General features: G+C 47.9%; 1 long non-coding RNA gene across 2 annotated transcripts; it reads left to right on the top strand.

The window, feature by feature from the left end:
• The first annotated feature begins 12,793 nt into the window (after nt 1-12,793).
• LOC141052734 (uncharacterized) lies at nt 12,794-46,509 on the top strand. Of its 2 annotated transcripts, XR_012220879.1 has the most exons (3): nt 12,804-13,127; nt 41,018-41,107; nt 45,417-46,509. It is a non-coding gene; the product is annotated as an uncharacterized lncRNA (long non-coding RNA). The 2 variants fall into 2 exon arrangements; XR_012220880.1 differs by lacking the exon at nt 41,018-41,107 and having other exon boundaries at nt 12,794-13,127.
• Nucleotides 46,510-72,089: the final 25,580 nt, after the last annotated feature.

Here is a 72,089-nt window from a genome sequence, read left to right as displayed (position 1 = left end):
TTCCCCTTTAAAAGAGTCTGACCGGCCCGGTACCGAGTAACCCCCGGCCCTGCGGGGCGCTCCATATACTTAAAACAAAATTCTATCATTTACTATGGTAAACACGCAAGATGTAAATTGGTATCAATGCCAATTAGAAAAATTAATCTTTTTAAGAAATAATGTAGTGAATGTATTTCACGTGAGTTTAGGCATACAGCATATCCCGAACAAAAGTGAAGTGAATGAGTTATAAAAGGAACTTGCGTACAGTAACTACACACTATAGATACAGTACATCTGTGTGAAAGTCCAGATGTTGGACAAGAAACAAACTAAGCTTAATTTACCATGCAATGTCTTTCCTTAAAACACTGGGAAAAGTGAGGCCTGCGTTAGCTCAGCCTGTCTTGTTTCTGGCTTTCCGTACTCATTATAGATTTGTGGTGGGATGGTAAAAATATAATAACTCTACCCTTGTAAAATTGCTTTCTGGGTTTTTGGCCTCCATCTTCCTCTAAATCTTTTGGCTTCAGTTTCAGTGGAGTAACTTCATGCCAAAATGCAGCACGAGGTGATATACTTCTTATGGGCTTTTGGACTGTTTTAATCACTGCTTCGTTGCTTTATTATAGCAGGCTTTCTGTTATTATTTATTTATTCATTCATTCTTGTATTGCTATTAGTGACAGTGAAGACAGGGAATGTAGGGCTAGCAGCAGTAGTATTTGAGCTTGTCATTGGAAATAAAGGTGAATGAAAGTATTATAATAATGTAGTGGAGGAAAAACTGGATTAAATAGTGAAAATAAAGTTAGATGAAATACAATACCCCTTTTGCCTTTCCTTGTATGCTTCACTGGTTACATTCCTCATTGGTTTAACTCCCTAGTCTTATATGGGTAGAAGCTAATGTCTCTGGAAATAACAGGGCAACTAAGGTTCGTATTTCCTCTACTTATAGAGAATATTTAGAGAAAGAACTGACCTAAAACAGCCTTTTCTGTGTATAGGTGCATTCATAAAAAACACAGTGCAGTAATTTGCAGTTCTCTGTACTACATTGTTAAGGTTTATTTTTCTTTATAAATAAAATTCAGGGAGTGTAATAAAATGAGCTAATACTAGTGGTAAATCCCCTGCTGCTCCAGCATTGCCCTATGGTGATCCCAACTTTGCAAATTGTCCTTTAGTGATGATGTGCCGAATATACATCTGCTACAGCCAATCACGGTCTTTAGTTCTGTTGGAAGCAGAGTTGGCACATACCCACTGAGAGCACTGATCGGCAGTAGCCATCGGATGCACGTGATTGGAACGTCATCACCGTGAAACAACTCACAACGACTTGAAAGATTGCCAGTATGGAGTCGTTGGAGAGGAAGGAGATTACCAGTTAAATCTACTTTTTTTTCGAAATGTAGAAAAACTCCTTTAGAATCTTTAAACCAGAATAAGTGATTAATGATTAATCACTGTCATCCTCATCACTAGGACCCAACCACTAGAAACCCCACCAACTACTATTATGAAATCCCAATTACCTGTTTCTTCTCATCTGCACTACAACATTGCAGAGGAATTTCTATTAAGAAGCAGTAAAATTCTATGGGAGCTATGAGAACAACTAAGCATTATGTTGATGTGAAACCAGCTACAAAGATACTACTTTGAAGAAAGCAGCTACAAAGATACTACTTTGAACCATAATTGTTTTAGCTCTTACCTTAAAGGGGTTTTCCCACAAACAAAAGTTAATTTTAATCAATAGATCTTGTAATATTAACAAGTTCCACAATTGCATATGTTTAAATTAAATGTTCCTGTGCTGAGATAATCTTATAAATGTGACGCTGCTGTGTACTGTGTAATGGCTGTGTCTGACCGTACAGGAACATGGTCTTATTACACAACAGATCATGGGCAAGGGAGGAAGCCAAAGACTATACAGATATTACTGCTGGGGATCAAAGCTGCACTATTATTATTCCAAAATCTATTGATTAAAATTAACTTTTGCTCGTGAGGGTTTTTCACACGGACCGTGTGTCTATGTGAAAAACAACCAGATCTGTCAGTTTTTTAAGCGCACCACGGACAAAAAGCTTGCTGCACACTGATGATGCATGGATGAGATCCGTGTGTCATCAACGTGACATGTTCTGGTGCCTGGGAAAAGCTATATAGTTCACGCTGTTCCAAGTTGCAGGTGCTGAAGACAGCTATCATCATTGTCGCCTGCTCTCCCTGAGCTTAGCGCAACCAAGCAACAATGATCAGAGTTGTATTCAGTACCCCCTGTGTACATTGTACATAAAATAAAGAATTAATTAAAAAAATGGCTGGGTGCTGATGTTACTAATCTGGGAAGAGGACAAAATCCCAAAAGCTTTCAGGCTGTTAAGCTAGGCTGTTTGCTTAGCATTTACTGGTTAGTTTACAGGGGACCCTAGAAAAAAAATGATGTTACGTTCTCCTATGAATTCTAACCGGGAAAGGCTAAACAGACAGGTGGGGGTTGAAATTAATAGCCTATTACCCCACTTACCATCACACCAGGGCAAGTGGGAAGAACGACGCTAAGTCGAGATTTGGTGCATATTATTCATGCGCCATTTCTGGGGCCGCTGAGGGCTGATGCTATTACCCTGGGAGGGGGTCAATATCGATGGCCCCTTCCCTGGCTATTAACAAACTAACCAGTAAATGCTAAGAGGAGCGCCCGAGGCGAGTGCGCGGCGGCGTGAGAGCGCGCGAGGGTGCGCGCACTGTGCAGGCAGGACCATGGGGTACTCGGTACTGGGCCCGTCGACTTCAATGGGGGACGGTGTCACGGCGGCGGCGACCCGGTCAGTGGCCCTGGGGCATCCATTAAATAAAATGATGAAAGGGAAAGGGAAAAAAGTTGTTGGTGATGTGGTAAAAATGAAGATAAAGTTTATAGATGGTTAAATACGTGACGCCACCTGTGGTATTCTGGTCAGAGGTGACCAGCGATGCGGTATTGTTCCCCTGAGACTGTTGATGTGGTGCAGCTGAGGTGAAAATAGTTCTCCACAGGTAGAGCAATAGTTCCATGGCAAAGATGTTAGATTAATAGTCAAAATGGCTGTGAACATTGGGGTGCAGAGAAATGAGAGGAGGCCACAGAGAGGTTCAGTTTCTTTACCTTATACTGGTAATTGGTTGCAATCCGGAGTACCATAACAGGTGATGGAATGAGTCCGGCTCGCCTGGAGGCATTCAGGGGATCCACCTTGCCAGGTGGGGATTTTGGACCTTCCTTCTACGCTTTGTGTGTGGGTCTCCGCTGTTTATAGCTATGTTGCGACCCTCAATTGCGTGATGATTTCACTAACCTGTACGGCTGTCAGCATGCGCCTATTCCACGGGTACCGTCCTTTTCACCGTCAGTCCCGGGCTCCTTATCTGCTGCCGTGCCCTCAGGTGCTCAATGTCACACAGGAATTTACAATCCCCTGTACTTTCAGATTCAGCGGACAGGACATACAGCTACTGACCACCAAGGACTCTGACGTCCCTTTTCTCTCTCTATTAGCGCTTCGCTCTGGGGCCTGCTATATGCAGTTTTTAGCTTCCCCAGAGCCTCTCTGTCTCTGCTCATGTCCGTTCCCTTTTCACAGATCAGCTCCCCCTCACCAGCTCCTCACAGATCAGCTCCCTGCCTTGAACTAACTGGATCTTCTCGAAAGATCTTTTTACCTCACGTTTAACTGCCTTGTCATTTTTCCTCACAGCTCACAGCTGCTCTCGTTTCTATGACAACCCCCTCAGCTCACTTCTAGCTGACTCACCAACCCCCTGTGCTAGACAGAATTTATAAGGCAGCTCCCTTTTCTGACCTGCAGCAGGAATTGTGATTTAATCTATGTTACCTGGCATGGGGGTCCCCTTCTGCCCCCTAGCATGACTTCACCTCATAGAGGGAGGCAATGTCACTGTGACAACCGGACTCTGGGGTGTCACACTAAGCAAAGAGTGAGGAGCTGTTATTAATAGTTATTAATAGTCTGGGAACATTTAGGGGTAATGGCCCTTTTCACAGATTATTAATACTAGCTCCAGTGGTTGGCTTTCCCTCTGCTGGTTTTGAAAATTACATGGAAGCCCACACATTTTTTTTTTAATTATTATTTATTTTATAAAAAGAAAAGTACACAAAGCACTGATTATATAGCACATTGACATATATCTATCTACCTATCTGTCTATCATGTATTTTGTTTCTCATCTATATCTATGAACATCTATAATACCTAACACTCTTTAATTTCTGATCTGCATTTCATTACACACGTGTCACACTGACAGCATACTGACAGCACACTGACACATGGATATGTACAACACATGGATGCCACACTGATGCGACCCATGGACACATGGGCACAGACAGCAAATGGATACACGGATGCCACACTAATGTCACATACGTACATATTGATTGACCACGTATCTCATCAGTACTGTTTTTTCCAGTACAGGAATCACCAGGACGTATAAAGGGGCCTTACTGAAAGTGCAGCTACCTGGAGAAAATAAACTTTATTCCTCCCAGGAGCTGCCTGCCTTCAGTCATAGAGGTGGTGCACAGTCTGGCGTGAGTCACTACACACAGCACTGTGAGTGGAGGTTGTAGTCATGCTCTCGGGGATGTGAATGACATCCAGTTCTGCACTGATATGCTGCCAAGCCAGCTGTAAGTCAAAGAGCAGAGCATGATTACAACCTCAGCTCAACTTCAGTATATCGAACGGTATCTGTAGCCACTCCGCCGGTTTCAGTAATGGGAGTGTCTTTCATCATTGCTGAAAATACAGTGTTCGGAGGCTGTAATTACACTCTGCATTTTGATAGACATCTGTTTCTGCAGTGCTTCAGTGCAGAGCCTGCTGTCGTTCATGTCCCAGGGTGTGCTTATAGCCGTGGCTCACAGTGCTGTGAGTGTTGACTGAAGCCCTCCATGACTGGAAGCAGGTGGCCACCAAGAGGAGTAAAGTTCATTTTCTCCCAGTACGTAGCTGCATTTTCAGTAAGGTGGACTTGGAACTTTGAAATGCTACTTACTTTCAGAAGAACCCTATGTCTGCAAGTAGATAGCATTATCCAAGGTGACATGTTAGCTTTACATTCTGTTTGCAGAAATCTTCCTTGCTTGGGACTGAAGTTACAAGATCTAATAACAGCAGACATTCAATAACTTTTTATAGGTAATACTGTAATAACAAATCCATGGAGCCATAGTTGGGTAGATATAGCTAAGAGTCCGACATGAAACTAGGCTCCATATTTCCTTTCATTTTTTTATTTCAGCTTCTGTGCAGTTAAAAGCTGCATATGGCTACAATTACCTGTGTTGTCATCTACCATCATGTGAATCCACATGTAGCATGTACGTGTAATTAACAAAAGCTGGAAAGAATGAGTCACTCTTCCTGTAGAAGTTTAGAAAAGACAGAGAGGACTTGTATAATGAATGATGCAACAAGAAAACTTGCACACAAAATATGGATTCATTTGAACAAAGTTTCTCGTAGATCAGGACAATAGCAACCACTTGCAGGTTAGCAATTTTCATCTTAGTTGAATAAAATGTATATACACCCTAGAAATCCTAAGTTTCACAGAAGTATTTTGAGAAACAAATGACTAGTCTGTCTGGTCACAAAAAACTTCCTTGTTCTATAGTGATTTGATTTTTAGTAATAGTCTGTAGATCGTATTTTTATATATTTTATAGGGATTCACTCTCTCTGACAGGCATTAGGCATGCCATAGGTAGAGTTCACACAGATAATGCAGCTTTGGTCCAAACATGTGCAGTTTTTATTGTTTTACATAGGTTGCAAGGCACCAAAATTAATTCATAAGCATAAATCACACAGTCTGGTGCACATGAGCTGTGTATTCACCAGCTAACACATTCATCACTGATTCATCCTGCAAACGGACACTCCCTCAGGAGACTGCCACACAATGAACATACTTCTTATTTCTTAGAGAAACACTACAAGTGCTTCTAATCATACACTGCAGAGCTGAGATTTAATCCTGTCCTTCACAACTATGCTACATATCCCAGCCCAAAGGCGAGGACTGGGCATCATCTGCCACCCCACAGTGCCAACAGGGAGTTACTTTACCAAAATTAATTATTGGTTCCCAGCTCCTGGGGAACACCATTCACACATTTACACAGGGTTCTGCTATCTACAGCTAACACTACAGACTACATGAATGCTCTGCCACCTACAGACTTCATGCAATGCTTTGCTGCCTGCATATCAAGCACTCAAACTTTGTCACCTGCACATCACGCATACAGGCTCTACCACCTGCACATCACGCATACAGGCTCTACCACCTGCACATCATGCATACAGGCTCTGCCACCTGCACATCACACATACAGGCTCTGCCACCTGCACATCACACATACAGGCTCTGCCACCTGCACATCACGCATACAGGGTCTACCACCTGCACATCACACATACAGGCTCTACCACCCGCACATCATGCATACAGTTTCCACCACCTACACTTTATACATACAGGCTCTGCCACCTGCATATCACGCATACAGGGTGTTAGACCACTAATCTACACATGCACTGATGCTGTCTGAGCTCAGTATGCTACATCCTCCTCTCTATCCAGTACAGAGGGAGGAAATTCACCCTTCACATCATGTGACCCTGTCACCACACATCCTTTATACATCACCACACATCAAGTGTACATCACCACACATCATGTGACCTTGTCACCAGATATCATGTGACCTTGTTGTGGTAAAGCAGGTACACAGGATGCAGTGACGAGTCGCGAGACTGAGTATACTTTTGAAAATAACTTTTATAAATGAATGCCACTAGGGCTATACTAAGCAACCAGAAAAAAATAACAATAAATGTCTCCCCCTCCCCCTGCATACGACTGAACAACCGGGTCCTTAACTCCCCCACGTTGGTCGGGTCCCCACGAGTCTGTTCTAAATTCTGCAAAACTCTACCAAAGATGTGGCGGAGTCCCGGGGGCCTCAACATTACTGAATTCCGAGCCTCCCCATCTAATGCCATGAGGGCTACTTCAGCTTCCAGGTCGGGAGTCATTGGGTGCATCCGGAAAAGCCCCCGCATTCGCTCTGCCCAGCTCCATAGCATGGTATTGGAGCCGGAAAACCTAGGCAGGTAGCTCAGCATAGCCCCCAGCGAGATGCTGGAACGAGGGCCCCCGTTATCTGTTGAGTTCGCGTGCTGTTGTCTGCGCTCGGGGACTGCATCCTGCCGACTACACCAAATGTGGTAAAGCAGGTACACAGAATGCAGTGACGAGTCGCGAGACTGAGTATACTTTTGAAAATAACTTTTATAAATGAATGTCACTAGGGCTATACTAAGCAACCAGAAAAAAATAACAATAAATGTCCACACAGGGACTCAAAACAACCAACACTATTAAAGGGAGTACGACTACCCCGGCAGAGGCTGGCTACTATAAGGCCGAGGTATGGCCGACTACGGGTCCTTAGTGTTTATATTGCCACTTATCCGTTCTGTCGTCCCTCGGCGTCTCTGAAGAAGATACTTTGGTGTCGCAGTTGCTGGGCCCAGTTGTTGAGGATCTGGCGTCGTCTTCATGTGCTCCGGCACCCAGGGGAGTAGGGGCACAACAGGCCCTGAAGGGGTCCTTTGAGGTGGCGACCCCCTATTAAGACAGCGGGGTCACGCTTAGTCATGGGTTTTAAGGAGACTCCAGTCCCCCCAAGCAGGGTTGTGTCGCAGTTTCCAGGGATGGCGGTTTACAGGCCACGTGCACGGCCTGGGGCTATGCACCAAGTCTCTCTGCTAGCGAGGAGCAGGCCCCAACTGCCTACTGCAGCGGGGGATTGGGAGCTGTGGGCGGTGATGAACAGGCCGCAGCCGCGGGCTGCACCTGCGCGGTAGCGTCCACGGGAGGCCGCGGTAGGCCGCAACTGCGGACTGAAGTCGAGCGGTAGCCACCGCGAGAGGCAGCAGACAGTGCGTGACAGGCTGGAGTACAGTGGCAATGTCCGTGGGTAGGCCGTGACTCCGGACTGGAGTGAAGCGGTAGTCTCTGGTCGGTAATCCCGGCGTCTCCTAACGTCAGGCCACTGTAAATGTCCCCTAAGCTTCTTGTCTCCTCTCCCTTCAGTGTCCATTGCTCCGGCTTTCTCAAACTCACAGTCTCCTGCTCTGCCTCTGCCGTGCTGCCAACTGACTCCCCTGCGTGTTTCTTGTCCTTTTTATACTCGCCCCTCCCCTTGCTGTTCTGTCACTCTCAGCCGTCCACCTCCCTCTTTCGCTCCCCGGGTACAGTTCCCTTAGGAACCTAGATGGCGGTCCCCTTGGTTCCGGCCCGGACACTCTGCGGGGGCCCTCCTTCCCACATTGTCACCACAGCCGACTTCTGGAAGCATATGAGACTAATGAGCGCTACCACTTCAGCCCTCAAGTCCCACAGCTTTCAACAAGTTCTTGACCACTCCCACTTCATGGTACACAGAACCACAGTCTGTACATATGTTAACCTGGGTCACAGGATAGTTTTTGGTATCTCCATGTATAGATCTTACCCTCAACCCCTTCCTATGGACTAGCACATGCGGAACTATGGCCCTCACCAGGGCCACCAAACTCCCTCTGACCCAAAGTGTCATCACTTAGACACTGTTTTGTAGTCACCTGGCATGTCTGAGGTCCCTAGCCAGGATGAGGAACAACACTGCAGGCAGGGAAGGCAAAGTATTAGTTGCATGAGCCAATGCTGCAGTCCATCGTCCATGTCATTGCAAACCTTGGGCGCTCTTCAGAAGGCGTCTTGGGCCCCTTCTTTTGGGTATCCCTGAAAGGTGACCTCTGGCTCCCTTGACTGCCCAAGGAGTTCTCCACAGCTTTGTATTTTTCCACCAGGCTCACTAGGTCATATGCTTTCAGGAGAACTTCCTGGGCAACCCAGCTTTGTATATATTTATGTAGTGAGTATGGTATTAATGTAGTGAGTATGCTGTCCACTACCACTCTTTCCACTATTTGGGCTGGAGAGCAGTTCTCTGGCTGCTGTCATTTCTGGACCAGGAGTAACAGTCCAAACATCTGGGACAAGGGAGGCTTGCCCCCTAAAGTAACGATACAGGTGCATCTGTTTTGCCGGACTGGGTTATGCCCAAAGGTGCCAGAATTTCTATGTTCAGCTTGCAATACTCAATGGCATCCTGCTAGAAATGTGTGTGGAGAATGAAGAAAAAATAGCACTCACTATGAGCTGTGGAAAAATATTCTTTAATAAAGCATATGTGCTTTGCAAAATGGTGGGCAGGAGGTGTGCAGGGAAGAAGAAACCTGGACGACGGCAGTTTCGCACTACAACATGCGCTTCTACGGTTCCAATAGTCTATCTCGCCACAGGGCCCTGTAGGTTTGGATTTCTTTTTCCCTTAATAATAAAGACCTTTCTTTAAAAACTGCATTTTGTGTTTACTTCTGTTATCTTCGTCTAATATTTAAATTTGTTTGGGTATCTGAAACATTTAAGTGTGACAAACATGCTAAAGAATAGGAAATCAGGAAGGGGGAAAACACTTTTTCACACAACTGTAGATATACAGGGGTTGGACAAAATAATGGAAACACCTAACGTTTTGGCATCATAATCTTCGAACATGTTATAAACATGCAAACCATGACATATGGTAATGTTTTGTAGTTGATTATTTATGTTATGTGATATGTGTATGTAAATTAACTGTTTGCTTTGCAGACTTGTAAGAACATTGATGAGAACCTGATACCAATGGCAGACCTCTCGGTTTTTCAAAGAGGCCAAATTGTTGATGCTCGTATGGCAGGTACTAGTGTAACAGAAAGTGCCCGAAAGCTTGGCGTGTCAAGAGGTACTGTCTCCAAAGTAATGACTGCGTTTGAAACAGAAGGAAAAACGTCCGCAGCAAAGCACAGGTCCGGCCGAAAGTCGAAATTGACTGAGAGAGACCGTCAGACTCTAAAGCGAATTGTGAGAGAGGATCGCAAGACCACGGCTCCAAAAATCACTGCTGAGCTCAATGAACACCAACAGAACCCAGTTTCCACGAAAAATGTTCGTCGGGAGCTGCACAAATCTGGGTTCCGCGGAAGAGCTGCAATTTGAAAACCGCTGCTCTCAATGACAAATGTTTCCAAGAGTGGTGTAGAAACCTCCAGAATTGGTCCCTCGAGCAGTGGAAACATGTGATATTCTTAGACGAATCATCGCTTACCCTATTTCCGACCTCCGGCCGAGTGTACGTTTGGAGACAGCCGAAAGAAGCATTCCATCCAGACTGCCTTCTCCCAACCGTAAAACATGGCGGAGGTTCTGTGATGATCTGGGGTGCTATTTCGTGGAGATCCACCAGGCCAATGATATCCCTTCATGGAAAAATTAACAGCCGCAATTATTTAGGCATTTTAGGCGACCAAGTGCATCCTATGGTTCAAGCACTGTTCCCAGAGGGGAACGCCATCTTTCTGGATGAAAATGCACCAATTCATACAGCTAGAATCGTTAAAGCATGGCACGAGGAACATTGTAATGAAGTTGAGCATCTCATCTGTCCCCCACAATCCCCAGACCTCAACATTATTGAGCATTTATGGCCGATTTTAGAGATTCAACTTAGACGTCAATTTCCGCCGCCATCGTTGCTCAAAGACCTGGAGGGTGTTTTAACTGAATAATGGACTACAATTCCTTTGGAAACAATTCACACCTTGTATGAATCCATACCTCGGATAATTGAGACTGTAATTGCAGCAAAAGGTGGACCTACACCATATTAAAATAACTTTTGTTGATGTTTCCAGGTGCTTCCATTATTTTGTCCAACCCCTGTATGTATATATACAGTTGTGCTAAAAATTGTACATATCCTGGCAGAATGTTTGCTTTCTTGGCCTTTTCTCAGAAAATATGTATGATAACACCAACATTTTTTCTCCTCTCATGGTTAGTGGTTGGGTGAAGCCATTTATTGTCAAACTACTGTGTTTTCTCTTTTTAAATCATAATGACAACCCAAAACATCCAAATGACCCTGATTAAAAGTTAACTTACCCTGGTGACTTTGGCCTGATAACATGCACATAAGTTAACAAAAAAGGGTTAGAATGGCTACTAAAGGCAACGCCCTCACCTGTGACCTGTCTGCTTGTAATCAGAGTAGGTGCATGAACACTGAGTTTCTGGGATCTATACAGACTCTTGCATCTTTCATCCAGCCACTGACGTTTCTGGATTGTGAGTCATGGGGAAAGCAAAAGAATTTCAACAGATCTACGGGAAAAGGTAGTTGAACTGTATAAAACAGGAAATGAATGCAAAAATATATCCAAGGAATTGATAATGCCAGTCAGCAATGTTTAAACTGTGATTAACAAATGGAAAATCAGAGGTTCTGTAAAAACAAAACCAAGCTCAGGTATACCAACAAAAATGTCGGCCACAACTGCGAAGAAAATTGTTCAGGATGCAAAGAAAAACCCACAAATAACTTCAGCTGAAATACAGGATTCTCTGAAAACTAGCGGTGTGGCTATTTCAAGATACACAATAAGGAGGCACTTGAAGAAAAATGGGCTGCATTGTCGAGAAAGCCATTACTGTGCAAATGCCACAAAGTATCTCACCTGCAATATGCAAAACAGCACAGAGACAAGCCTCAAAACTACTGGAACAAGGTAATTTGGAGTAATGAGACAAAAATTAAACTTTTTGGCCACAAACATAAACCTTACATTTGAAGAGAGGTCAACAAGGCATATGATGAAAGGAACACCATTCCTACTGTAAAACATGGAAGTGAATCGCTGATGTTTTGGGAATGTGTGAGCTACAAAGGCACAGGAAACATGATCAAAGTTAAAGGAAAGATACTGGAGGCAAATTTGCACTCATCAGCCCGGAAACTGGGCATCCGATGTACTTGGGTGATCCAACATGACAACGATCCAAAACACAAGGCCAAGTTGACCTGTCAATGGCTACAGCAGAACAAAGTGAAGGTTCTGGAGTGGCCATCTCAGTCTCCTAACCTCAATATCATTGAGCCACTCTGGGGAGATCTCAAGCGCGCAGTTCATGCTAGACAGTCCAGGAATTTACAGGAAGTGGAGGCTTTTTGCCAAGAAGAGGGGTCAACTTTACCATCTGAGAAAATAAAGAACCTCATCCACAACTACCACAAAAGACTTCAAGCTGTCATTGATGTTATAGGGGGCAATACACAGTATTAAGAAATGGAGTATGTGAACTTTTGATCAGGGTCATTTGGACGTTTTGGGTTGTCATTAACATAGTAGTTTGACAATAAATGGCTTCACCCAACCACTAACCATGAGTTGTGAAAAAGTTTCGGTGTCATCATTCATATTCTCTGAAGAATGGCCAAGAAAGCAAAAATTCTGCTGGGTATGTAAACTTTTGAGCACAACTGTTTATATATATATATATATATATATATATATACACAGTATATATATATATATATATAGAGAGAGAGAGAGAGTGGAACGGAGAGGAGATACCGTAAGTAGGTATCTCACCAAAGCAAGATAGGCTGTGTGATTTCCTGGTCATGGAGACAGTATTAAGTCACAGGGCTACATTGTTTCCTTAAACCCCATCTATTTCTATGTGAATTAGGCAGACGGCAGGCCCGGATTAATAATATGCCCAGGCGGGCAAATGCCCGCTGGGCCAGCGTCTCTGAGCATTAAAATGGGCCGCCGGCCCTTTAAATCATCTGCACAGGCCTTGGTGCGCGCATACTCTCTCGGTGCACGCTCTGACCAGGGCCGCAGCGGGGGAAGAGAGCGCGCCAGGGCCTGTGCAGACATTTGAAAAGCCCGCCGCCCTCACCTGAAGCTTTTACTGGGGCTGCTGCGGCGGCGGTGGTAGTGATGGCGGCAGCTCCTCCACCCAGCCAGCCTCCCTGGACCCAGAGGATGGTACGGCTGGCAGCAGAGCTCCTGCTGCTGCTGGGACATGTGCTGCTCAGCTCACACTGCACATAATTGTGCTGCGAGGGAGTCCTGCCAGCCCGGGCAATGTCAGCAGCCAGCTCCCAGGTGAGTCTGCTCCCTGCTATCGCACTCCAGGCCATAAACAAGTTTAGGAAACTTTACTAGATGCAGTGATGGATGATGCCACCTGCGGCTCCAACCCTGGGTGCAGTGTGAACATGTCGATGTGGGGAGGGGGGGTTAAAGGGGGCTGCACATGATGATGTGGGGAGGGGGGTTAAAGGGAGGCTGCATATGATGATGTGGGGAGGGGGGTTAAAGGGAGGCTGCATATAATGATGTGGGGAGGGGGGTTAAAGGGAGGCTGCATATAATGATGTGGGGAGGGGGGTTAAAGGGAGGCTGCATAGGATGATGTGGGGATGGGGTTAAAGGGGGACTGCACATGATGATGTGGGGATGGGGTTAAAGGGGGGCTGCACATGATGATGTGGGGATGGGGTTAAAGGGGGGCTGCACATGATGATGTGGGGATAGGGTTAAGGGGGGCTGCACATGATGATGTGGGGATGGGGTTAAAGGGGGACTGCACAGATGATGTGGGGGGGTTATAGGGGGACTGCACATGATGAGGGGATGGGGTTAAAGGGGGACTTCACATGCTGTAGAGGGTTATAGGGGGGCTGCACATGATGATGTGGGGATGGGGTTAAAGGGGGGCTGCACATATGTGGGGGGTTAAAGGGGGACTGCACAGATGATGTGGGGGGTTATAGGGGGACTGCACATGATGAGGGGATGGGGTTAAAGGGGGACTTCACATGCTGTAGAGGGTTATAGGGGGACTGCACATGATGATAGGGGGGTTAAAGGGGGACTACACATGATGTGGGGAGGGGGATAAAGGGGGACAGCACATATGATGTGAGGATGGGGTTAAAGGGGGACTGCACATATGATGTGGGAGTTAAAGGGGGACTGCACATATGATGTGGGGATGGGGTTAAAAGGGGACTGCACATATGATGTGGGAGTTAATGGGGACTGCACAGATGATGTTTGGGGGTTTATAGGGGGACTGCACATGATGATGTGGGGATGGGGTTAAAGGAGGACTGCACATGATGATGTGGGGATGGGGTTAATGGGGGACTGCACATATGTGGGGGGTTAAAGGGGGACTGCACAGATGATGTGGGGGGTTATAGGGGGACTGCACATGATGAGGGGATGGGGTTAAAGGGGGACTTCACATGCTGTAGAGGGTTATAGGGGGACTGCACATGATGATAGGGGGTTAAAGGGGGACTACATATGATGTGGGGAGGGGGTTAAAGGGGGACAGCACATATGATGTGGGGATAGGGTTAAAGGGGGACTGCACATATGATGTGGGAGTTAATGGGGACTGCACAGATGATGTTTGGGGGTTTATAGGGGGACTGCACATGATGATGTGGGGAGGGGGTTAAAGGGGGACTGCACATAATGATGTGGGGAGAGGGTTAAAGGGGGACTGCACATGATGACATGGGGTAAATGGGACTGCACATGTCGAAGTGGTAGGTAAAGGAGACTGCACATGATGAATTGGGGGAGGGGATGGGGTTAAAGGGGGGCTGCACATGATGATGTGGGGATGGGGTTAAAGGGGGACTGCACATGATGATGTGGAGAGAGGGGGTTAAAAGGGGACTGCACATGATGTGGGGAGGGGTAAAAGGGGACTGCATGATGATGTGGGGATGGGGTTAAAGGGGGGCTGCACATGATGATGTGGGGATGGGGTTAAAGGGGGGCTGCACATGTGGGGATGGGGATAAAGGGGGACTGCACATGATGATGTGGAGAGAGGGGGTTAAAGGGGGACTGCACATGATGATGTGGGGAGGAGGTTAAAGGGGGACTGCACAGATTACATGGGGGTCAAAGGGACTGCACATCATGTGGGGATGGAGTTAAAGGGGGATTTCACATGCTGTAGGGTGTTATAGGGGGACTGCACGTGATGATAGGGGGTTATAGGGGACTGCACATGATAGTGTGGGGAGGGGGTTAAAGGGGGACTGCACATATGATGTGGGGATGGGGTTAAAGGGGGACTGCACATATGATGTGGGAGTTAAAGGAGACTGCACATATGTGGGGATGGGGTTAAAGGGGTACTGCACATATGATGTGGGAGTTAATGGAGGACTGCACAGATGATGTTTGGGGTTTATAGGAGGACTGCACATGATGATGTGGGGAGGGGGTTAAAGGAGGACTGCACATAATGATGTGGGGAGGGGGTTAAAGGAGGACTGCACATGATGACATGGGGTAAATGGGACTGCACATGTCGAAGTGGGGGTAAAGGAGACTGCACATGATGAATTGGGGAGAGGGGATGGGGTTAAAGGGGGGCTGCACATGATGATGTGGGGATGGGGTTAAAGGGGGACTGCACATGATGATGTGGGGATGGGGTTAATGGGGGCTGCACATGATGATGTGGGGATGGGGTTAAAGGGGGGCTGCACATGATGATGTGGGGATGGGGTTAAAGGGGGGGCTGCACATGTGGGGATGGGGTTAAAGGGGGACTGCACATGATGATGTGGAGGGAGGGGGTTAAAGGGGGACTGCACATGATGTGGGGAGGGGTTAAAGGGGGACTGCACCGATTACATGGGGGGTTAAAGCGACTACACATGATGTGGGGATGGAGTCAAAGGTGGATTTCACATGCTGTAGGGGGTTATAGGGGGACTGCACATGATGATAGGGGGTTATAGGGGGACTGCACATGATGATGTGGGGAGGGGGTTAAAGGGGGACTGCACATATGATGTGGGGAGGGGGTTAAAGGGGGACTGCACATATGATGTGGGAGTTAAAGGGAGACTGCACATGATGATGTGGGGATGGGGTTAAAGGGGGACTGCACAGATGATGTTTGGGGGTTTATAGGGGGACTTTACATGATGATATGGGGAGGGGGTTAAAGGGGGATTACACATAATGATGTGGGGAGGGGGTTAAAGGGGGACTGCACATGATGACATGGGGTAAATGGGACTGCACATGTCGAAGTGGGGGGTAAAGGAGACTGCACATGATGAATTGGGGGAGGGGATGGGGTTAAAGGGGGCTGCACATGATGATGTGGGGATGGGGTTAAAGGGGGACTGCACATGATGATGTGGGGATGGGGTTAAAGGGGGACTGCACATGATGATGTGGGGATGGGGTTAAAGGGGGACTGCACATGATGATGTGGGGATGGGGTTAAAGGGGGACTGCACATGATGATGTGGGGATGGGGTTAATGGGGGACTGCACAGATGATGTTTGGGGGTTTATAGTGGGACTGTACATGATGATGTGGGGAGGGGGTTAAAGGGGGATTACACATAATGATGTGGGGAGGGGGTTAAAGGGGGACTGCACATGATGACATGGGGTAAATGGGACTGCACATGTCAAAGTGGGGGGTAAAGGAGACTGCACATGATGAATTGGGGGAGAGGATGGGGTTAAAGGGGGGCTGCACATGATGATGTGGGGATGGGGTTAAAGGGGGACTGCACATGATGATGTGGGGATGGGGTTAAAGGGGGACTGCACATGATGATGTGGGGATGGGGTTAAAGGGGGACTGCACATGATGATGTGGGGATGGGGTTAAAGGGGGACTGCACATGATGATGTGGGGATGGGGTTAATGGGGGGCTGCACATGATGATGTGGGGATGGGGTTAAAGGGGGACTGCACATGATGATGTGGGGATGGGGTTAAAGGGGGACTGCACATGATGATGTGGGGATGGGGTTAAAGGGGGACTGCACATGATGATGTGGGGATGGGGTTAAAGGGGACTGCACATGATGATGTGGGGATGGGGTTAATGGGGGACTGCACAGATGATGTTTGGGGGTTTATAGTGGGACTGTACATGATGATGTGGGGAGGGGGTTAAAGGGGGACTGCACATGATGATGTGGGGATGGGGTTAAAGGGGGACTGCACATGATGATGTGGGGATGGGGTTAATGGGGGGCTGCACATGATGATGTGGGGATGGGGTTAATGGGGGGCTGCACATGATGATGTGGGGATGGGGTTAAAGGGGGGCTGCACATGATGATGTGGGGATGAGGTTAAAGGGGGGCTGCACATGTGGGGATGGGGTTAAAGGGGGACAGCACATGATGATGTGGAGAGAGGAGGTTAAAGGGGGACTGCACATGATGATGTGGGGAGGGGGTTAAAGGGGGACTGCACTTATTACATGGGGGGTTAAAGGAACTGCACATGATGTGGGGATGTGGTTAAAGGGGGACTGCACATATGATATGGGGGTTAAAGGGGGACTGCACATGATGTGGGGATGGGGCTAAGAGGGGACTGCACATATGATGTGGGGTTAATGGGGGACTGCACATATGTGGGGGGTTAAAGGGGGACTGCACAGATGATGTGCGGGGTTATACGGGGACTTCACATGCTGTAGGGGGTTATAGGGGGACTGCACATGATAGGGGGGTTATAGGGGCACTACACATCATGATGTGGGGAGGGCGTTAAAGGGGGACTGCACATATGATGTGGGGATGGGGTTAAAGGGGGACTGCACGTGATGATGTGGGGAGGGGGTTAAAGGGGGACTGCACAGATTATATAAGGGGGTTAAAGGGGGACTGCACATATGATATGGGGGGATAAAGGGGGACTGCACATGATGTGGGGATGGGGTTAAGAGTGGACTGCACATATGATGTGGGGGTTAATGGGGGACTGCACATATGTGGGGGGTTAAAGGGGGACTGCACAGATGATGTGGGGGGTTATAGGGGGACTGCACATGATGTGGGGATGGGGTTAAAAGGGGACTTCACATGCTGTAGGGGGTTATAGGGGGACTGCACATGATAGGGGGGTTATAGGGGCACTACACATCATGATGTGGGGAGGGCGTTAAAGGGGGACTGCACATATGATGTGGGGATGGGGTTAAAGGGGGACTGCACGTGATGATGTGGGGAGGGGGTTAAAGGGGGACTGCACAGATTATATAAGGGGGTTAAAGGGGGACTGCACATATGATATGGGGGGATAAAGGGGGACTGCACATGATGTGGGGATGGGGTTAAGAGTGGACTGCACATATGATGTGGGGGTTAATGGGGGACTGCACATATGTGGGGGGTTAAAGGGGGACTGCACAGATGATGTGGGGGGTTATAGGGGGACTGCACATGATGTGGAAATGAGGTTAAAGGGGGATTTCACATGCTGTAGGGGGTTATAGGGGGACTGCACATGATGATAGGGGATTATAGGGGGACTGCACATGATGATGTGAGGAGGGGGTTAAAGGGAGACTGCACATATGATATGGGGATGGGGTTAAAGGGGGACTGCACATATGATGTGGGAGTTAAAGGGGGACTGCACAGATGATGTTTGGGGGTTTATAGGGGGACTGCACATGATGATGTAGGGAGGGGGTTAAAGGGGGACTGCACATAATAATGTGGGGAGGGGGTTAAAGGGGGACTGCACAGATTACATGGGGGTTAAAGGGACTGCACATGATGTGGGGATGGGGTTAAAGGGGGGCTGCACATTTGGGGATGGGGTTAAAGGGGGACTGCACATGATGATGTGGAGAGAGGGGGTTAAAGGGGGACTGCACATGATGTGGGGGAGGGGGTTAAAGGGGACTGCACTTATTACATGGGGGGTTAAAGGGACTGCACATGATGTGGGGATGGGGCTAAAGGGGGGCTGCACATATGATATGGGGGATAAAGGGGGACTGCACATGATGTGGGGATGGGGTTAAGAGGGGACTGCACGTATGATGTGGAGGTTAATGGGGGACTGCACATATGATGAGGGGTTAATGGGGGACTGCACATATGTGGGGGGTTAAAGGGGGACTGCACAGATGATGTGGGGGGTTATAGGGGGACTGCACATGATGTGGGGATGGGGTTAAAAGGGGACTTCACATGCTGTAGGGGGTTATAGGGGGACTGCACATGGTGATAGGGGGGTTATAGGGGCACTACACATCATGATGTGGGGAGGGGGTTAAAGGGGGACTGCACATATGATGTGGGGATGGGGTTAAAGGGGGACTGCACATGATGATGTGGGGATGGGGTTAAAGGGGGACTGCACATGATGATGTGGGGAGGGGGTTAAAGGGGACTGTACATATGATGTGGGGATGGGGTTAAAAGGGGACTGCACATATGATGTGGGAGTTAATGGGGACTGCACAGATGATGTTTGGGGGTTTATAGGGGGACTGCACATGATGATGTGGGGATGGGGTTAAAGGAGGACTGCACATGATGATGTGGGGATGGGGTTAAAGGGGGACTGCACAGATGATGTGGGGGATTATAGGGGGACTGCACATGATGAGGGGATGGGGTTAAAGGGGGACTTCACATGATGATAGGGGGGTTAAAGGGGGACTACACATGATGTGGGGAGGGGGTTAAAGGGGGACTGCACATATGATGTGGGGATGGGGTTAAAGGGGGACTGCACATGATGATGTGGGGAGGGGGTTAAAGGGGACTGCACATATGATGTGGTAGTTAAAGGGGGACTGCACATATGATGTGGGGATGGGGTTAAAGGGGGACTGCACATATGATGTGGGGAGGGGGTTAAAGGAGGACTGCACATAATGATGTGGGGAGGGGGTTAAAGGAGGACTGCACATGATGACATGGGGTAAATGGGACTGCACATGTCGAAGTGGGGGTAAAGGAGACTGCACATGATGAATTGGGGAGAGGGGATGGGGTTAAAGGGGGGCTGCACATGATGATGTGGGGATGGGGTTAATGGGGGCTGCACATGATGATGTGGGGATGGGGTTAAAGGGGGGCTGCACATGATGATGTGGGGATGGGGTTAAAGGGGGACTGCACATGATGATGTGGAGAGAGGGGGTTAAAGGGGGACTGCACATGATGTGGGGAGGAGGTTAAAGGGGGACTGCACAGATTACATGGTGGGTCAAAGGGACTGCACATCATGTGGGGATGGAGTTAAAGGGGGATTTCACATGCTGTAGGGGTTATAGGGGGACTGCACGTGATGATAAGGGGTTATAGGGGACTGCACATGATAGTGTGGGGAGGGGGTTAAAGGGGGACTGCACATATGATGTGGGGATGGGGTTAAAGGGGGACTGCACATATGATGTGGGAGTTAAAGGAGACTGCACATATGATGTGGGGATGGGGTTAAAGGGGTACTGCACATATGATGTGGGAGTTAATGGAGGACTGCACAGATGATGATTGGGGGTTTATAGGGGGACTGCACATGATGATGTGGGGAGGGGGTTAAAGGAGGACTGCACATAATGATGTGGGGAGGGGGTTAAAGGAGGACTGCACATGATGACATGGGGTAAATGGGACTGCACATGTCGAAGTGGGGGTAAAGGAGACTGCACATGATGAATTGGGGAGAGGGGATGGGGTTAAAGGGGGGCTGCACATGATGATGTGGGGATGGGGTTAATGGGGGCTGCACATGATGATGTGGGGATGGGGTTAAAGGGGGGCTGCACATGATGATGTGGGGATGGGGTTAAAGGGGGGCTGCATATGTGGGGATGGGTTTAAAGGGGGACTGCACATGATGATGTGGAGAGAGGGGGTTAAAGGGGGACTGCACATGATGTGGGGAGGGGTTAAAGGGGGACTGCACCGATTACATGGGGGGTTAAAGCGACTACACATGATGTGGGGATGGGGTTAAAGGGGGACTGCACATGATGATGTGGGGATGGGGTTAAAGGGGGACTGCACATGATGATGTGGGGATGGGGTTAAAGGGGGACTGCACATGATGATGTGGGGATGGGGTTAAAGGGGGACTGCACATGATGATGTGGGGATGGGGTTAAAGGGGGACTGCACATGATGATGTAGGGATGGGGTTAAAGGGGACTGCACAGATGATGTTTGGGGGTTTATAGTGGGACTGTACATGATGATGTGGGGAGGGGGTTAAAGGGGATTACACATAATGATGTGGGGAGGGGGTTAAAGGGGGACTGCACATGATGACATGGGGTAAATGGGACTGCACATGTCAAAGTGGGGGGTAAAGGAGACTGCACATGATGAATTGGGGGAGAGGATGGGGTTAAAGGGGGGCTGCACATGATGATGTGGGGATGGGGTTAAAGGGGGACTGCACATGATGATGTGGGGATGGGGTTAAAGGGGGACTGCACATGATGATGTGGGGATGGGGTTAAAGGGGGACTGCACATGATGATGGGATGGGGTTAAAGGAGGACTGCACATAATGATGTGGGCATGGGGTTAATGGGGGGCTGCACATGATGATGTGGGGATGGGGTTAAAGGGGGGCTGCACATGATGTGGGGATGAGGTTAAAGGGGGGCTGCACATGTGGGGATGGGGTTAAAGGGGGACAGCACATGATGATGTGGAGAGAGGAGGTTAAAGGGGGACTGCACATGATGATGTGGGGAGGGGGTTAAAGGGGGACTGCACTTATTACATGGGGGGTTAAAGGAACTGCACATGATGTGGGGATGTGGTTGAAGGGGGACTGCACATATGATATGGGGGTTAAAGGGGGACTTCACATGATGTGGGGATGGGGCTAAGAGGGGACTGCACATATGATGTGGGGTTAATGGGGGACTGCACATATGTGGGGGGTTAAAGGGGGACTGCACAGATGATGTGCGGGGTTATACGGGGACTGCACATGATGTGGGGATGGGGTTAAAGGGGGACTTCACATGCTGTAGGGGGTTATAGGGGGACTGCACATGATAGGGGGGTTATAGGGGCACTACACATCATGATGTGGGGAGGGCGTTAAAGGGGGACTGCACATATGATGTGGGGATGGGGTTAAAGGGGGACTGCATGTGATGATGTGGGGAGGGGGTTAAAGGGGGACTGCACAGATTATATAAGGGGGTTAAATGGACTGCACATGATGTGGGGTTGGGGTTAAAGGGGGACTGCACATATGATATGGGGGGATAAAGGGGGACTGCACATGATGTGGGGATGGGGTTAAGAGTGGACTGCACATATGATGTGGGGGTTAATGGGGGACTGCACATATGTGGGGGGTTAAAGGGGGACTGCACAGATGATGTGGGGGGTTATAGGGGGACTGCACATGATGTGGAAATGAGGTTAAAGGGGGATTTCACATGCTGTAGGGGGTTATAGGGGGACTGCACATGATGATAGGGGATTATAGGGGGACTGCACATGATGATGTGAGGAGGGGGTTAAAGGGGGACTGCACATATGATGTGGGGATGGGGTTAAAGGGGGACAGCACATATGATGTGGGAGTTAAAGGGGGACTGCACAGATGATGTTTGGGGGTTTATAGGGGGACTGCACATGATGATGTAGGGAGGGGGTTAAAGGGGGACTGCACATAATAATGTGGGGAGGGGGTTAAAGGGGGACTGCACAGATTACATGGGGGTTAAAGGGACTGCACATGATGTGGGGATGGGGCTAAGAGGGGACTGCACATATGATGTGGGGTTAATGGGGGACTGCACATATGTGGGGGGTTAAAGGGGGACTGCACAGATGTGCGGGGTTATACGGGGACTGCATATGATGTGGGGATGGGGTTAAAGGGGGACTTCACATGCTGTAGGGGGTTATAGGGGGACTGCACATGATAGGGGGGTTATAGGGGCACTACACATCATGATGTGGGGAGGGCGTTAAAGGGGGACTGCACATATGATGTGGGGATGGGGTTAAAGGGGGACTGCACGTGATGATGTGGGGAGGGGGTTAAAGGGGGACTGCACAGATTATATAAGGGGGTTAAATGGACTGCACATGATGTGGGGTTGGGGTTAAAGGGGGACTGCACATATGATATGGGGGGATAAAGGGGGACTGCACATGATGTGGGGATGGGGTTAAGAGTGGACTGCACATATGATGTGGGGGTTAATGGGGGACTGCACATATGTGGGGGGTTAAAGGGGGACTGCACAGATGATGGGGGTTATAGGGGGACTGCACATGATGTGAAAATGAGGTTAAAGGGGGATTTCACATGCTGTAGGGGGTTATAGGGGGACTGCACATGATGATAGGGGATTATAGGGGGACTGCACATGATGATGTAGGGAGGGGGTTAAAGGGGGACTGCACATAATAATGTGGGGAGGGGGTTAAAGGGGGACTGCACAGATTACATGGGGGTTAAAGGGACTGCACATGATGGGGTTAAAGGGGGGCTGCACATGTGGGGATGGGGTTAAAGGGGGGCTGCACATGATGATGTGGAGAGAGGGGGTTAAAGGGGGACTGCACATGATGATGTGGGGGAGGGGGTTAAAGGGGGACTGCACCTATTACATGGGGGGTTAAAGGGACTGCACATGATGTGGGGATGTGGTTAAAGGGGGACTGCACATATGATATGGGGGTTAAAGGGGGACTGCACATGATGTGGGGATGGGGCTAAGAGGGGACTGCACATATGATGTGGGGTTAATGGGGGACTGCACATATGTGGGGGGTTAAAGGGGGACTGCACAGATGATGTGGGGGGTTATAGGGGGACTGCACATGATGTGGGGATGGGGTTAAAAGGGGACTTCACATGCTGTAGGGGGTTATAGGGGGACTGCACATGATGATAGGGGGGTTATAGGGGCACTACACATGATGTGGGGATGGGGTTAAAGGGGGACTGCACATATGATGTGGGGATGGGGTTAAAGGGGGACTGCACATGATGATGTGGGGAGGGGGTTAAAGGGGACTGCACAGATTATATGGGGGGGTTAAATGGACTGCACATGATGTGGGGTTGGGGTTAAAGGGGGACTGAACATATGATATGGGGGGGTTAAAGGGGGACTGCACACGATGTGGGGATGGGGTTAAGAGTGGACTGCACATATGATATGGGGGTTAATGGGGGACTGCACATATGTGGGGGGTTAAAGGGGGACTGCACAGATGACATGGGGGGTTATAGGGGGACTGCACATGATGTGGGGATGAGGTTAAATTGGGATTTCACATGCTGTTGGGGGTTATAGGGGGACTGCACATGATGATAGGGGATTATGGGGGACTGCACATGATGATGTGGGGAGGGGGTTAAAGGGGGACTGCACATATGATGTGGGGATGGGGTTAAAGGGGGACTGCACATATGATGTGGGAGTTAAAGGGGGACTGCACAGATGATGTTTGGGGGTTTATAGGGGGACTGCACATGATGATGTAGGGAGGGGGTTAAAGGGGGACTGCACATAATGATGTGGGGAGGGGGTTAAAGGGGGACTGCACATATGATGTGGGGATGGGGTTAAAGGGGGACTGCACATGATGATGCGATGGCGTAAAAGGTGGACTGCACATGATGTGGGGATGGGGTTAAAGGGGGACTGCACATGATGATGCGATGGCGTAAAAGGTGGACTGCACATGATGTGGGGATGGGGTTAAGAGTGGACTGCAAATATGATGTGGGGGTTAATGGGGGACTGCACATATTTGGGGGGTTAAAGGGGAACTGCACAAATGATGTGGGGGGTTAAAGGGGGACTGCACATGATGATGTGGGGAGGGGGTTTAAGGGGGACTGCACATATGATGTGGGGATGGGGTTAAAGGGGGACAGCACATATGTGGGAGTTAAAGGGGGACTGCACATATGATGTGGGAGTTAATGGGGACTGCACAGATGATGTTTGGGGGTTTATAGGGGGACTGCACATGATGATTTGGGGAGGGGGTTAAAGGGGGACTGCACATAATGATGTGGGGAGGGGGTTAAAGGGGGACTGCACATGATGACATTGGGTAAATGGGACTGCACATGTCGAAGTGGGGGGTAAAGGAGACTGCACATGATGAATTGGGGGAGGGGATGGGGTTAAAGGGGGGCTGCACATGATGATGTGGGGATGGGGTTAAAGGGGGACTGCACATGATGATGTGGGGATGGGGTTAATGGGGGGGCTGCACATGATGATGTGGAGAGAGGGGGTTAAAGGGGGACTGCACATGATGATGTGGGGAGGAGGTTAAAGGGGGACTGCACAGATTACATGGGGGGTCAAAGGGACTGTACATCATGTGGGGATGGAGTTAAAGGGGATTTCACATGCTGTAGGGGGTTATAGGGGGACTGCACATGATAGGGGGTTATAGGCGGACTGCACATGATGATGTGGGGAGGGAGTTAAAGGGGGACTGCACATGTGATGTGGGGAGGGAGTTAAAGGGGGACTGCACATATGATGTGGGGATGGGGTTAAAGGGGGGCTGCACATGATGATGTGGGGATGGGGTTAAAGGGGGGCTGCACATGATGATGTGGGGATGGGGTTAAAGGGGGGCTGCACATGTGGGGATGGGGTTAAAGGGGGACTGCACATGATGATGTGGAGAGAGGGGGTTAAAGGGGGACTGCACATGATGATGTGGGGAGTAGGTTAAAGGGGGACTGCACAGATTACATGGGGGGTCAAAGGGACTGCACATCATGTGGGGATGGAGATAAAGGGGGATTTCACATGCTGTAGGTGGTTATAGGGGGACTGCACGTGATAAGGGGTTATAGGGGACTGCACATGATAGTGTGGGGAGGGGGTTAAAGGGGGACTGCACATATGATGTGGGGATGGGGTTAAAGGGGGACTGCACATATGATGTGGGAGTTAAAGGAGACTGCACATATGATGTGGGGATGGGGTTAAAGGGGTACTGCACATATGATGTGGGAGTTAATGGAGGACTGCACAGATGATGTTTGGGGGTTTATAGGGGGACTGCACATGATGATGTGGGGAGGGGGTTAAAGGAGGACTGCACATAATGATGTGGGGAGGGGGTTAAAGGAGGACTGCACATGATGACATGGGGTAAATGGGACTGCACATGTCGAAGTGGGGGTAAAGGAGACTGCACATGATGAATTGGGGAGAGGGGATGGGGTTAAAGGGGGGCTGCACATGATGATGTGGGGATGGGGTTAAAGGGGGACTGCACATGATGATGTGGGGATGGGGTTAATGGGGGCTGCACATGATGATGTGGGGATGGGGTTAAAGGGGGGCTGCACATGATGATGTGGGGATGGGGTTAAAGGGGGGCTGCACATGTGGGGATGGGTTTAAAGGGGGACTGCACATGATGATGTGGAGAGAGGGGGTTAAAGGGGACTGCACATGATGTGGGGAGGGGTTAAAGGGGACTGCACCGATTACATGGGGGGTTAAAGCGACTACACATGATGTGGGGATGGAGTCAAAGGTGGATTTCACATGCTGTAGGGGGTTATAGGAGGACTGCACGTGATGATAGGGGGTTATAGGGGGACTGCACATGATGATGTGGGGAGGGGGTTAAAGGGGGACTGCACATATGATGTGGGAGTTAAAGGGAGACTGCACATGATGATGTGGGGATGGGGTTAAAGGGGGACTGCACATATGATGTGGGAGTTAATGGGGGACTGCACATGATGATATGGGGAGGGGGTTAAAGGGGGATTACACATAATGATGTGGGGAGGGGGTTAAAGGGGGACTGCACATGATGACATGGGGTAAATGGGACTGCACATGTCGAAGTGGGGGGTAAAGGAGACTGCACATGATGAATTGGGGGGAGGGGATGGGGTTAAAGGGGGCTGCACATGATGATGTGGGGATGGGGTTAAAGGGGAACTGCACATGATGATGTGGGGATGGGGTTAAAGGGGGACTGCACATGATGATGTGGGGATGGGATTAAAGGGGACTGCACATGATGATGTGGGGATGGGGTTAATGGGGGACTGCACAGATGATGTTTGGGGGTTTATAGTAGGACTGTACATGATGATGTGGGGAGGGGGTTAAAGGGGGATTACACATAATGATGTGGGGAGGGGGTTAAAGGGGGACTGCACATGATGACATGGGGTAAATGGGACTGCACATGTCAAAGTGGGGGGTAAAGGAGACTGCACATGATGAATTGGGGGAGAGGATGGGGTTAAAGGGGGGCTGCACATGATGATGTGGGGATGGGGTTAAAGGGGGACTGCACATGATGATGTGGGGATGGGGTTAAAGGGGGACTGCACATGATGATGTGGGGATGGGGTTAAAGGGGGACTGCACATGATGATGGGATGGGGTTAAAGGAGGACTGCACATAATGATGTGGGCATGGGGTTAATGGGGGGCTGCACATGATGATGTGGGGATGGGGTTAAAGGGGGGCTGCACATGATGATGTGGGGATGAGGTTAAAGGGGGGCTGCACATGTGGGGATGGGGTTAAAGGGGGACAGCACATGATGATGTGGAGAGAGGAGGTTAAAGGGGGACTGCACATGATGATGTGGGGAGGGGGTTAAAGGGCGACTGCACTTATTACATGGGGGGTTAAAGGGACTGCACATGATGTGAGGATTTGGTTGAAGGGGGACTGCACATATGATATGGGGGTTAAAGGGGGACTGCACATGATGTGGGGATGGGGCTAAGAGGGGACTGCACATATGATGTGGGGTTAATGGGGGACTGCACATATGTGGGGGGTTAAAGGGGGACTGCACAGATGATGTGCGGGGTTATGCGGGGACTGCACATGATGTGGGGATGGGGTTAAAGGGGGACTTCACATGCTGTAGGGGGATATAGAGGGACTGCACATGATAGGGGGGTTATAGGGGCACTACACATCATGATGTGGGGAGGGCGTTAAAGGGGGACTGCACATATGATGTGGGGATGGGGTTAAAGGGGGACTGCACGTGATGATGTGGGGAGGGGGTTAAAGGGGGACTGCACAGATTATATAAGGGGGTTAAATGGACTGCACATGATGTGGGGTTGGGGTTAAAGGGGGACTGCACATATGATATGGGGGGATAAAGGGGGACTGCACATGATGTGGGGATGGGGTTAAGAGTGGACTGCACATATGATGTGGGGGTTAATGGGGGACTGCACATATGTGGGGGGTTAAAGGGGGACTGCACAGATGATGTGGGGGGTTATAGGGGGACTGCACATGATGTGGAAATGAGGTTAAAGGGGGATTTCACATGCTGTAGGGGGTTATAGGGGGACTGCACATGATGATAGGGGATTATAGGGGGACTGCACATGATGATGTGAGGAGGGGGTTAAAGGGGGACTGCACATATGATGTGGGGATGGGGTTAAAGGGGGACTGCACATATGATGTTTGGGGGTTTATAGGGGGACTGCACATGATGATGTAGGGAGGGGGTTAAAGGGGAACTGCACATAATAATGTGGGGAGGGGGTTAAAGGGGGACTGCACAGATTACATGGGGGTTAAAGGGACTGCACATGATGTGGGGATGGGGCTAAGAGGGGACTGCACATATGATGTGGGGTTAATGGGGGACTGCACATATGTGGGGGGTTAAAGGGGACTGCACAGATGATGTGCGGGGTTATACGGGGACTGCACATGATGTGGGGATGGGGTTAAAGGGGGACTTCACATGCTGTAGGGGGTTATAGGGGGACTGCACATGATAGGGGGGTTATAGGGGCACTACACATCATGATGTGGGGAGGGCGTTAAAGGGGGACTGCACATATGATGTGGGGATGGGGTTAAAGGGGGACTGCACGTGATGATGTGGGGAGGGGGTTAAAGGGGGACTGCACAGATGATGTGGGGGGTTATAGGGGGACTGCACATGATGTGGAAATGAGGTTAAAGGGGGATTTTCACATTCTGTAGGGGGTTATAGGGGGACTGCACATGATGATAGGGGATTATAGGGGGACTGTACATGATGATGTGAGGAGGGGGTTAAAGGGGGACTGCACATATGATGTGGGGATGGGGTTAAAGGAGGACTGCACATATGATGTGGGAGTTAAAGGGGGACTGCACAGATGATGTTTGGGGGTTTATAGGGGGACTGCACATGATGATGTAGGGAGGGGGTTAAAGGGGGACTGCACATAATAATGTGGGGAGGGGGTTAAAGGGGGACTGCACAGATTACATGGGGGTTAAATGGACTGCACATGATGTGGGGATGGGGTTAAAGGGGGGCTGCACATGTGGGGATGGGGTTAAAGGGGGGCTGCACATGATGATGTGGAGAGAGGGGGTTAAAGGGGGACTGCACATGATGATGTGGGGGAGGGGGTTAAAGGGGGACTGCACTTATTACATGGGGGGTTAAAGGGACTGCACATGATGTGGGGATGTGGTTAAAGGGGGACTGCACATATGATATGGGGGTTAAAGGGGGACTGCACATGATGTGGGGATGGGGTTAATGGGGGACTGCACATATGATGTGGGGTTAATGGGGGACTGCACATATGTGGGGGGTTAAAGGGGGACTGCACAGATGATGTGGGGGGTTATAGGGGGACTGCACATGATGTGGGGATGGGGTTAAAAGGGGACTTCACATGCTGTAGGGGGTTATAGGGGGACTGCACATGATGATAGGGGGGTTTTAGGGGCACTACACATCATGATGTGGGGAGGGGGTTAAAGGGGGACTGCACATATGATGTGGGGATGGGGTTAAAGGGGGACTGCACATGATGATGTGGGGAGGGGGTTAAAGGGGGACTGCACATATGATATGGGGGGGGTTAAAGGGGGACTGCACACGATGTGGAGATGGGGTTAAGAGTGGACTGCACATATGATATGGGGGTTAATGGGGGACTGCACATATGTGGGGGGTTAAAGGGGGACTGCACATATGACGTGGGGGGTTATAGGGGGACTGCACATGATGTGGGGATGAGGTTAAAGGGGGATTTCACATGCTGTTGGGGGTTATAGGGGGACTGCACATGATGATAGGGGATTATGGGGGACTGCACATGATGATGTGGGGAGGGGGTTAAAGGGGGACTGCACATATGATGTGGGGATGGGGTTAAAGGGGGACTGCACATATGATGTGGGGATGGGGTTAAAGGGGGACTGCACATATGATGTGGGAGTTAAAGGGGGACTGCACATGATGATGTAGGGAGGGGGTTAAAGGGGGACTGCACATAATGATGTGGGGAGGGGGTTAAAGGGGGACTGCACATATGATGTGGGGATGGGGTTAAAGGGGGACTGCACATGATGATGTGGCGAGGGGGTAAAAGGTGGACTGCACATGATGTGGGGATGGGGTTAAGAGTGGACTGCAAATATGATGTGGGGGTTAATGGGGGACTGCACATATTTGGGGGGTTAAAGGGGAACTGCACAGATGATGTGGGGGGTTATAGGGGACTGCACATGATGATAGGAGGTTATAAGGGGACTGCACATGATGTGGGGAGGGGGTTTAAGGGGGACTGCACATATGATGTGGGGATGGGGTTAAAGGGGGACAGCACATATGTGGGAGTTAAAGGGGGACTGCACATATGATGTGGGGATGGGGTTAAAGGGGGACTGCACATATGATGTGGGAGTTAATGGGGACTGCACAGATGATGTTTGGGGGTTTATAGGGGGACTGCACATGATGATTTGGGGAGGGGGTTAAAGGGTGACTGCTCATAATGATGTGGGGAGGGGGTTAAAGGGGGACTGCACATGATGACATTGGGTAAATGGGACTGCACATGTCGAAGTGGGGGGTAAAGGAGACTGCACATGATGAATTGGGGGAGGGGATGGGGTTAAAGTGGGGCTGCACATGATGATGTAGGGATGGGGTTAAAGGGGGACTGCACATTATGATGTGGGGATGGGGTTAATGGGGGGCTGCACATGATGATGTGGAGAGAGGGGGTTAAAGGGGGACTGCACATGATGTGGGGAGGAGGTTAAAGGGGGACTGCACAGATTACATGGGGGGTCAAAGGGACTGTACATCATGTGGGGATGGAGTTAAAGGGGATTTCACATGCTGTAGGGGGTTATAGGGGGACTGCACATGATGATAGGGGGTTATAGGCGGACTGCACATGATAATGTGGGGAGGGAGTTAAAGGGGGACTGCACATATGATGTGGGGATGGGGTTAAAGGGGTACTGCACATATGATGTGGCGAGGGGGTAAAAGGTGGACTGCACATGATGTGGGGATGGGGTTAAAAGTGGACTGCAAATATGATGTGGGGGTTAATGGGGGACTGCACATATTTGGGGGGTTAAAGGGGAACTGCACAGATGATGTGGGGGGTTATAGGGGACTGCACATGATGATAGGGGATTATAAGGGGACTGCACATGATGATGTGGGGAGGGGGTTTAAGGGGGACTGCACATATGATGTGGGGATGGGGTTAAAGGGGGACAGCACATATGTGGGAGTTAAAGGGGGACTGCACATATGATGTGGGGATGGGGTTAAAGGGGGACTGCACATATGATGTGGGAGTTAATGGGGACGGCACAGATGATGTTTGGGGGTTTATAGGGGGACTGCACATGATGATGTGGGGAGGGGGTTAAAGGGGGACTGCACATAATGATGTGGGGAGGGGGTTAAAGGGGGACTGCACATGATGACATTGGGTAAATGGGACTGCACATGTCGAAGTGGGGGGTAAAGGAGACTGCACATGATGAATTGGGGGAGGGGATGGGGTTAAAGGGGGGCTGCACATGATGTGGGGATGGGGTTAAAGGGGGACTGCACATGATGATGTGGGGATGGGGTTAATAGGGGCTGCACATGATGATGTGGAGAGAGGGGGTTAAAGGGGGACTGCACATGATGATGTGGGGAGGAGGTTAATGGGGGACTGCACAGATTACATGGGGGGTCAAAGGGACTGTACATCATGTGGGGATGGAGTTAAAGGGGATTTCACATGCTGTAGGGGGTTATAGGGGGACTGCACATGATGATAGGGGGTTATAGGGGGACTGCACATGATAATGTGGGGAGGGAATTAAAGGGGGATTGCACATATGATGTGGGGATGGGGTTAAAGGGGGACTGCACATGATGTGGGAGTTAAAGGGGGACTGCACATATGATGTGGGGATGGGGTTAAAGGGGGACTGCACATATGATGTAGGAGTTAATGGAGGACTGCACATATGATGTTAGGGGGTTTATAGTGGGACTGCACATGATGATGTGGGGAGGGGGTTAAAGGGGGATTACACATAATGATGTGGGTAGGGGGTTAAAGTGGGACTGCACATGATGACATGGGGTAAATGGGACTGCACATGTCGAAGTGGGGGGTAAAGGAGACTGCACATGATGAATTGTGGGGAGGGGATGGGGTTAAAGGGGGGCTGCACATGATGATGTGGGGATGGGGTTAAAGGGGGACTGCACATGATGATGTGGGGATGGGGTTAAAGGAGGACTGCACATAATGATGTGGGGAGGGGGTTAAAGGGGGACTGCACATGATTACATTGGGTAAATGGGACTGCACATGTCGAAGTGGTGGGTAAAGGAGACTGCACATGATGAATTGGGGGAGGGGATGGGGTTAAAGGGGGACTGCACATGATGATGTGGTGATGGGGTTAAAGGAGGACTGCACATGATGATGTGGGGATGGGGTTAATGGGAGGCTGCACATGATGATATGGAGAGAGGGGGTTAAAGGGGGACTGCACATGATGATGTGGGGAGGAGGTTAAAGGGGGACTGCACAGATTACATGGGGGGTCAAAGGGACTGTACATCATGTGGGGATGGAGTTAAAGGGGGTTTCACATGCTGTAGGGGGTTATAGGGGGACTGCACATGATGATAGGTGGTTATAGGGGGACTGCACATGATAATGTGGGGAGGGAGTTAAAGGGGGACTGCACATATGATGTGGGGATGGGGTTAAAGGGGGACTGCACATATGATGTGGGAGTTAAAGGGGGACTGCACATATGATGTGGGGATGGGGTTAAAGGGGGACTGCACATATGATGTAGGAGTTAATGGAGGACTGCACATATGATGTTTGGGGGTTTATAGTGGGACTGCACATGATGTGGGGAGGGGGTTAAAGGGGGATTACACATAATGATGTGGGTAGGGGGTTAAAGGGGGACTGCACATGATGACATGGGGTAAATGGGACTGCACATGTCGAAGTGGGGGGTAAAGGAGACTGCACATGATGAATTGGGGGGAGGGGATGGGGTTAAAGTGGGGCTGCACATGATGATGTGGGGATGGGGTTAAAGGGGGATTGCACATGATGATGTGGGGATGGGGTTAAAGGGGGACTGCACATGATGATGTGGGGATGGGGTTAAAGGAGGACTGCACATGATGATGTGGGGATGGGGTTAATGGGGGGCTGCACATGATGATGTGGGGATGGGGTTAAAGGGGGGCTGCACATGATGATGTGGGGATGGGGTTAAGGGGGGGCTGCACATGTGGGGATGGGGTTAAAGAGGGAAAGCACATGATGATGTGGAGAGAGGAGGTTAAAGGGGGACTGCACATGATGATGTGGGGAGGGGGTTAAGGGGGGACTGCACTTATTACATGGGGGGTTAAAGGGACTGCACATTATGTGGGGATGTGGTTAAAGGGGGACTGCACATATGATATGGGGGTTAAAGGGGGACTGCACATGATGTGGGGATGGGGCTAAGAGGGGACTGCACATATGATGTGGGGTTAATGGGGGACTGCACATATGTGGGGGGTTATACGGGGACTGCACATGATGTGGGGATGGGGTTAAAGGGGGACTTCACATGCTGTAGGGGGTTATAGGGGGACTGCACATGATGATAGGGGGTTTATAGGGGCACTACACATCATGATATGGGGAGGGGGTTAAAGGGGGACTGCACATATGATGTGGGGATGGGGTTAAAGGGGGACTGCACATGATGATGTGGGGAGGGGTTTAAAGGGGGACTGCGCAGATTATTTGGGGGAGTTAAATGGACTGCACATGATGTGGGGTTGGGGTTAAATGGGGACTGCACATATGATGGGGGGGTTAAAGGGGGACTGCACATATGATGTGGGGGGTTATAGGGGACTGCACATGATGTGGGGATGAGGTTAAAGGGGGATTTCACATGCTGTAGGGGGTTATAGGGGGACTGCACATGATGATAGGGGATTATAGGGGGACTGCACATGATGATGTGAGGAGGGGGTTAAAGGGGGACTGCACATATGATGTTGGGATGGGGTTAAAGGGGGACTGCACATGATGATGTGGGGAGGGGGTTAAAGGGGGACTGCGCAGATTATATGGGGGGGTTAAATGGACTGCACATGATGTGGGGTTGGGGTTAAAGGGGGACTGCACATATGATATGGGGGGGTTAAAGGGTGAATTCACATGATGTGGTGATGGGGTTAAGAGTGGACTGCACATATGTGGGGGGTTAATGGGGGACTGCACATATGTGGGGGGTTAAAGGGGGACTGCACAGATGATGTGGGGGGTTATAGGGGGACTGCACATAATGTGGGGATGAGGTTAAAGGGGGATTTCACATGCTGTAGGGGGTTATAGGGGGACTGCACATGATGATAGGGGATTATAGGGGGACTGCACATGATGATGTGAGGAGGGGGTTAAAGGGGGACTGCACATATGATGTGGGGATGGGGTTAAAGGGGGACTGCACATATGATGTGGGAGTTAAAGGGGGACTGCACAGATGATGTTTGGGGGTTTATAGGGGGACTACACAGATGATGTTTGGGGGATTATAGGGGGACTGCACATGAAGATGTAAGGAGGGGATTAAAGGGGGGATGCACATAATGATGTGGGGAGGGGGTTAAAGGGGGACTGCACAGATTACATGGGGGTTAAAGGGACTGCACATGATGTGGGGATGGGGTTAAAGGGGGACTGCACATATGAAATGGGGGTTAAAGGGGGACTGCACATGATGTGGGGATGGGGCTAAGAGCGGACTGCACATATAATGTGGGGTTAATGGGGGACTGCATAAATGTGGGGGGTTAAAGGGGAACTGCACAGATGATGTGGCGGGTTATAGGGGGACTGCACATGATGTGAGGATGGGGTTAAAGGGGGACTTCTCATGCTGTAGGGGGTTATAGGGGGACTTCACATGATGATAGGGGGTTATAGGGGCACTACACATCATGATGTGAGGAGGGGGTTAAAGTCGGACTGCACATATGATGTGGGGATGGGGTTAAAGGGGGGCTGCACATGTGGGGATGGGGTTAAAAGGGGACTGCACATGATGTGGAGAGAGGGGGTTAAAGGAGACTGCACATGATGATGTGGGGAGGGGATTAAAGGGGGACTGCCCTTATTACATTGGGGGTTAAAGGGACTGCACATGATGTGGGGATGTGGTTAAAGGGGGACTGCACATATGAAATGGGGGTTAAAGGGGGACTGCACATGATGTGGGGATGGGGCTAAGAGCGGACTGCACATATAATGTGGGGTTAATGGGGGACTGCATAAATGTGGGGGGTTAAAGGGGAACTGCACAGATGATGTGGCGGGTTATAGGGGGACTGCACATGATGTGAGGATGGGGTTAAAGGGGGACTTCTCATGCTGTAGGGGGTTATAGGGGGACTTCACATGATGATAGGGGGTTATAGGGGCACTACACATCATGATGTGAGGAGGGGGTTAAAGTCGGACTGCACATATGATGTGGGGATGGGGTTAAAGGGGGACTGCACATGATGATGTGGGGTTGGGGTTAAAGGGGGACTGCACATATGATATGGGGGGGTTAAAGGGGGACTGCATATGATGTGGGGATGGGGTTAAGAGTGGACTGCACATATGATGTGGGGGTTAATTGGGGACTGCACATATGTGGGGGGTTAAAGGGGGACTGCACAGATAATGTGGGGGTTATAGGGGGACTGCACATGATGTGGGGATGAGGTTAAAGGGGATTTCACATGCTGTTGGGGGTTATTGGGGGACTGCACATGATGATAGGGGATTATAGGGGGACTACACATGATGATGTGGGGAGGGGGTTACAGGGGGACTGCACATATGATGTGGGGATGGGGTTAAAGGGGGACTGCACATATGATGTGGGAGTTAAAGGGGGACTGCACAGATGATGTTTGGGGGTTTATAGGGGGACTGCACATGATGATGTAGGGAGGGGGTTAAAGGGGGACTGCACATAATGATGTGGGGAGGGGGTTAAAGGGGGACTGCACAGATTACATGGGGGGTTAAAGGGACTGCACATGATGTGGGGATGGAGTTAAAGGGGGATTTCACATGCTGTAGGGGGTTATAGGAGGACTGCACATGATAGGGGGTTATAGGGGGACTGCACATGATGATGTGGGGAGGGGGTTAAAGGGGGACTGCACATATGATGTGGGGATGGGGTTAAAGGGGGACTGCACATATGATGTGGGAGTTAAAGGGGGACTGCACATATGATGTGGGGATGGGGTTAAAGGGGGACTGCACATATGTGGGAGTTAATGGAGGACTGCACAGATGATGTTTGGGGGGTTTATAGATGGACTGCACATGATGATGTGGGGAGAGGGTTAAAGGGGACTGCACATAATGATGTGGGGAGGGGGTTAAAGGGGGACTGCACATGATGACATGGGGTAAATGGGACTGCACATGTCGAAGTGGGGGGTAAAGGAGACTGCACATGATGAATTGAGGAGAGGGGATGGGGTTAAAGGGGGCTGCACATGATGATGTGGGGATGGGGTTAAAGGGGGACTGCACATGATGATGTGGGGATGGGGTTAAAGGAGGACTTCACATGATGATGTGGGGATTGGGTTAAAGGGGGACTGCACATGATGATGTGGGGATGGGGTTAAAGGGGGGCTGCACATGATGATGTGGGGAAGGGGTTAAAGGGGGGCTGCACATGATGATGTGGGGATGGGGTTAAAGGGGGACTGCACATGATGATGTGGGGATGGGGTTAAAGGAGGACTGCACATGGTGATGTGGGGATGGGGTTAAAGGGGGGCTGCACATGGTGATGTGGGGATGGGGTTAAAGGGGGGCTGCACATGTTGGGATGGGGTTAAAGGGGGACTGCACATGATGATGTGGAGAGAGGGGGTAAAAGGGGGACTGCACATGATGATGTGGAGAGAGGGGGTTAAAGGGGGGCTGCACATGATGATGTGGAGAGAGGGGGTTAAAGGGGGACTGCACATGATGATGTGGAGAGGGGCTTAAAGGGGGACTGCACATGATGATGTGGGGAGTGGGTTAAAGGGGGACTGCACAGATTACATGGGGGGGTAAAGGGACTGCACATGATGTGGGGATGGAGTTAAAGGGGGATTTCACTTGCTGTAGGGGGTTATAGGGGGACTGCACATGATGAATTGGGGGGAGGGGATGGGGTTAAAGGGGCTGCACATGATGTGGGGATGGGGTTAAAGGGTGACTGCACATGATGATGTGGGGATGGGGTTAAATGGGGACTGCACATGATGATGTGGAGAGAGGGGGTAAAGGGGGACTGCACATGATGATGTGGGGAGGGGGTTAAAGGGGGACTGCACAGATTACATGGGGGGTAAAGGGACTGCACATGATGATGTGGGGATGGGGTTAATGGGGGGCTGCACATGATGATGTGGGGATGGTGTTAAAGGGGGGCTGCACATGATGATGTGGGGATGGGGTTAAAGGGGGGCTGCACATGTGGGGATGGGGTTAAAGGGGGACTGCACATGATGATGTGGAGAGAGGGGGTTAAAGGGGGACTTCACATGATGATGTGGGGAGGGGGTTAAAGGGGGACTGCACAGATTACATGGGGGTTAAAGGGACTGCACATGATGTGGGGATGTGGTTAAAGAGGGGACTGCACATATGATATGGGGGTTAAAGGGGGACTGCACATGATGTGGGGATGGGGCTAAGAGGGGACTGCACATATGATGTGGGGGTTAATGGGGGACTGCACATATGTGGGTGGTTAAAGGGGGACTGCACAGATGATGTGGGGGGTTATAGGGGGACTGCACATGATGTTGGAATGAGGTTAAAGGGGGATTTCACATGCTGTTGGGGGTTATAGGGGGACTGCACATGATGATAGGGGATTATAGGGGGACTGCACATGATGATGTGGGGAGGGGGTTAAAGGGGGACTGCACATATGATGTGAGGATGGGGTTAAAGGGGGACTGCACATATGATGTGGGAGTTAAAGGGGGACTGCACAGATGATGTTTTGGGGTTTATAGGGGGACTTCACATGATGATGTAGGGATGGGGTTAAAAGGGGACTGCACATAATGATGTGGGGAGGGGGTTAAAGGGGGACTGCACAGATTACATGGGGGGTTAAAGGGACTGCACATGATGTGGGGATGGAGTTAAAGGGGGATTTCACATGCTGTAGGGGGTTATAGGGGGACTGCACATGATGATAGGGGGTTATAGGGGGACTGCACATGATGATGTGGGGAGGGGGTTAAAGGGGGACTGCACATATGATGTGGGGATGGGGTTAAAGGGGGACTGCACATATGATGTGGGGAGGGGGTTAAAGGGGGACTGCACATATGATGTGGGGAGGGGGTTAAAGGGGGACTGCACATATGATGTGGGAGTTAAAGGGGGACTGCACATATGATGTGGGGATGGGGTTAAAGTGGGACTGCACATATGATGTGGGAGTTAATGGAGGACTGCACAGATGATGTTTGGGGGGTTTATAGGGGGACTGCACATGATGATGTGGGGAGAGGGTTAAAGGCGACTGCACATAATGATGTGGGGAGGGGGTTAAAGGGGGACTGCACATGATGACATGGGGTAAATGGGACATGTCGAAGTGGGGGGTAAAGGAGACTGCACATGATGAATTGAGGAGAGGGGATTGGGTTAAAGGGGGGCTGCACATGATGTGGGGATGGGGTTAAAGGGGGACTGCACATGATGATGTGGGGATGGGGTTAAAGGGGGACTTCACATGATGATGTGGGGATGGGGTTAATGGGGGACTACACAGATTATATGGGGGGGTTAAATGGACTGCACATGATGTGGGGTTGGGGTTAAAGGGGGACTGCACATGATGATGTGGGGAGTGGGTTAAAGGGGGACTGCACAGATTACATGGGGGGTTAAAGGGACTGCACATGATGTGGGGATGGAGTTAAAGGGGGATTTCACTTGCTGTAGGGGGTTATAGGGGGACTGCACTTGATGAATTGGGGGGAGGGGATGGGGTTAAAGGGGGGCTGCACATGATGTGGGGATGGGGTTAAAGGGTGACTGCACATGATGATGTGGGGATGGGGTTAAATGGGGACTGCACATGATGATGTGGAGAGAGGGGGTTAAAGGGGGACTGCACATGATGATGTGGGGAGGGGGTTAAAGGGGGACTGCACATGATGATGTGGAGAGAGGGGGTTAAAGGGGGACAGCACATGATGATTTGGGGAGGGGGTTAAATGGGGACTGCACATGATGATGTGGAGAGAGGGGGTTAAAGGGGGACTGCACATGATGATGTGGGGAGGGAGTTAAAGGGGGACTGCACAGATTACATGGGTTAAAGAGACTGCACATGATGTGGGGATGTGGTTAAAGGGGGACTGCACATATGATATGGGGGTTAAAGGGGGCCTGCACATGATGTGGGGATGGGGCTAAGAGGGGACTGCACATATGATGTGAGGGTTAATGGGGGACTGCACATATGTGGGGGGTTAAAGGGGGACTGCACAGATGATGTGTGGGGTTTTAGGGGGACTGCACATGATGTGGGGATGGGGTTAAAGGGGGACTTCATATGCTGTAGGGGGTTATAGGGGGACTGCACATGATGATAGGGGGATATAGGGGCACTACACATCATGATGTGGGGAGGGGGTTAAAGGGGGACTGCACATATGATGTGGGGATGGGGTTAAAGGGGGACTGCACATGATGATGTGGGGAGGGGGTTAATGGGGGACTACACAGATTATATGGGGGGGTTAAATGGACTGCACATGATGTGGGGTTGGGTTAAAGGGGGACTGCACATATGAAATGGGGGGTTAAAGGGGGACTGCACATGATGTGGGGATGGGGTTAAGAGTGGACTGCACATATGATGTGGGGGTTAATGGGGGACTGCACATATATGGCTGGTTAAAGGGGGACTGCACAGATGATGTGGGGGGTCAGGGGGACTGAACATGATGTGGGGATGGGGTTAAAGGGGGATTTCACATGCTGTAGGGGGTTATAGGGGGACTGCACATGTTGATAGTTGATTATAGGGGGGACTGCACATGATGATGTGGGGAGGGGGTTCAAGGGGGACTGCACATATGATGTGGGAGTTCAAGGGGGACTGCACAGATGATGTTTGGGGGTTTATAGGGGGACTGCACATGATGATGTAGGGAGGGGGTTAAAGGAGGACTGCACATAATGATGTGGGGAGGGGGTTAAAGGGGGACTGCACATGATGACATGGGGTAAATGGGACTGCACATGATGAAGTGGGGGTAAAGGAGACTGTACATGATGAAGTGGGGGGAGGAGACGGGAGACTGCAAATGATTAACTGAGTGAGGCATGAGGGAAAGCAATTGAATTGAAGGTGGGGAGAGAGCAAATAATGAATTTTGAGGGTAGAGGAATAATTGATGTATTGAATGTGGGGGTAGAGCTGTTGATAATGAATAGAGGGTGGGAGTGAGAAGACATGACAATGAATTGGGGCTGAAGGGGCATGCAAGTATAATGAGTCAGGGGAGGGGGAGGTGCATAGTGGGGGGCGTTGAGTATGCAGTGACTGGTTATGAACTGGGGGAAAGAGTACAGGTGCTAATTAATTTATATATTTATTAGGTGGGTAAAGTGGCTATGCATAGCTAGAAGGGGCTCAGTGGTGTATTATAATTTATATTTGGAATGGTGGGTTGCATAATAGCCCAATTATGTGTTAATGGTGGGTGCATATCTGTATTCAGATGTGTAGTGTAGAATAAAGGGAAAAAAGAGAGGAATGTGCTCTGGAATTCTTGCTCTAGGTAACTGTGTTATTTTGTGCAGAGATGAGCCCTGGCTGGAAGAAGTGATGGTGGACTGCGCTGCATGAAAAAGAAAAGCAAAGATGAAGGACTTCAGCTAGAGACGTCCCTGGTGAGTCAGTGTGTTACCTGTACACTTACACTATACACTTTGTACAGAGCTCCTGCATATAATGTCACCAGTGATCACTATATTATCTGTACACTGACACTGTATGCAGAGTTCCTGTGTATAATGTTACTGGTGATCACTATTATCTGTACACTATATACAGAGCTCCTGTGTATAATGTCGTCAGTGATCACTGTATTACCTGTGTTAGGAACGACGGAATGCACTAAATAAAAATAAATAATAAGGTGTATTCGCCGCTCGGGGTCCACCGTGCAGTAGGTGTTACACCGCTGCTAGGTAATGAGAGGAGCAATATGGCGATATAATGCGCACGGGTTCAACTTCACCCGAAGTGCGCAGAGCGGGCTCTGTTCACACACAGAGACGCCGCAACATAAACATACAAAAACGCTGAGCCTGTTAGTGTCACAAGCCTCAGGAAAATGCACACACGGTATCTGGTCACAGGAGCAGGACCTAAGACAGAGGAGCAGCATCCATCTAGACCTACCGTGTGTGCGGCGTCGCTTCTGCGAGCGCCCAGAAGGGCTGCAACTGCAGGGCGGCCTAGGACACTGGCGCTTGACGAAAAAGCTAGAAAGCACGCGCAATGTCGGACGCTAGCGTAGCGGTGTGGTGTGCACAGTGGCCTAAGACTTGCCACTGACTGGCGCTGACTGCTAAACTAATTCCCTATCCACATACGTAGTATCAGAGGGAAGGGGTTTTATAATGAGTCAGTCACCAGAATCATAAATCCGTCACCATTCACAGATAACAAGTATAGTCTATACTAGCGCATGGCAGAACGGCCATGCGCACTTTTTATAGCCGTGCGGGACCTTCCAGATCTCCGAGATGGACCAATGAGATCTGGAACAGGTCCTGGGCACATGATTCCCAATCTCCAATGGGAGATCGTCTTGTGAGCATGCCCAGTAGGAGCACAGAGGGACTTGGTCTCTGGAGCAGTCTGCTGCAAAGTAATCTCCTCTGCAGTAGAAAGACAGCAGGAGACCGCAGAATGTGAGGCTCTGGATTCCTGCAGAGCAGACGCAGAAACCGGACGCCTAACAACCTGTACACTGATACTGTATATTATGTACAGAGCTTCTGTGTATATTGTCACTGGTGATCACTGTATTACCTGTACACTGACAGTAAATACAGAGTTCCTGTGTATAATGTCACTTAGTATTGTGTTTTTTTCAATTAATGATCAGTATTGTAGTATTCAGTCACTATGCGGTGGTAATATGTGATTTGGTCATGATATGGTGGTATGTGTTCCTTGTATGTGGTATTATTTGGTCACTATGTGGTGTAATATGTGGTCTGGTCATGGTGTGACGGCATTTGTCCCTTGTATGTGGTATTATAGGTCACTATGTGGTGGTAATATGTGGTCTGGTCATGGTGTGATTGCATTTGTTCCTTGTATGTTGTATTAATGGTCATTTTAAAAAAATGTATGTGACTCATTCCGTTAAAGAAAAATACATAAAAATATATTTATATTTAATAGGTTAGAGTAGAGTAGAATCCGGCCAAAAAAGTCTACAGTGTCGTTGTGGCGGCTTAAAAATTCTTTTGGCCAGAACAAAAGCTACTGGTTATGAATGTGATCTGGTGTTTCATGGGAACTGTTAATATCTGATTGAGGATGTGGTGGAGAAGTTGAGTTTTTCCAAGAGTGAGCAGTGGGACTGTGGAAGGTTCGAAGTGTGGAGGCGGAGCTGGGGTGAAGTCTCAAGGGGGTCCGAAAATTTTGCCAGTATGGGGGCCCCAAAATTCCTAGTAGCAGCCCTGCTGCTCAGTTCCACTTTTCTTGTCCTGTATATATACACTGCACAGTTCCACTCCTCCTGTCCTGTATATATACACTGCACAGTACCACTCCTCTTGTCCTGTATATATACAATGTACAGTACCACTCCTCCTGTCCTGTATATATACACTGCACAGTTCCACTCCTGTCCTGTTGTTGGAGAGGCAACGTTGGTCTTTGTTAGGGTTAATATTGGTTTATTATTTTCAGGAATACTATGGGAAAATAAAAAATGCTGTGTTTTTCAAATTACAAGGCGCACTTTTTTCCTCCCAAAATGTGACGGAAAATAGGGGGTGCGTCTTAAAATCTTGATGTACCGGCTCTGGCTGTGGTGGGGGAGTGGCATCGGCGGAGCAGTGGGTCAAAGATGCAGGAGCCTGTGGCTGCGGCTAACTCCTGTGCTGCTAAAGAGAAATTAATTTTCACTGCATTCCACCCCCATGGGCGTGGAGGGCAATGAATATTTCTTTTTAGCATCCTGGTATGATTGGTCCCATCCTTATCCTGATATGATTTGTCCCATCCTTTCCTTATCCTGGTATGCATGGCACCATCAGAAAAGATTTTAAAAAAAACCCAAACATTACACTTACCTTCCCGGCGCTCCCTCGCAGTGTCCTTCTCCATTTCTAGCAGCTGCTTTATGTTTGTAAGCAGTGCATGGCAGGGATGTCATGCGCTGCTTGCAAGCCGAAGGGCAGCCACCGGAATACTCAATTTTCTGCACGCAGGGACTGTGTGCGCTTAGAGCTGTGAGTATTCATTGCTCATCAGTAGCGCGCAGTGTCAGCCAGAGCCTTCCTGCTGCGGTTGGCGGTCACATGTGCCGATACTTAAGAGAAATGAATATCTCAAGTATCGGCACACGTTACCACTGGCACCAGCAGGAAGGCTCCAGCTGAGACTGTGCACGCTACTGAAGAGCTAAAAATGCTCTCTGTGATGAACAGTCATGGCGTGCAGAGAGCACTGAGTATTCCAGGAGATTACCTTCAGCTTGAAAGCAGCGCATGATGTCCCTGCCATGCACTGCTTACAAACATAAAGCAGCTGCTGGCAATGGAGCAAGATGCTGCGAGGGAGCGCAGGGAAGGTAAGTGTAATGCTTTGTTTCTTTTTTTAATCTTTTCTGATGGGGCCATGCATACCAGGATAAAAGGATGGGACCAATCATATCAGGATAAGGATGGGGCCATGCATACCAGGATGGGAATGAGGGTGATCATTCCTGCCAGGATAAGGGTGAGGTGGATCATTCCTACCAGGATGTGGATGAGGAGCCATTTATACTAGGACGAGATGGGGCCCTGCATACCAGTATAGGGATGAGGGCGATCATTCCTGCCAGGATAGGGATGAGGAGGCCATGCATACCATGATGGGGATGAGGAAACATGCATACCGTGATGGGGATGAGGAGGAATGCATACCATGATGGGGATGAGGAGCCATGCATACCAAGATAGGGATGAGGGAGACATGCATACCAGGATAGGGATGACGGGCCATATGTATTAGGATGGAGATGAGGGGACCATATTTACCAGGATAGGGATGAGGGAGCCATGCCTACCAGGATAGGGATGAGGAGCTATGTGTATCAGGATGGGGATGAGAGGACCATATTTACCAGGATAGATGATATTAAGTACAGAATTGACCACATTTTTTGCTTCATTTTTTTCCCCCCTAATTTCCTCCTCTAAAACCTAGGTGCGTCTTATAGTCCGAAAAATACGGTGTATATATTGGAGAACCCATTTGAATGGATTAAGCCAAGTAATCCCCTATCCCGAGACCTATGTAGTCGCTGCGGTCGGACCGCTGGGACCCCCATGATCCTGAGAATCGGGGCTCTAAAGAGGTCGATCATGCGCACTGCGGTGGCATTCACACATGGCACTTCAAATAACGCCTTTAAGAGGAGTGTTGAATGGCACGACAAACTAGCAAAATACACTGATCGGGTGTTGGGGAAGTGTTATAGTATGTGGGCTGGTGGGGTTTGTGTGGCAGGGCTGCTTTTTTGTCCCAGTCCGGCCCTGGCAGACGGCAAAGGCCAGCTGCGCTCGACTGTTTTTATAACCACACCTCTGGTGAATGGTGCCTAAAAATTCCCATGTCAGCCATGAAAGACAGGGATGGGAATAACCCTTTAATTTTTTCTATAAGCTGGCACATTTTGCTGAACAAACTAATGACCGATTCTCTTGTCACTCATGATTATCTATCCTAGAAATCACAAATATTGTGCATGTCTTGTGTTACGGTAAAACCACATCGGGGGAGGAGGGGGTACTTATATTTCACAATACACTGCGCCATATTTTTTTTGGGCATTGACTGCTTTGTGTAACCTGAAGAGGACTGTTATATGCTTATATGATAAATGACACTGACTCAAGTGAAACAATTCATTTTTTTCGAATAATAAACTTTTCCTTGATCACTTTCCTATTTCTATCTATTTTTTAGGATATAAAATCAAGAAAAGAATGTTTATGGATTCTTGCCTGACGTTCCCTGTGGATGTTCTGCAGACAAACAAAACCAAATTATGCATGAAAGTGAAGACATCTGGAACTGCAAGAACTAAGCTGAAAAACGTAGTTACCTGCAGCTGCTGGGCTTCTCCGTGTATGACATAGAGCAGAGGCATGCCCTTCACTGCTTTTTGCACAGGAGGGTCACAACACTGAGTGATAACAGATTTTCTTGAAAAGCACTCTTAATTTAATTAAGTGAACCCTTCCTCCCATCTAAATGTACATCTTAATCCAGCACAATTTCTACGCAAGAAATGTTAGTATTAGAAAGTCCACTCTCATTGCCTCTGCTGTCAGTGTGTTGTTCAACTGACCACATTGCTGTTATTGAGCTTATTTCCTTGTCTACTTCATTAATATGGAAAAGTCTCAGGTACTTTAAGCCAGGAAAAGAAAGTTATACAAGGTTTTGACAAAACAAATCATCATAATGAATTTTCTTTACCACTATCCTCTCCATCAAAAATATCAGGATCTGGAGGAAATCTGCAAGATTCCAAAAATAGACACTGGGGAATGGAAAGGAATTTTTGCAATCTGTTTCACCAATGACCTGGTTTAATTGTTGTAATGAACTGATGCCGTGAAGCTGCTGTCAATAGAGCCTAGCTTTTTTTCAGACTATGTCCCTGAATTATCAAAGCTTTCAAGTCAGAAAACTGGACATTGTGGTTTGTCCTGATGAAGAAGTTTTGAACTTCGAAACGCTATAACTAATAAACCACAATTCTGGGGACCGCTTTTATCCTCCTTCCTGGATCTAACGACGGCACAGAATTATTCCTTTCAGTCCATTTTAGTTGATTTATCTTTGAGTCTGCAGCAACCGTGAGCCTTTTTTGGTGGTTGTGGTCACACAGACATACCAGGTGAGTACCATTCCTTTTGGTCTCCCCAGTGTAACTCGGCTAAAATCCTATTTCGCTTATTGTTATGCCAGTTTTTTTTATCTCAGAAAACTAGTATATAAAGCTTTGAAAATTCACAACATCACAAGGCTGCATAAAACTTTTATGACACTTGCTGTTTTCATGACATTTGCTGTTTTCATGACATTTTTGTCTGGCTCTGATAAAGTGGTTGAAGCTGTGGAAGAATGTGATGGAGTGTGGCAGTCCCCATCGGCACATTCATGATGAGCAGCGGTGTACCTTACTACACAAATCTTACATCAGTCATTGACTGGAGTAAGATTTGTGGCAAGGCACATGCCTCTTTGCACCTCATTCGATAAAACACTGCCTATTTAAACAGTATTGATCTCACTTGACACATATACAGTGCATTGCGAAAATATTCGGCTCCCTGGAAGTTTTCAACCTTTTCCCACTTATCATGCTCCAAACATAAAGATACCAAATGTAGTTTTTGGTTAAGAATCAACAACAAGTGGGACACAATTGTGAAGTTGAACGAAATTTATTGGTTATTTTAATTTTTTGTGGAAATTCAAAAACTGAAAAGTGGGGCGTGCAATATTATTCGTCCCCTATATCTTAATACTTTGTTGCACCACCTTTTGCTGCGATTACAGCTGCAAGTCGCTTGGGGTATGTATCAGTTTTGTACATCGAGATATTCTTGCCCATTCTTCCTTGGCAAACAGCTCGAGCTCAGTGGGGTTTGATGGAGATCGTTTGTGATCAACAAAAGACAAAAAAAGGCATGCTAAGCCTTTCCATATGTTAAGGCAGTATGATGAAAGCACCTACAAAAACCTATACACCATATGAGAAGGCAGTATAATAATGTCTAATTTCTATTGAGCATGACAAAAAGATACCAAGGACTATATGAAGGTGCCAAGGAGGTCTGGCGGCATAGAAACCCAATGCGTGTCGCTACACACAAGGTGGCTTCGTCACGACCTTGTGTGTGGCGACATGTGTTGGGCTTCTATGCCCCTGGACCTCCTTAGCACCTCCATATAGTCCTTGGTATCTCCTTTGGTCATGCTCAATAGATATCATTGCATCCTTCCCCACTTGGATCATCTTTTTAGTGTGGTAGCTATTTTGCTCTGCAGCTTAACCCTTTGCTTTGTCTTATAGCTCCTAAATCTTGTCCGTGGGGCAGTATTTGCTACTTTGTTGCACATTACTGTATGGCTAATTTTCAGCCTTTTTTGTAAATGGGCATATACTATTATTTCTTTACCCCATTGGTGATACTAGAACTCTTGCAAACGGTCAATATCGGTCTTACCATTATTATACTGCCTTCTCATATGGTGTATAGGTTTTTGTAGGTGCTTTCATCATACTGCCTTAACATATGGTGTTTAATTTTTTGCAGATGCCAAAAAATTGACAATAATATATACACATTGTGACTTGTATTTATTGTAATACTTGAATTTAGGTGTGTGGGGTAAAAACCCATGTTTTCTTTTGGGCATTGGTTTTAATCGATTTTAATGGTGTGTGTTTTTTCTGTATATGGTGCTAATAAATATTTACACCTTTTTGAAATATATATCTGATCTTTAATGGATGATCACCGGCATAGCATGCCTTTTTTTTCTTTTGTTGATCGCAGTTATGTACATGCCATTGGCAGATCCCCCGCTTTTTAGAACTAATAATTTTTGATGGTGTCCTCCACTTGCTTTTAGATAATTTGTGAACAGCAATTTTCCGCTCTTTCCACAGATTCTCGATTGGATTCAGGTCTGGACTTTGACTTGGTCATTCTAACACCTGGATATGTTTATTTGTGGACCATTCCATTGTAGATTTTGCTTTATGTTTGGGATCATTGTCTTGTTGGAAGACAAATCTCCATCCCAGTCTCAGGTCTTTTGCAGACTCCAACAGGTTTTCTTCAAGAATGGTCCTGTATTTAGCTCCATCCATCTTCCCATCAATTTTAACCATCTTCCCTGTCCCTGCTGACAAAAAGCAGGCCCAAACCATGATGCTGCAACCACCATGTTTGACAGTAGGGATGGTGCGTTCAGGGTGATGAGCTGTGTTGCCTTTACGCCAAACATATCGTTTGGCATTGTTGCCAAAAAGTTCAATTTTGGTTTCATCGGACCAGAGCACCTTCTTCCACATGTTTGGTGTGTCTGCCAGGTGGCTTGTTGCAAACTTTAAACTACACTTTTTATGGATATCTTTGAGAAATGGCTTTCTACTTGCCACTCTTCCATAAAGTCCAGATTTGTGCAGTGTACAACTGATTTTTGTCCTATGGACAGACTGTCTCACCTCAGCTGTAGATCTCTGCAGTTCATCCAGAGTGATCATGGGCCTCTTGGCTGCATCTCTGATCTGTCTTCTCTGTTATGAATGAGTCACCGAAGGAGGAAAAAACAAAAATACAAGCTAAGTCCAGAAAACCGGAGAGGTTGGTAGCTATCGGATTGCAGACCCCTGATCCTATCCACAACAACTAACAGTAGCCGTGGGGGGTTCCTACGATGCCCTAGACCCCTCGATCACAGCCGGAGAACTAAATAGGCCTAAAGAAAGAAAGGGGAAATCTAAACTGCCCCAGAGCAGACCCCAAAGCAATAGGCAGGCCCCAACATATAATGACGGTGAAGCAAGATGAAAACACTAACACAGATAGAAAGATAGGTTGAGCAAACGATGGGGCCCAAGCTAACTAAAAAGGACAAGATAGAAAAGCTGCTGTCTGCAATCCGCAAAAAACCCTACCAAAAAATGTCCCAACCGTCTGATAGGAAAAACAGGCCCTGAAGTCGCTAGGACTTCAAAATGACTATATCAGCACTCAGGTAAATTCTGAAGACAAAGCAAAGAGACAAACTGATCAGAGACAAAAATGGAACTCAGCACACCCCCGACCGGGGATGGCTGAACTCCAAAAAACAAAGTAAACAAAACAAAACTAATAAGTTCAATAGCAGAGCAAAAACTTATCTTTGGGAAGCAGGAATCAGACTGGTCTCCAAGAATCCAGCAGAGAAATCACCAGCAACTCAGAAGGGCGTCGGCTGCCTTATATCCAGTCAGAAGTTTCCGTTAACCAGTCATAATCCACCAGCTCAGGTGTTTGGTAATCAGCCTCACTACCTTCCTTCACCAGAAGAGGGAGTTCATCAGACATCGACGGTGAAGGGGAAAATGAACACACAACAGTACCTCCCCCTTGAGGAGGGGTCACCGAACCCTCATCCATGCCACCAGGGCGATCAGGATGGGCCCGATGAAAGGCACGAACCAATCTTTCGGCATGAATATCGGATGCAGGGACTCAAGAATTATCCTCCTGGCCATAACCCTTCCATTTAACCAAATACTGGAGTCTCCGTCTAGCCAGGCGAGAATCCAGTATCTTCTCAACCTCATATTCCACATTACCTTCAACCAATACCGGGTCAGGAGGTGCCACCACAGGAACTACTGGCTCAACAAACCTCTTTAACAGAGACTTATGAAACACGTTATGGATCTTAAATGTAACAGGAAGAGCCAATCGAAAAGAGACTGGATTAAGAATCTCCAAAATCTTGTAAGGTCCAATAAATTTAGGTTTAAACTTTGGAGAAGCCACCCTCAAAGTGATATTCTTTGATGACAACCAAACCATATCACCCACCTTAAACTGGGGACCAATGGTCCTATGCCGGTTGGAAAACCGCTGGGCCTTTTCCTGGGAGAGAGACAACTTATCCACCACTTGGTCCCAGATCTGGTGCATTCTCTCCACCAGAGTGTCAACACCTGGGCAGGCAGAAGGCTCCACCTGAAGAGAATCGAGGATGAAACCCAAAGTTACAAAAAAAAGGTGACATCAAAATGGCAGAACTAGCTCAATTATTTAAAGCAAATTCGGCCAAGGGAAAAAATGAAACCCAATCATCCTGATCAGCAGAAATAAAACATCTCAAATACGACCCAAAGTCTGGTTTGTTCTCTCCGTCTGCCCATTGGTCTGAGGGTGAAACGCAGAGGAGAAGGACAACTGAATTTCCAGCTTGGAACAAAGTCCTCCAAAATCTAGACACAAATTGAACTCCTCTGTCAGATACAATGTTCTCAGGAATCCCGTACAAGCGAACCACCTGTTGCAAAAACAAGGGCACCAACTCTGAGGAAGATGGCAACTTAGGGAGTGGTACAAGATGGACCATCTTAGAGAATCTATCACAAATCACCCAAATAACAATCATTCTCTGAGAGACAGGCATATCAGAGATAAAATCCATTGAAATATGGGTCCATGGCCTCCTGGGCACCGGCAAAGGCATCAACAACCCACTAGAGCGAGAACAAGGTTTAGACCGAGAGCAAGTCCCACAGGACTGCACAAAATTCCTGACATCATGAGACAAAGCGGCCACCAAAAAGACCGACTCACCAAATCTCTAGTACCAAAAATACCTGGTTGACCAGCCAATGCAGAGCAATGAACTTCAGACATCACTCTCTCCCTCCACTGGTCAGGAACATACAATTTTCCAATGGGACAACGCTCAGGTTTGTCCTCCTGAAACTCTTCCAGAGCACGTCTCAAATCGGGTGAGATGGCAGAAAGAACTACCCCCTCACCTAAGATGGTAGCAGGCTTGGTCACAACAGGAGAATCAGCAAAGAAACCCCTAGAGAGGGCATCTGCCTTGACATTCTTAGTGCCCAGAAGAAAAGAGACCACAAAATCAAAACGTGTGAAAAACAAGGCCCACCTAGCCTGTCTAGGATTCAAGCGTTTGGCCGACTCCAGGTAAATCAAATTCTTGTGGTCAATAAGGACCATGACTTGATGTTTAGCTCCCTCCAACCAATGTCTCCACTCCTCAAATGCCCATTTCATGGCTAACAGTTCCCGATTCCCCACATCATAGTTACGTTCGGATGGGGAGAACTTTTGGGAAAAGAAAGCACAGGGATTCATTTTAGATGTTACATGATCTGTTTGGCACAAAACAGCTCTTGCACCAATCTCAGAAACGTCCACCTCTACCTGAAACGGGAGTGAGACATCAGGTTGCCGCAAAACCGGAGCAGAAGTGAACCTTCGCTTCAGCTCCTGAAAGGAAGAAACAGCCTCCGGAGACCAATTCAGCACATCAGCACCCTTCTTAGTCAAATCAGACAATGGTTTGGCAATACCAGAAAAATTAGCTATAAATTTACGATAAAAATTAGCAAAACCCAAAAACTTCTGGAGGGCCTTCAAAGAAGTGGGCTGAACCCAATCATAAATGGCCTGTACCTTGACCGGGTCCATTTCAATAGTTGACGGAGACAAAATTAATCCCAAAGATGAAATCCTCTGTACACCAAAAAGGCATTTCGATCCCTTGACATACAGGGAATTCTCCCTCAAATTCCGGAACACAGTCCGAACATGTTCCACATGAGAGTCCCAATCCTTGGAAAAGATCAAAATATCATCCAGATAGATGATCAAAAATTTATCCACCAAGTCTCAGAAAATATCATTCATGAAGCACTGGAAGACAGAAGGGGCATTAGTGAGCCCAAAAGGCATCACCAGGTACTCAAAATGTCCCTCCGGAGTATTAAGCGCCGTCTTCCATTCATCCCCATGCTTAATGCGAATAAGATTATACGCCCCCCTGAGGTCAAGCTTTGTAAACCAGCAAGCACCTTTAACTCTGGAGAATAGATCAGAAATCAGGGGTAATGGATACTGATATTTAACAGTAATTTTGTTAAGGGAACGATAGTCAATACAAGGCCTTAATGACCCATCTTCTTAGCCACGAAAAAAACCCAGCACCTAAGGGTGAAGAGGATGGTCTAATATGACCCTTCTCCAACGACTCCTTAATATAGGATCGCATAGCCTCGTGCTCGGGTACAGATAAATTGAAAAGTCGACCCTTGGGAAATTTACACCCAGGGCTCAGCTCAATTGCACAGTCATAACTCCTATGAGGAGGCAAAGACGCAGACTCATTCTCACTAAATACATCATAAAAATCAGCCAAATAGTCAGGAACATCATGCGACTGGGGAGAGGTGGAGAAAACAGGAGCATCACTAAGGGCACACCGACAACCCCAACTCACCACAGACACAGATTTCCAATCCAAAACTGGATTATGGATTTGCAACCAGGGAAACCCCAGAACAATGGTATCATGCAAATTATGCAACACCAAAAATCTGCAATTCTCTTGATGGTCTGGGGCGACCCGCATTACCACCTGGGTCCAAAACTGAGGTTTATTCTTTGCCAAAGGAGTAGCATCAATACCCCTCAAAGGGATAGGCTTCCTCAGAGGTGTCATAGGAAATCCACAACGCTTGGCAAAATCCAAGTCCATCAGGTTCAAAGCTGCTCCCGAATCCACAAAAGCCTTAGCGGAAAATGTGGACAGGGAGCAGATCAGAGTAATTGCCAGAAGAAAATTAGGTTGAACACCACCCACAGCAAATGTGTGTGCAAATCATTTCTCTCGTTTAGGGCAGACAGAAATAATATGCGAGGCATCACCACAGAAGAAACACAGCTCATTACGCCTTCTGAACTCCCAACGTTGCGCCCCAGACAAAACTCTATCACATTGCATAGGTTCAGACATTTATTCAACAGGTGGCAACACCTCTCGTGCAGTTTTGCGTTCACCCAAACGCCGATCAACCTGAATGGCTAATGACATAGAATTGTCAAGACCAGAGGGAACAGGAAATCCCACCATAGTATCTTTTACGGTTTCTGACAAACCCTTCCGAAAGAGAGCTGCCATGGCACCATCATTCCAGGTAGTAAGGACCTCCCACTTTCGGAATTTTTGACAGTACAACTCTGCAGAATCCCGACCCTGGCTCAATGCCAACAGGGCCTTTTCAGCCTGATCAATAGCATTAGGTTCATCATACAACAACCCCAAGGCTTGAAAAAATGCGTTCACATTAGTAAGAATAGGATCATCAGGTTTCAAAGAAAACGCCCAATCCTGGGGATCGCCGCGCAGCAAAGAGATGACAATTTTAACCTGCTGCGCGGAGCTCCCCGACGAGTTAGGCTTCAAGGCAAAAAATAATTTACAATTATTCTTAAAATTCAAAAATTTAGACCGATCCCCAAAAAACACATCAGGAGTAGGGATCTTTGGTTCAGCAGCATGTGAATGAGCAAGATAGGCGGAAATTCCCCACACTTCAGCAGTGAGCTGCTCCACACGATCAGACAATTGCTTCATCTCCATTGAGCAAGAAAAAAAAAATTCCCCCTACGGCCTCAGAGACATAGAGGAAAAAATATACACAAAAAAAAAATTCTGACAAACTCTCTTTTTTCTTTTTTTTTTTTTTCCCCCTTTTTTTTTTTTTTACAATTCTTTCCTGCTATTGAGTACCCTAGGATCTGCGGTATGGCTGGTGATTCTGTTATGAATGAGTCACCGAAGGAGGAAAAAACAAAAATACAAGCTAAGTCCAGAAAACCGGAGAGGTTAGTAGCTATCGGATTGCAGACCCCTGATCCTATCCACAACAACTAACAGTAGCCATGGGGGGTTCCTACGATGCCCTAGACCCCTCGATCACAGCCGGAGAACTAAATAGGCCTAGAGAAAGAAAGGGGAAATCTAAACTGCCCCAGAGCAGACCCCAAAGCAATAGGCAGCCCCCAAAATATAATGACGGTGAAGCAAGATGAAAACACTAACACAGATAGAAAGATAGGTTGAGCAAACGATGGGGCCCAAGCTAACTAAAAAGGACAGGATAGAAAAGCTGCTGTCTGCAATCCGTAAAAAACCCTACCAAAAAATGTCCCAACCGTCTGATAGGAAAAACAGGCCCTGAAGTCGCTAGGACTTCAAAATGACTATATCAGCACTCAGGTAAATTCTGAAGACAAAGCAAAGAGACAAACTGATCAGAGACAAAAATAGAACTCAGCACACCCCCGACCGGGGATGGCTGAACTCCAAAAAACAAAGTAAACAAAACAAAACTAATAAGTTCAATAGCAGAGCAAAAACTTATCTTTGGGAAGCAGGAATCAGACTGGTCTCCAAGAATCCAGCAGAGAAATCACCAGCGACTCAGAAGGGCGTCGGCTGCCTTATATCCAGTCAGAAGTTCCCGTTACCCAGTCATAATCCACCAGCTCAGGTGTTTGGTAATCAGCCTCACTAACTTCTTTCCCCAGAAGAGGGAATTCATCAGACATCGACGGTGAAGGGGAAAATGAACTCACAACACTTCTCCTTGTTTGACATGAAAGTTTAGAGGGACAGCCGGGTCTTGGTAGATTTGCAGTGGTATGATACTCTTTCCATTTCAATATGATCGCTTGCACAGTGCTCCGTGGGATGGTTAATGTTTTGGAAATCATTTTGTATTTAAAACCGGCTTTAACCCCTTCCTGACATCAGACGTACTATCCCGTCCATGGGACCCGGGCCCCTATGCCCATGGACGGAATAGTACGTCTACCGCGATCAGCGGCGCCCACGTGGTGAGCGCCGCTGATCGCGGCCGGCTGTCAGCTGATTATCACGTTAACCCCTTGCACACATGATCAAACATGATCGCGGTGTACCGGGGGTTAAAGGGTAGCATCGGCAGGGAGGGGGCTCCCTCCGTGCTTCCCTGAGCCCCCCACGGCAGCGCAATGTGCAGCGCTGCTGCCGGGGGCTCCTTTCCTGCAGGCCCCTGAATCCAAGATGGCGACGGGGGCCTTCGGGGGCCTGCAGGAAGCTGGCTTCCTCAGTGCCTGCAAAGCGCAGGCATGAGGAAGCCTTGTGCACTGCCTGTGACAGATCGCTGATCTGTCACAGTGATCTGTGATGTGACAGATCAGCGATCTGTCACAGAACAGTGATGTCCCACCTGAGACTATTTAATAAAGTAAAAAAAAATTTAAAAAAAGTGTTAAAATAATTTAAACAAACCGCCAAATAAATTACAAAAAAGAAAAATATTCCCCCAAATAAATCCATTTTTTGAAAATAAAAAAAAACAAAACAATAAAAGTACACATATTAGGTATCGCCGTGTCCGTAATGGCCCGCCCTATAAAACTGTCCCATTAGTTAACCCCTTTAGGGAACCCCTTAAAAAATAAAAATAAAAAACGAAGCAAAAAATAATGATTTATTATCATACCGCCAAACAAAAAGTGTAATAACGCGCGATCAAAAAGACGCATATAAATATCCATGGTACCGCTGAAAACTTCATCTTGTCCCGCAAAAAACGAGCTGGCACACAGCATCATCAGCGAAAAAATAAAAAAGTTATAGCTCGCAGAATAAAGCGATACAAAAATTATTTTTTATATAAAATAGTTTTCATTGCATAAAACAGACAAAACATAAAAAAAGACTTAAATGAGGTATCGCTGTAACCGTACTGACCCGAAGAATAAAACCGCTTTATCAATTTTACCGCACGCGGAACAGTGTAAACGCACCCCCCCAAAAGAAATTCATGAAACGCTGGTTTTTGTTCATTCTGCCTCCCAAAAATCGGAATAAAAAGCGATCAAAAAATGTCACGTGCCCGAAAATGGTACCAATAAAAACGTCAACTCGTCCCGCAAAAAGTAAGACCTCACATGACTCAGTGGGTCAAAATACGGAAAAATTATAGCTCTCAATATGTGGTGATGCAAAAACTATTTTTACAATAAAAAGCGTCTTTTAGCGTGCGACAGCCGCCAAACATAAAAACCGCCATAAATAGTGAATCAAACCCCCATTATCACCCCCTTAGTTAGGGAAAAATAATAAAATTAAAAAAAAAGTATTTATTTCCATCTTTCCATTACGGCTAGGTTTAGGGCTAGGTTTAGGGCTAGGGTTAGGGCTAGGGTTAGGGCTGAGATTAGGGTTAGGGGTGTGTTGGGGTTCGGGTTGGAGTTAGAATTGGGGGTTTCCACTGTTTGGGCACATCAGGGGCTCTCCAAATGCAACATGGCGTCTGATTTCAATTCCAGCCAATTCTGAGTTGAAAAAGTCAAATGGTGCTCCTTCCCTTCCAAGCTCTGACATGCGCCCAAACAGTGTTTTACCCCCACATGTAGGGTATCAGCCTACTCAGGACAAATTGCAAAACAATTTTTGGGGTCCAATTTCTCCTGTTACCCTTAGGAAAATAAAAAATTGGGGGCAAAAATATCATTTTTGTGGAAAAAAATGATTTTTTTATTTTCACGCCTGAACGTTATAAACTTCTGTGAAGCACTTGGGGGATCAAAGTGCTCACCACACATCTAGATAAGTTCTGTGGGGGGTCTAGTGTCCAAAATGGGGTCAGTTGTGGGAAGTTTCAATAGTTTAGGTACATCAGGGGCTCTCCAAACGCACATGACACCCGCAGACCATTCCATCAAAATCTGCATTCCAAAACGTCACTGCTTCCCTTCCGAGCCCTGACGTGTGTCCATACAGTAGTTTTCTCCCACATATGGGGTGTCAGCGTACTCATGACAAATTGGACAACAACTTTTGGGGTTAAATTTCTCCTGTTACCCTTGGGAAAATGAAAAAATTTGGGACTAATTGATCATGTTTGTGGAAAAAATACGATTTTTTTATTTTCATGCCCGGGCATTATAAACTTCTGTGAAGCCCTTGGGGGTTCAAAGTGCTCACCTCACATCTAGATAAGTTCCTTAGGTGGTCTAGTTTTCAAAATGGGGTCATTTGTGGGGGGTTTCCACTGTTTAGGTACATTAGGGGCTCTCCAAAGGCAACATGACACCCTCAGACCATTCCATCAAAGTCTGCATTCCAAAATGTCACTACTTCCCTTCCGAGCCCCGACGTGTGTCCATACAGTAGTTTTCTCCCACATATGGGGTATCAGCATACTCAGGACAAATTGGACAACAACTTTTGGGGTCCAATTTCTCCTGGTACCCTTGGGAAAATAAAAAAATGGTGACTAAAAGATCATGTTTGTGGAAAAAATACGAATTTTTTATTTTCACGCCCGGGCGTTATAAACTTCTGTGAAGCACTGGGGGGTTCAAAGTGCTCACCACACATCTAGATAAGTTCCTTGGGGGGTCTAGTTTACAAAATGGTGTCATTTGTGGGGGTTTTCCACTGTTAAGGTACATCAGGGGTTTTCCAATCGCGACATGGTGTCCGATCTCAATTCCAGCCAAAAACGTAAAATGGCGCTGCTTCCCTTCCGAGCTCTGCCATGCGCCCAAATAGTGGTTTACCCCCACATGTGGGGTATCAGCGTACTCAGGACAATTTGCACAATAACTTTTAGGGTCCTGTTACTCTTCAAAAAATAAGAATTGAGGGTGAAAAGATCATTTTTGTGGAAAAAATATGATTTTTTAATTGTACCGCTGTACGTTATAAACTTCTGTAAAGCCGTTGTGGGTTCAAAGTTCTCACCACATATCTAGATAAGTTCCTTGGGGGGTCTAGTTTCCAAAATGCGGTCACTTGTAGGGGTTTCCACTGTTTAGGTACATCAGGGACTCTCCAAACATGACATGGCGTCCGATCTGAATTCCAGACAATTTTGCATTGAAAAAGTCAAACGGCGCTCCTTCCATTCTGAGCTCTGCCATGCGCCGAAACAGTCGTTCCCCCCCCACATATCAGGTATCAGCGTACTCAGGACAAATTGCACAATAACTTTTACAGTCCAATTTCTCCTGTTACCCTTGGTAAAATAAAAAAATTGAACCTCAAGTATTTTTTTTGTGAAAAAAAGTTAGATGTTCATTTTTTTTTTAAATATTCAAAAAAATTCCTGTGACGCACCTAAAGGGTTAATAAACTTCTTGAATGTGGTTTTGAGCACCTTAAGGGGTGCAGTTTTTAGAATGGTGTCACTTTTGGGTATTTTCTATCATATAGACCCCTCAAAGTGGCTTCAAATGTGATGTGGTCCGTAAAAATAAAATGGTGTTGTAAAAATGAGAAATCGCTGGTCAACTTTTAACCCTTATAACTTCCTAACAAAAAAAAATTTTGGTTCCAAAATTGTGCTGATGTAAAGTAAACATGTGGGAAATGTTAGTTATCAAGTTTTTTGGGTGCCATATCTCTGTGATTTAAGGGCATAAAAATTCAAAGTTGGAAAATTGCAAAATTTTCGCCAAATTTCCGTTTTTCTCACAAGTAAACGCAAGTTATTTGAATGAAATTTTGCCACTAACATGAAGTACAATATGTCACGAGAAAACAATGTCAGAATCACCGGGATCCATGGAACCGTTCCAGAGTTATGACCTCATAAAGGTACAGTGGTCAGAATTGTAAAAACTGGCCCGGTCATGAACGTGCAAACCACCCTTGGGGGTGAAGGGGTTAAACTTCTCCACAACAGTATCATGGATCTACCTGTTGTGTTCCTTGGTCTTTTTGATGCTCTCTGTGCATCTAACAGAACCCTGAGACTATCACAGAGCAGGTGCATTTATACGGAGACCTGATTACATACAGTTGGATTATATTTATCATCATTAGTCATTTAGGACAACATTGGATCATTCAGAGATCCACAATGAACTTCTGGAGTGAGTTTGCTGCACTAAAAGTAAAGGGGCCGAATAATATTGCTCGCCCCACTTTTCAGTTTTTGAATTTCCACAAAAATGTAAAATAACCAATAAATTTCGTTCAACTTCACAATTGTGTCCCACTTGTTGATTCTTCACCAAAAATTTACATTTGGTATCTTTAGGTTTGAAGCATGATATGTGGGGAAAGGTTGAAAAGTTCCAGGGGGTCGAATACTTTCGCAAGGCACTGTAAGGTTTTCACCCCGAAGATGGGGTCCTGTATGACCTTGAAACACGATGACTGCTAAACCTGTTCAAAATAAACGATTTTAAAGATTAAAGCCGACATCCTGGATCTTTCAGCAGTGCAGGTTTGACACGTATTTTCCTCCACTGGTTGAATGTCATTTCACTCTGACCCCTCATCAATTCCGAGTCGAGAATATTGGTTGTAAATCAAGCATTTTTCCATGTTACTTTGTGCATTATACAGAAGCCTTAGAAACACTGTGCTTAAAAGAAGATATGACCTTCGCTGAATGAGTATTCCAATTTGACATCCATTGGAGTAATTTTGAAATGTAGCAGTGAATATCTTTAAAAATAAACTACTCGTAATTCTTGTTAGCAATATGTAATCATAAAACCCCATTGAAGGGGTCTGCATTGGATGAAAATAATGGTTGAAGTAAAGAATAGTTAAAGACTAACCATCATTATAATTTACTGATCAGAAATTGATAGTATAAAAACGCTGAAACTTAAATTTCTAATATATCTTGCTTGCAAAAATTCCTGTTTCTGTAGATATCAGACTCTCTCTGACTACTGAGTAGCTCCTGTACTGATTTAATATTTTCATATATAAATATTCCAAATAAGTAATTGGAGATATTACATAATACTACTGTATGATGGGGTCTTGGATTGTATATAGTGGCGCTCTGTCTGGGTGTTATGTGAGAAACCAAGCTTTCCTTCACCTCCTAAATACCATCTCTTGCCCTCTCTTGCTGCTTACACCTAAAGAATATCTCTAGAATCTGCTCCTTTCTCACCATGGAAACAACAAAAAGCCTCACTGTTGCCGTGATCCACTCCCGCCTTGACTACTATAATGCTCTATTAGTTGGTCTCCCTCTCGACTTTCCTCTCTCCAGTCCATCCTTGATGCAGTTGTGGGGAGGAGGACTCCCAGACAGTGAATGGGCAGGTACTCAGAGGACCGCCATCAGGGTTCCTGAGGGAACCATACTGGGAGGACAGTAAAAGGAAAGCCTTGACTGAAGTTGTCAGGGAAACAGGGAGCGGGGCAAGCTTAAAGGGAGCAGGGGGCGTGCTGAAGTGGCAGTTGACAGAGAGCCGGACGTCAGACAGGAAGCGGGATGAGAGAGAGAGGACCGAGGGAGCGGATGGTGTGTTTTCGAGAGACCGACAGGGGCCTGTGGAAGGGAAGCTGCGCACTCACCGACAAGTGACACATGAGAGCCTTTCACCGGCGGCCACTCCCCTCATACGGTTGCATACAACCGCCCCCGCTGTTTCCCACCCTGTTGTGACAAGTCTGCGACCTCCAGTGACAGCTGTGACTACAGACCATTCCTTTACCACGGTCAGGACACTGCCCCCCTGCCTTCTCCCACAGCTGCGGCCCTGTCATCACCAGCCCCAGGGGGCGCTACCTCGCTACCGGTGGCAGTAGAGGCCCCACGTCCGGTTTGCTAAGGGACCCTGAGCAGAGGTTGGTGAACGGTTATAGTTAGAGACTGTGTCATAACTCCGCGGTGAGACGAGAGCCGCAAGGAGACGCCTGTTGCGCCCCATCAGCACCGGTTCTTCGGGGCCTGTTGCGCCCCCACCGGCACAGTTTCTTCAGGACCTGTTGCGCCCCATCGGCACAGTTTCTTCAGGGCCTGTTGCGCCCCACTGGCACCGTTTCTTCAGGGCCTGTTGTGGCACTGTTTCTTCAGGGCCTGTTGCACCCCATCGGCACAGTTTCTTCAGGGCCTGTTGCGCCCCATCTACACAGTTTCTTCAGGGCCAGTTGCGCTCCACCAGCACCGTTTCTTCAGGGCCTGTTGTGCCCCATCGGCACCGTTTCTTCAGGGCCTGTTGCGCCCCATCTGCACAGTTTCTTCAGGGCCTGTTGCGCCCCACCGGCACAGTTTCTTCAGGGCCTGTTGCGCCCCACCATCACAGTTAAGTACCCTAGTTTGTCATACTCCGTCTTTCGACATCCGGACTAGCCAGGTTGCTCCCAGTTAATATAAAGATATTGTTTTATTGTTTTGAGTCCCTGCGAGGACCAATTGTTGTTACCTCTGTTTACTGGTTCAGCATAGCCACCAGCGGCTCCAAGTTATAAAAGTTGATTATACAACCCATACCCTGTCTCGTGTCGCGTCACTGCGTCCTGAGAACCTGCTCGGACCCTACACAGCAGCCAAGGTCATCCATCTGGCTAATCTGTACTCGGATGCCCCCGTCTGTGCCAGTCATTGCACTGACTACTCATATATTATAGGATCCAATTTAAACTGCTTGTTCTCACCCACAAAGCTCTCTACAGAGCGGCACCCCCCTACATCTCCTCACTCATTTCTCAATATCGGCCTACCCGTTCTCTAAGCTCTGCAAGTGACTTTCTATTAACATCTACACTAATCCACTCCTGGCTCCAAGACTTCTCACAAGTTGCACCAATCCTCTGGAATGCTCTACCCTAAGAAACTAGATCTAACCACAACTTACACAGTTTTAGCCACTCCCTAAAAACACATAGATGGCCTATCAGATTCCCTAATCAAAGTCCTTTTATATATAGTCCATTCTCTACTTCTCTGAACATAACCCTCCATCCAACTCCATCGCTTCCAAAAACACTACAAATATTGGCTGATGAATTACTATTGCAGCATTTATCTATCCCCTATTTCCTCAAGATGGCTGGACCATCATTGTAAATAAGCACCTGTACTTTGTGTCTCCCCCACCTCATTGTAGATTGTAAGCTCTTACGAGCAGGGTCAGCAATATCATTGCATTAATTATTGTATTATCGTTTACTTTGCTGTGACTGTTGTATATGAACTCTTGAATTGTAAAGCGCTGTGGAATATGTTGGTGCTATATAAAGATTATCATTATTATTAATATTCAGTGTGGATATTCTTGCATATGTGTACTTCCTACTTGTTTTACTATGCTACTTTTTTGCTGGTTCTCATATTTTGAACACCACACTTGATTTTAATTGTTTGCGAATAAAATGGTGCTACATATGATTATGACTCCATGATTCTCCTGTTCTTGATCAAAAGTTTAGTGGAGTTTATATTTTTACAACATGATCATGTTTGCATTATTGACATAGATATGGAATTCTGGAAGTATATTAGTATCACCTTCCGGGAAAGAAAAATGGCGGGTGCATATGGAATGTGCCCACTGATCTGTCTACTGGTACCAGCCAACAATAGAGAAATTTTCCTATTGGTTCCTTTTGATCACTGTGTTAAACCCTATCACAGTGATCAAAAATAAAAATAGTAAATAAAATCCACCTTTGTCACCCCCTTAGTTTGATAAAAATTAAAAAAAATATATATTTTTTTTTCATTCTTTTCAGATAGGATTGGGTTTAGAGTTAGGTTTTTGGTTAGGGTTGGAGTCAGGGTTTGGGTTGTGTTAGGTTAGGGTTTGTGATAGAATTGGTTTTTTTCAAAAGTAAAAAAAAAGGTGACGATATGATGGCTAGTGTACAGCCTAAGTGCTCGCTACTCGAGTTTGCATTGGGTGTTCTTGTATGCACGGATTATTGCAGATCCCCCCATTTTTTGGGGGTGTCTAACAGCAGTGAAACGTGAAGTGCAAGCATGTCAATCGAGAACCCGCGATATTGGTGCTTACCCGAGCACTCGTTGCAAACTGGAGTAGCGAGTAGAGTTGAGCGACTTTTGGTTTTTTAGGGTCGCGTTTCGTTTCGTGAAACCCGACTTTTCCAAAAGTCAGGTCGAGCAAGATCGTCCGATTATAGGGAAAAGTCGGGGTCGTCCCGAAACACGAAACCCAATGTAAGTCAATGGGGAATAAAAGTCGGCAATGAGAGGACAGGAAACACACCTACAGTGCCCATTTGAATGCCAAAAGCATCAATTCTTCTTTCTTAAGCTTGTCAACCTTAATTAACTTCATATTACAAGTTACGCACTGAAAAATGGGGGTTATTTGGCTACAAACTGTGGGGGGGAGGGCTGGCTCCAGGTTTTCATGTGCCCTGGGCGAAAGAGCGCCCCTTTAACACATACCACAACTCATCATGCTCCGATACGGCAGAGAAATAGCGGTATAGTACAATGAAAAATACCTCACTTTTTACATCTCATGACGAGGCCCATCTATTTCTCCATACAGAATCATTGGTCCCATATAATGTTTGAAACAGTATATGATGAGCTCCACATAATGCTACAGTATATGTTGGTCCCCATGGATGAAGCTCCACTGTCTTATGGGCCCAAATAATGCTCCAAACATAATGGGCCCCATTTCTAATGCTCTAGTGTATAATGGGCCCTGTAAATGCTGCTCCAGTGTCTGATGTCCACCTTTGCAATGTTCCAGTGTATGGTGGGCCCCATCTATCATTCTCCAGAATATAGTGCTCCCCAAAAATTGCTGTCCCAACATTGAAAACAATCAAATAAGTCTCCTCGCTAGGGAATCCCTGTACTTGTCTGGACAGGTGCTGTAGCTTGCTTAACAGCTCGCCAGCCGTTCTCACGCCCAGTATGGATTGCACGTGATTGCACAAAGGTTAGAAAGGGTACCGTATCCCTGGATAACATGTATGGATAGCGTACACATTCAAAATATATGTCTATACAGCATGAGGCAGGCTCAGACGGTGTTAGGCCCAGTATGGATTGCACGTCATTGCACAAAGGTTAGAAAGGGTACCGTATCCCTGGATAACATGTATGGATAGCGTACACATTCAAAATATATGTCTATACAGCATGAGGCAGGCTCAGACGGTGTTAGGCCCAGTATGGATTGCACGTCATTGCACAAAGGTTAGAAAGGGTACCGTATCCCTGGATAACATGTATGGATAGCGTACACATTCAAAATATATGTCTATACAGCATGAGGCAGGCTCAGACGGTGTTAGGCCCAGTATGGATTGCACGTTATTGCACAAAGGTTAGAAAGGGTACCGTATCCCCGGATAACATGTATGGATAGCGTACACATTCAAAATATATGTCTATACAGCATGAGGCAGGCTCAGACGGTGTTAGGCCCAGTATGGATTGCACGTCATTGCACAAAGGTTAGAAAGGGTACCGTATCCCCGGATAACATGTATGGATAGCGTACACATTCAAAATATATGTCTATACAGCATGAGGCAGGCTCAGACGGTGTTAGGCCCAGTATGGATTGCACGTCATTGCACAAAGGTTAGAAGGGTACCGTATCCCCGGATAACATGTATGGATAGCGTACACATTCAAAATATATGTCTATACAGCATGAGGCAGGCTCAGACGGTGTTAGGCCCAGTATGGATTGCACGTCATTGCACAAAGGTTAGAAAGGGTACCGTATCCCCGGATAACATGTATGGATAGCGTACACATTCAAAATATATGTCTATACAGCATGAGGCAGGCTCAGACGGTGTTAGGCCCAGTATGGATTGCACGTCATTGCACAAAGGTTAGAAAGGGTACCGTATCCCCGGATAACATGTATGGATAGCGTACACATTCAAAATATATGTCTATACAGCATGAGGCAGGCTCAGACGGTGTTAGGCCCAGTATGGATTGCATGTCATTGCACAAAGGTTAGAAAGGGTACCGTATCCCCGGATAACATGTATGGATAGCGTACACATTCAAAATATATGTCTATACAACATGAGGCAGGCTCAGACGGTGTTAGGCCCAGTATGGATTGCACGTCATTGCACAAAGGTTAGAAAGGGTACCGTATCCCCGGATAGCATGCATGGATAGCGTACACATTCAAAATATATGTCTCAGGAGGCAGGCTCAGACGGTGTCAGGCACAGTATGGATTTGACGGCCCAGATTACACAGAGGAGGAGCAGGGAGAGGTAAAGATTGCAAATGCTGGGGCCCTGCCCAAGCAAGGGGGGCCCACTCGTGGGCGTCGGTACTGGCACTGGGCCCCTCATAGTACAGCGGTGTGTCTGACGGCGGGTGTGCACCACTGCCGTCAGAGACACTTGATTGCACTATGAGGGACCCTGTGCCAGTGCCCGCGCCCAAGAGTCGGCCTACCCACCTGTCCAGTGCAACGGCACTCGCACGGTGTCGTGCGGTAGGTGGTGACCCCGGCCATGGGGGGGGAGGCAGCACAGTTAGGGAGTTTTAGAAAGTGGCATATGTTGATGTTGGACATTCAGCTGATGCAAAAGGCGAAATAGGTGAAGTACCAGGAAGAGGTGGACCAAAGCAAGCAATTTTTCTGTCACCCTATGTGTCATCAGGGGAAGGTGGGACAAAATCCTTGGAAACCCATGCGTGGTTCATTTTAATGAAGGTTAGATCATCCACATTTTGGGTTGACAGACGGGTCCTTTTTTCTGTAAGGATTGATCCAGCTGCACTGAAGACTCTTTCCGATAGCACACTTGCAGCTGGGCAAGCAAGCTCCTGTAAGGCATATTGGGCCAATTCAGGCCAGGTGTCCAGTTTAGCGGCCCAATAGTCAAAGGGGAATGACCTGTGTGGGAGAACATCGATATGGGAGGAAAAGTAGTTTGTAACCATAGTTGACAACTGCTGTCTCCTGTCACTTTCCATCGATGCAGTATTACCAGTTGTGTGAGCGGTATTTGAAAAATCAGTCCACAACATTGTCATGAAACCCCTGTCTCCAACGCCACTTCTGCTGTGTGCACCACGAACACCTCTGCCAAGCTGCCCCCGGCCCGTACGGCTCGTGTGAGAACCATCACCGCTGCTGTGTGCTGGGAATGCCTCAAGCAACCGATTTACCAGAGTTGCTTGTTTATTAGCCAATATTAGGTCAAGGTTCTCCTGTGGCATGATGTTTTGTAATTTGCCTTTATAGCGTGGATCCAGGATGCTGGCCAACCAGTAGTCGTCATCGTTCATCATTTTGGCAATGCGGGGGTCCCTTTTTAGGATCCGCAAGGCATAATCTGACATGTGGGCCAATGTTCCCGGTGTCAATGATGCACTGCGAGTGCTGGGTGGAGGAGCACTTTCTGGCAAATCCACATCCCTCCAGTCACGCACAAACCCTGTACCAGACCTTGCCACGCCAACATTTTCACTTGCCCCACGAGATGCATCCTCCTCCCCTAAGTAATCATCCCCATCATCCTCCTCCTCCTCCTCCTCTTCTTCCTCCACTTCGTCCAGGAGAGGTCCCTGAGCAGACAATGGCTGAATGTCATCAAGGATTCCCTCCTCCTCTTCCTCCTCATCAACATTGGCTGCAGACGCCTGCTCCTTAAGGTGCGTCAAAGTTTGCATGAGCAGACGCATAAGTGGGATGCTCATGCTTAGGATGGCGTCGTCTGCGCTTACCAGCCGTGTGCATTCCTCAAAACACTGAAGGACTTTACAAAGGTCTTTCAGCTTCGACCACTGCACGCCTGTCAACTCCATGTCTGCTCTCAAAGTGCCTGGCCGTGTAACTACTCAGCAAGCTAACTTTGCCCTGTTCCCCCCTTCCAAATATTATTCTGAATCTGCACCCTACTATTCATCTGTCTCCACACCCTTCATGCACATAACTGCACTTGATACTTGTCTATTGCACTTAAACACACGGGCTGATGACCGGATCATGCAGCTTTATATGAAAATCCCTATTATAATTGCCAGACCTGAATTAACAAGCATTTCTCACCTACTGTGTCCCCCCATTTCCTTGTAGATTGTAAGCTTGCGAGCAGGGACCTCACTCCTAATGTCATTGTTTGAATTGTCTTAACTTGTATTGAATTTATTGTCTGTACATGTCCCCGCTTAATTGTAAAGTGCTGCGGAATATGTTGGCGCTATATAAATAAAAATTATTATTTATATTTATTATTATCCTCCCACAAATGCATTATGGCCTGCCTCTGCTCGCACAGCCGCTCCACCATGTGCAGGGTGGAGTTCCACCTTGTTGCAATGTCGATAATGAGGCGGTGGTTGGGAAGGTGGAGCAATCGCTGCAGCTTCTGCATACGAACGGAGTGTACAGGCGACCGGCGGATGTGCGCGCACAGTCTTCGCACCTTCTGGAGCAGGGCTGTTAACTCCGGATAATTTTTGAGGAAGCACTGCACCACCAGGTTCAATGTGTGAGCCAAGCAAGGTATGTGGCTGAGTTTTGAAAGGGCTATGGCTGCCACAAAATTACGGCCGTTATCACTAACTACCTTGCCTGCCTCAAGATGTACACTGCCCAGCCATGACTCAGTTTGTCGCTTCAAGTACTCGGCCAGCACCTCGGCGGTGTGTCTGTCGCCCAAACACATCATCTGCAACACAGCCTGCTGACGCTTTCCACTAGCTGCTCGATAGGGGGACACATCGTGTGCAACAGTGGCAGCTGCAGATTGAGTGCTCGTACGACTGCGCTCTGTAGACGAGCTTTCGCTTCTGGAGGAGGAGGAGGAGGAGGGTCGAATGCCTACAGCCAACTGTTTCCTATACCGTGGGCTAGGCAGCACTGTCAAACCACCGCTGTCCCCTGTGGACCCTGCATCCACCACATTAACCCAGTGCGCAGTGATGGACACGTAACGGCCCTGGCCATGCCGACTGGACCATGCATCAGTTGTGAGGTGCACCTTTCCGCTCACTGACTGCTTGAGTGCATGGACAATGCGGTCTTTCACATGATGGTGGAGGGCTGGGATGGCTTTGCGAGAGAAGAAGTGGCGACTGGGTAGGTCATAGCGTGGTACTGCATAGGCCATGAGTTCGCGGAAAGCTGTGCTTTCCACCAACCGAAAGGGCATCATCTCAAACGAGATTAGTTTGGCAATGTGGGCGTTCAAACCCAGTGTACGCGGATGAGAGACTGAGTACTTTCTTGACCTACTCATAGTGTCTGGGAGGGTGAGCTGGACGTGAGAGCTGCATATGGTGGAAGTAGCGGTGGACAGGGCGGACTGAGAGAGGGTTGATGATGGTGATGGAGTTGGTGTTCTTTCTGATGGCCTAGAATCAGTCTTTCGTTGATATAACAGTGGGATTCCCTGACTGCTGTGGCCTTGCAACAACACCTCAACATTTGCTGCTGTGCTAACCGGTGGGCTTACAGTGGGGGAAACAATGTAGCGTTGCTGACTACCTTCGTTGTGATCAGTTGCACATGTGGCACTTGAGGTTTGGTGTTGTGACCACGCTTGCAAGTGCATGCTGGTTAAATGTCTAAGCATGCAACTGGTATTCAAATTTTTCAGATTTTTCCCTCGGCTAAAGGTCTTTGCGCACTTCTTACAGATAACCTTGGCCTGATCATGAGGATTTTGTTCAAAAAAGTGCCACACTGCACTCTTCCTACTTTGGCAGACATTTTGCGGCCTAGCACGCTGTGATCTTTTGACCCTCTGGACAAGCTGTCCAGCAACTCTTTTGATGTTTGGAACCTGTCTTTGGAGTGCTCCGGGCCTGCCAGATAACAGCTGTTGCGATGTCGATGTCTGCTGTGGATGCTCCTCATCTGAGCTATTGGAAGCAGCACCCTCTTCCCCCAATGGATGCCAATCTGGGTCAACAACTGGGTCATCCATCACCTCCTCTTCTATGTCATGTGCACCTTTCTCTGTGTCACCGTGTATGGTGGTATAGTGTGCGGGAAGGGGCACCTGAGTCTCATCAGGGTCAAAATCTGGCTCTGTACACTGCGAGGACAATGTAGTGCTCTGAGTGAATGTACCAGCAGAATCATCCATCAGCGGCTGTGCATCAGTGCACTCCATGTCAGATTCATCTTGGCCTGGGTAATTCACCATTTGACTTGATAATCCAGGCATGGTATGTGAAAACAGCTCAATGGAGTAATCAGTAGTATGGCCTGCGTCATCCTTCAATCTTGGTTGGGGTGAAGGACACAAGGAAAGGTGTGGTTCATGAACATGAGCCTCCAATGACGACTCAGTGCTTTTACTTTTTACAACTGAAGAAGAGGAGGCGATAGAGCTGGAGGCTGAGTCAGCAATGTAAGACAAAACTTTTTCCTGATGCTCTGCCTTTAAAAGCGGTTTGCCAACTCCTAGAAAACTAAGCGTTCGAGGCCTTATGTAGCCAGACGATGACGCAGGGTCAGCACCTCCTGCATTCGGTCCTATTTTGCTCTTGCCACTACCATCAGATCCACCACCAACACCATCATTACCAGCTGCCAACCCCCGCCCAATTCCACGGCCTCTTCCACCAGCCTTCCTCATTTTTGGTAGAAATGTAGACAAAATCCAACAAACTATATAGTAATGTAAAACAAGGTAAAAGGTGTCTATAGGACAGGGGAGATTTAGAATTTCTTCACACACTTGTGGACAGTGGACACTTTTGGATTGTGTGAGGCCCACTGATATCTGAGCGCTATGTGACACGCTCGATGGCACAGCTGCCTGTGACCAAAGTGACGAGAGGATAATGGAGATTTTGAATCTCTGTGTACACTTTTGGACACTGGACACTTGTGGATTGTGTGAGGCCCACTGATATCTGAGCGCTATGTGACACGCTCGATGGCACAGCTGCCTGTGACCAAAGTGACGAGAGGATAATGGAGATTTTGAATCTCTGCGTACACTTTTGGACACTGGACACTTGTAGATTGTGTGAGGCCCACTGATATCTGAGCGCTATGTGACACGCTCGATGGCACAGCTGCCTGTGACCAAAGTGACGAGAGGATAATGGAGATTTTGAATCTCTGCGTACACTTTTGGACACTGGACACTTGTAGATTGTGTGAGGCCCACTGATATCTGAGCGCTATGTGACACGCTCGATGGCACAGCTGCCTGTGACCAAAGTGACGAGAGGATAATGGAGATTTTGATTCTCTGCGTACACTTTTGGACACTGGACACTTGTGGATTGTGTGAGGCCCACTGATATCTGAGCGCTATGTGACACGCTCGATGGCACAGCTGCCTGTGACCAAAGTGACGAGAGGATAATGGAGATTTTGAATCTCTACGTACACTTTTGGACACTGGACACTTGTGGATTGTGTGAGGCCCACTGATATCTGAGCGCTATGTGACACGCTCGATGGCACAGCTGCCTGTGACCAAAGTGACGAGAGGATAATGGAGATTTTGAATCTCTGCGTACACTTTTGGACACTGGACACTTGTAGATTGTGTGAGGCCCACTGATATCTGAGCGCTATGTGACATGCTCGATGGCACAGCTGCCTGTGACCAAAGTGACGAGAGGATAATGGAGATTTTGAATCTCTGCGTACACTTTTGGACACTGGACACTTGTAGATTGTGTGAGGCCCACTGATATCTGAGCGCTATGTGACACGCTCGATGGCACAGCTGCCTGTGACCAAAGTGACGAGAGGATAATGGAGATTTTGAATCTCTGCGTACACTTTTGGACACTGGACACTTGTGGATTGTGTGAGGCCCACTGATATCTGAGCGCTATGTGACACGCTCGATGACACAGCTGCCTGTGACCAAAGTGACGAGAGGATAATGGAGATTTTGATTCTCTGCGTACACTTTTGGACACTGGACACTTGTGGATTGTGTGAGGCCCACTGATATCTGAGCGCTATGTGACACGCTCGATGGCACAGCTGCCTGTGACCAAAGTGACGAGAGGATAATGGAGATTTTGAATCTCTGCGTACACTTTTGGACACTGGACACTTGTGGATTGTGTGAGGCCCACTGATATCTGAGCGCTATGTGACACGCTCGATGGCACAGCTGCCTGTGACCAAAGTGACGAGAGGATAATGGAGATTTTGAATCTCTGCGTACACTTTTGGACACTGGACACTTGTGGATTGTGTGAGGCCCACTGATATCTGAGCGCTATGTGACACGCTCGATGGCACAGCTGCCTGTGACCAAAGTGACGAGAGGATAATGGAGATTTTGAATCTCTGCGTACACTTTTGGACACTGGACACTTGTGGATTGTGTGAGGCCCACTGATATCTGAGCGCTATGTGACACGCTCGATGGCACAGCTGCCTGTGACCAAAGTGACGAGAGGATAATGGAGATTTTGAATCTCTGCGTACACTTTTGGACACTGGACACTTGTGGATTGTGTGAGGCCCACTGATATCTGAGCGCTATGTGACACGCTCGATGGCACAGCTGCCTGTGACCAAAGTGACGAGAGGATAATGGAGATTTTGAATCTCTGCGTACACTTTTGGACACTGGACACTTGTGGATTGTGTGAGGCCCACTGATATCTGAGCGCTATGTGACACGCTCGATGGCACAGCTGCCTGTGACCAAAGTGACGAGAGGATAATGGAGATTTTGAATCTCTGCGTACACTTTTGGACACTGGACACTTGTGGATTGTGTGAGGCCCACTGATATCTGAGCGCTATGTGACACGCTCGATGGCACAGCTGCCTGTGACCAAAGTGACGAGAGGATAATGGAGATTTTGAATCTCTGCGTACACTTTTGGACACTGGACACTTGTGGATTGTGTGAGGCCCACTGATATCTGAGCGCTATGTGACACGCTCGATGGCACAGCTGCCTGTGACCAAAGTGACGAGAGGATAATGGAGATTTTGAATCTCTGCGTACACTTTTGGACACTGGACACTTGTGGATTGTGTGAGGCCCACTGATATCTGAGCGCTATGTGACACGCTCGATGGCACAGCTGCCTGTGACCAAAGTGACGAGAGGATAATGGAGATTTTGAATCTCTGCGTACACTTTTGGACACTGGACACTTGTGGATTGTGTGAGGCCCACTGATATCTGAGCGCTATGTGACACGCTCGATGGCACAGCTGCCTGTGACCAAAGTGACGAGAGGATAATGGAGATTTTGAATCTCTGCGTACACTTTTGGACACTGGACACTTGTGGATTGTGTGAGGCCCACTGATATCTGAGCGCTATGTGACACGCTCGATGGCACAGCTGCCTGTG

The sequence above is a fragment of the Dendrobates tinctorius genome, unplaced genomic scaffold (genome assembly GCF_039654945.1).
Source record: "Dendrobates tinctorius isolate UK_male_01 unplaced genomic scaffold, ASM3965494v1 ptg000162l, whole genome shotgun sequence".
Lineage (NCBI taxonomy): Eukaryota > Metazoa > Chordata > Amphibia > Anura > Dendrobatidae > Dendrobates > Dendrobates tinctorius.
Note: the sequence above shows the minus strand (reverse complement) of the source record. Positions and strands in the feature narration are given on the sequence as shown.